The sequence below is a fragment of the Zosterops lateralis genome (assembly GCF_965231275.1).
Source record: "Zosterops lateralis genome assembly, chromosome: 8".
NCBI lineage: Eukaryota > Metazoa > Chordata > Aves > Passeriformes > Zosteropidae > Zosterops > Zosterops lateralis.
The window spans coordinates 19205087-19277175 of NC_139768.1; the positions used below are offsets into that span (position 1 = coordinate 19205087).

Sequence of the window (72089 nt, forward strand, 5' to 3'; positions counted from 1 at the left end):
GAGCAGGGCTGTCCTTCCCACCCAACAGCATCTTAGAGCTCACAGACAGAGCTCCTCCCAGGCTCTGCAGCTTCTGCAGCACCAGGCTGAGCCCAGCACCCAACAGGAGCTCTGCTGCTGACACAGCAAGAGTTGGTGCCCAGAAAGAGCTGAAGCCAAAGTCAGAACTCTGCCCCTCACCAGAGTCACTGTTACCACAAGGCACTTCCCAGAGAGGAGCCTGAGATGCACCATCCCCTGCCAAGCAAAGAGATTTTTCTGGGAACAGCCCAGGTGACCCCTGCCAGGAAATTAAAGTCCCCCCTCTGGCCCCAGCTGACCCTCTACAAGGAAAACGACGCTGATTTCCAGAACCACAGCTGCATTTGGAGTACAAACTGTTTTCCCTGGCATTGCTGCAGCCTTCAAAGGGGGAAAGTACAATGCTCATTATCCGCCTTCCAGAAAAAGTATTCCCACCAGCAGAGCGTGAAAGGAGTTGTTCAAGGCAAGGTACTACATCCATTATTTACATTTTGCATCACCACTAGTCTTATTAGTAAATATATACTAACTAAAGGGTTTTTTTATCCTTTTTCAGAGGTTATTAAGTATTCCCTACACTATCTCTCATGTGAATCTAGTAAGGTATATAAACAGATACTGATTCACACTTCCTGAAGACTTCACCATTGTCATCTAATTATTGTTTGTACTAATTAAAATACTGTATGCAGATAATGTCAACACTAAATGACAGCAGATTGAAAGCATCTAAGCAATTCATCATGTCACTAAAATATGCAGGCATGTTTCTCAGCACTAGAACATCTCTTTTCTAATTTAGAGGTGAATTAGGCATTGCTGCAAGTTTGTGACTCAAAGATAATTGCAAGACACTTTTCCTGGCTTCTTGTGTTTTCAATTTGTGATTACTGCAAGAAGTTTAATAGCAGCTGTAATTCTCTGTGCCGCCCCAGAAGTCCCCAAGGGGCAGGCCACAATGCCAGTTTCTCAGAAGTAACCCATTACACTTGCTTGCTATAAAGATCAGAATGTAAAATAAATTTGAAATAGAATGTAATTAAGAACTCTTTTGCCAAGAACCATTTCCCTTCAGGACATTATTCAGAAAGTCTGAGTGTTTTGATGAAAACAAGACCAATCCCCTGGCCAAGGAGCAAGGGCTACTTCTCATGACAATTACTTTCTTAAAAATTAAGCAGCCCCATCAACTGTCTATTCACTACAGGCTAGGCTGAAACACGATGTTTTCTAAGTTGCTTAATGTTGAGTCACATTGCTTAGCTCACAAGAGACAAGTACCTAAATTCCCCATGAGGTAGGTTAAAATAAGGCAAGACAAATAGGCTTTTCAGAAAATAGTCCATTGGACAATTTCTCACACTGAAGGCTAGAAAAAATAAAATGTTTTTTTGCTGTTCTGTGGGTTTGTTTCTTCCCCAAGTTCTACCTGCAGTGCTAAATAGACTTGAGCAGGCGTTTCCTGTCACTTCAGAAGGCAAAGAAGTCCTCTATTCAGTGATATGATTGAGACCAATTAGAGAACAGCAGAAGCAAGACAGCAAGCAAGAAACTGGCACTGCATTTTTGAACCTCTGTAACAAACCCAGACCACCAGGATCAAAGACATCATTTAATCCTGTTACAATTAAAGCCAACAAGTAACTCCATCAAAACCAAGGCAGTCAGTGTGAGAAAATTCTACCAGAATTCCCTCAGCCCAGACTCAAATTCCTATTGCAATCTTGTACTGAACTCCCAGACCATGAGTCTTAATGTCAATTAAGTGTGGGGAGGACACCCACACAATCCCTGAATATGCCCCATACTGACTCCCTTCAGCTTTGAAGCAAGCCTACACAAAAAAGTGTTGGAAGTACCTGGGAAAGGGTCTGTCCCTCTGCCTGCACACCCTACACAAATTGGGCAAGACTCAGAGCTGCAACCAGACTGTTCCAGTGGTGATCATCTCTCCTCAGACACAGAGCTGCATTGTCAGGAATAGTCAAAGGACTTTAAACATCATCCCTGACCTTCACAGCAAAACTCCAAGCACTCAATGCTGCCAAGCGTTAGGAGAGAATTCCTGATCACCTTCCAACAAGTTCTTCAGTGACCCTTCATCTTATTCCTTCCCACAGAGGCACCACACTAGCCTGAAATTCTTTAATTTCTTTAAAGTACATAACTCCCTTAAACACACATTAAGGTTTTGTCATACATTAAAAACCACATGCCCCAGGGCCCTGCCATCAGAGTATCTCAATAACAATAGATCTCTTGTGAATCAGATGAAAGAGACTAGAAAATGAACAAGCAAAAGCTGCTCTCAAAGTCAAGGCAAACACATTTTTAGGGTATGAAAACAAGAACGGGAATACAGAGTCCCCAGCAGAGGACTACAACAGAATCATATATCAAACATCCCATCAGTGCAGGCAGATCATGAACGTCACTGCCAGCACTGCACACTGCCTTGGCTCTAATCAAACCCCCTAAAGCATACTTGTATTCAAGCAGATTTTGCATCTCCTCAAAACACAATCAGATGCAAGAAAGCTGAAGGGTCCCAAAGACACAAATCTGAGCCATAAATCTGAAGCTTGATGTTATATAAGAGTAATTCCAGATGAGAAACAAAATAACAGACTCAACAACAAGGAACGAAGATCAATAGGGCAGGCTGTTTTAAAGTAAAGTAAAAACATTACAGAGCAAAATGGCTTATTTTCATGTTTCTTCAGCCCAGTCTTCACATCAGCTCAGCAGTTCAGAGCAAAACTCGGAGTCATTTCATGGTCTTTGTCTGACAGGGTACATGGTGCATCCTTAACATAGCACCTTTCACAAGGGGAAAGAAATCTGTAATAATTCACGTGCAAAGGGCTCCAACAGCTTGTCACATTCGCTTTCAGTACGGGCAGGACCATCTCCCACAATGAAAATGACAAGATAAAAATCCTATACAGCAATGCTGCACCTTGGAATTCACAAAGACAGAGAGAACTGGCATTTCATACCACCAAAGCAATGAAGCCAGTGTGGGTATTTGTACTGTCCCAGTCAGACTTGCAAGGCTCCACCTGTCTTTGGAATGTCCTGAATGTCTACAGGAATACACATCACCCTAAAGAGATATTATTTTTTTTTTTTTTTTTTTTTTTGTGAGCACTAAGGACAATTTTGAAACACTGAAGTTTGACAGTGGTTACTTGGACACACCTGAGCAGAATTTGTGCCCAGAACTCCATAGCCACTTTGGGGGCACTCAGTTGAGCCTATCAATCACAAGAAGCACATGCAGGGTGGATATCAGTAAGTTATCATTATGTTGGGGCTTGAGTTGTCTAAATGCACTGGAACAGAGTTCCACTGTTGATCCAAGGGCCAATACTCTATTTGGAGATACTCTTACAGGTTATGTCTTCTCCCCATTCAGCCAGGCCTCATGGGTCACCATCAGTAAGTTTTTCATAGGCCAGTTGATGCCTTACAGCCCTTTAAAGAGGATCATTAAAACACTTCAGAATGCTTTAACCTATACTGTAAGAGTAAAATATGGAGTATTCCACTGGGAAAAAACAAACAACCCCCCTTTCATTCCTCTGTCTTTGTGAAAGAGCATGAAGGTGACCAGATAGAAGCAGCTACATAAATGTCGTGTAGATAAACCAGAATAGGTACAGACCCACAGTGTGAGACAAGGGGGGAGAGCTCCAGTGTGATCCTTTACAGAGATGTGGGAGGACACGTCCCCCAGCAGCTCTGCAAGCCCCCTCTTGATCACATGTAAATATCTGCCAAGCTTCCTGTGCAGGTCCAACAGCCACACCCACACACATTCACTTCTTCATGCAGCACACTTGTTTATAAGTATTGCTCAGCATTTACCTGTTTGCTCAACTTTTCAAAGCTGGGTTGCTGAATAAGGTCTTCACCCAGTGAAAGACCATTATTCACACAGCAGTGTTTGTTAGAAACCAAAACAATATATTATTCATACAGTTATTCCATTCAGTCAACCTCACTTTTCCAACACCTCATTTTTCCTACTTAGTCTAGCACAGCATTTTCCTGAAATTGGGCTTAAGGCTGAGATTTTTGATTTATTTTTGAGGCCATTTGACACGTACTAGACTAAAAGAAGCCCTACCACATACACACTCACAAAAAGCCTTACTTTCCTCCACTCTCACTGCATTATCCTTCAACTCTTTGAGGAAGACCCACTCCCTGCTGAGTAATACACTCCATTTATCACCACCTGCAGAGAACCCTGCATCAGAATTCGGCTCTGTGTTGCAGCAACCCACTGTCTGCTCTGAAGGCTACAGAGGAGTACAAATACGTGTACTGTACCCACTATTTGACATATCACCTTTCATTTGTAAATTATCTGAAAATTCAAATTGAACTGATATGAAAGATGTCTATTACATTTCCCTAAACTAAAATTTGGGTACAAGTCTTGGCTTCTCATATTTAAGTTAAACAAAAGCCTCTGGCTGCTACTATAACCAGCTTGCCAATAAAACAAAGTGTTCAGTTGGTTACTAATTCCTGATTCACAAACACATTGACAAGAAAGCAAAGTGTCATTTAACATACAAGAGGGAAAAACAATTAACAGCATACCATACAAAATTTGTACCTCTATTACACTGCAGGCTCTCTATCACCAAATAGTCCATCACTAATTAAGCAATCTGCACTAAATGAATTCTACCTTCACTTTTTGAAAAGAAGTTTGATGCATTCTTTGCTCATCATGTCCTATAAAGCTTAACTTAATCTGTTTTACAGCCCTTACTCTGAAACTAGAATAAGTTTCAGCCTGCCAAGTTCAGGGGACAACATATGACACAAGGAATTGTATTAATCTCCAGGTGAGAGTTCCTCCTGTACCTTTCAGCATCTTTTGTCTTCCAAGCAAAGGTTTCAATCAAAACTGAAGTACAAATCCAGCAGTCACACCAAGGTATAGTGAAGGCTTACATCTCTGGATGGAACAACTGCTGCAGTTCCTGTCACAAACCCCAGGCAGAGAGAATAAAAGGATGTGGGAGAGCAAGAAGTGCCTATGACATTCCTGCCATGTCCTTTACAAACAGACAATTTTATTCATTATTTTTATTAAAAATCCAACATTTCCTTCCAGAAGCACTGATGCACCCTCCTAAGAGGAGGATTCAAAACATCTAATCCTGGATGCCAACCCACATAGCTTTGGGTAAAGCTCATAATCTCCTCTACAGTTGCACTTTACTAAGACTCAGAACTATTTCCGTGAATCTTGGTATAAACACTCTTATTAGAATTAGTTGGGTTTGTTTTTTTTCCCAGAGGAAAGCCTTGAGTCACTGCAGGTTTTAATCACTATTTTGGAACTGTGCAGAGAGGCAGGCAGTAATGTAACAAGAAAATGCTTACATTAAGTAGACCATGAAGAGCACCTGGAGACAAATAGATTTTAGTTACAGAATCTCTTCCACATTAGGAAACAAAACACAATGCTCCAAATCTCTGCCACATTTGCCTAGAGCCCTGTTACAGGCATCAACATCTCCTGCAAGACCATTAGCCTCCAGTAAATGTGATATAAAGCAAGTATCACACCTTCTGCAGAAGCTAGTGTTTTAAGGAAAGAAGAAGTGAACTAGATCACCTCTATTCAGCAGAATGGGAAACATACAACCATATCTAGTGTTTTGCTGATTACTATTTTGACACAGAATAAAGAGCTCCCAAACCAGCCCTTTAAAGGGATCCCATAGCAAGATCTAGTACCTAATTTTCCTAAGGACTAATGATGAATTAGCTGTAGATCACCACTATCACTTAAGTAAGGCACAGCTCTTGTACACATGCCATTCAATCAAACAGCTTCAACATTTTCAGAAATCAGTAGATACTAAGAGTAGTCAGAACTACAATATATTTACATACCTAATCTTCAGGCACATAACAACTTCAGCCAGCTTCTGGATTTCTCTTCTCTTGCCTTATCAGGATCCTGAAAATCACTTGCCTTTAACAATACCTCATTGAAAGAGCACCTTCTTCCCACAAAGACCCAAAAAGAAAACACAACAACTCTCTCACAACTCCTAACTTAACTCCTTTCTTCAGGTTTTAGCTTCTTCAGTGACCTGGCTGATTAAGCCCGCAAATCAGCTTCACCTGGAGCAAATGGAGAAGTTCTCATACTGCAAGTGTGAGCAGTGAATCACACAAATCATGTAACATTGGTAAAACATGAGTCTTTTTACAGAACTAAGGAAAAAAATGCATTGGAAGGTGATCTTAGTAGGAAAGGACTGGGTCAGCCATTGTTAATATCTGTAGCACTTAAGCTGCATGAGTTAGGTATGGATGTGCCCTTCCTAAGAGGTACAGGATTAACTGAATTTTACTAAAAGGAAAGAAGTTCCTAGAGCAGCTGATCACTCAAAAACCGGCACAAGAAAAATCAGTACGTTCTTTCTCTGCAGGAAAGATGCTCTTTTGATGAAGTTAGCAGCTAATTCAGAGCAGTATGACAAAACCAGTTGATCAGATGGAATTTACAAGCTCAATAAGAATACCTGGATGACAGAGCTCAGGTTAGGTGATCTAATCATATTTTTGATATTAAGGTCCAGGCATAAAAGATAGGAGACAAGGAGTGGGCAGGCTGTGATTCAGCCTTGTAAATTCTTATTCTCCATGTTTCCTTCCAACAGCTGGCTATTCACATTTAGCTACATGCTTTGTTTTTATGTGCCATGAACGAGTTTTGTAAGAAGAAATATTTTGAGTGTCATTCTGAATCCACTGCAGAAAACACAACCTTTTTCACAGACTTTCCTGGACCTTAGTCCAGAATAAACCAGGAGGATTTCTGAGTTGTCTTTAACTCTCCTTGAAACCCTTTGACAGTGATTCAGTTATTCTGGGGCCCTCCAACCTCCCTTAACTCATGCCCCATCTGCTGCCTGTGGGATCTCAGAGTAAGGCTCAGGTTCTCCACCTGTAAAAGTGTAGTGAGCCTTTTTCTGTCATCTCCTACCAGGATGTTTTATTTCTTCCTCACAAGTTTATTTATACAGTAAAGAACAGCTCAAGAATTTTTGTATCAGGCTGAACTTGGTTTTGGTTAGGACTGATCTCCAAGTATTAAGCACAGAAGATCTCACCATAGCAGTAGAACCCTGAAGTCCCCACTCTTCTATAGTCAAACTATAGTCACCAATTTTGCTCCTCTAAACTCACCCACACAACTCTCTTTTTCAGCTAACTTCCACTTTAACTTTTCCCTGTGCTTACAGAGAAGCTTTCCCCTACTTCTTTCACTCAGCTTCATGTGCCTTTGGTTGAGGATATCTAATGGGGTTGTGAAAAGTTTAATCTTTGTCCCTTTTAGCCAGAATTAGCTCTGTTCCACCCAGAGTCTCTTTTCTTTGATTAATTAGAGGAAAAGAGGAAGATATACAGTAATTTTATTGCTGTTTTCTACTGAATGGCATTTTACGTTCTGGATACTGTCTGACAAATGTGCAGAAACACAAACCAGAAGGTATAATAAATATAAACTTGTTAGTATTGCAGCAATACTGACACCAGCACTATCAGTTAGGAAAGTCATGATACACTATGAACTACTCAAGGAATTTGGCTTTTGTTTTGTTTTGTTGTTACTGCTGCTGAATTAAAACAGTGTGCACTGTTTTGATGACATAACAGAAATGCATCAGGTTGTCCACATGTTGCTTTAAGTATCATGGACAAAGCTTCAGTCATCACTCCTGTCCACACTATTTTATAATGGTAGCTAAAATTATTGGTTTTTTTACTTTCCCAGTAAAGTGTGAAATTGTTTTCAAAACTAATTAGCACATTGTTCAGCGAGTAAGAATTAATACAGGAATTGACATCACAAAACCCCTAGAAGTCCACAAGAGAATGGATTTTGAAACAAATCACCTAAATCTTCATAAGATCTTAAGCCCAAAGAGGCAGAGAAAATTACCACAGAGATTTAGTGTGAGCCCCTATTAAAGCATTGTCATACGTGAGAATGTACTGTAATTAAATTAAAAGTAAACAGAACCTTTCTTTGGTTTGCAATGATAATAAATAGCCTGTGGTCACAAAGCTGCAAAGTCCAAGTCCCCTGCACCTGGGGTTTTCTCCTTCTTAGAAAATAAGAGAAAGCTCAGAGACGTTTTCAACAGCTGCAGGCAAAAAACAAAAACTTATATTTCTCCACCCTGCTGATACAGATGTTATCATTTGTGTTTGGACCAAAGTGAAGCTCTCCAGCTTCCCAGGAATTCCATGGAAGCAACTGGGCAAGGAGATGCATTGTTAGATGTGCTTTGGCATTAAATATGCCATAGAAGAAAAAGCTGTATTTTAGATGAGTGATCTTTCACTAAAAATTAAATTAAGTGTGAAAACCAAGCAAATAAACAAAAATCTCAAATACATTAATACATTTTCCTTCTTCACAGTCTTTTGTCCAGCTTTTTTTTTTTTTTTTTTTTTTTTTTTTTTTTTTTTTGTGGATCTGTCACTTTTTAATTAGCTTGCTAGTTTTCTGCTTCATGAGTAAAATGCTTATTTGATTATTCTCTTTTCTTTCCCTAAGAAATTTTAGGAACTTTCTATTCTTCCCAGGTACTATAGATGTCTCCAGTACAGAAGCATATGCTTGACTTTCCACTGTAATTGAAGAGTGCTCCACTGACCCAAATCTGCTTCCCAGAGCCCAACTGGAAATTCAAATACTGCCAAACATTTGGTAAGATCCCATGCAGAAGGGGCTTCATCAAAGCACCCACATTTCACCTTAAAGGAGGAACAGGAGAATACAAATCACTTGGTCAGGGCAGTTCCCTGCTGTGGGATGCCAGGATTTCCCCTGAGGGCTGCAGGACGTGGCCAGGTGGGTACTTCTTTGGCTAAGAACTGTTGAGCAACTGATTTATTTCCCCAGAGTTTGGAAACCTTGAGAATATCTCTTTCTTTAATCCTGATTCTCACCTGATCCACTGTGTCCCATTCTGAGGAATCCATAGCAAACTGACAGTGAATGTTGGTTGCTGCCTTTCCTTCCACAGTACTCAGGAGCATTTGCTCCGCAGCATTTCAGCCCAAAAAGTGAAAAATGGGCAGAATCAGTCAACCATCCAAGAAAACACTGGAGAAACTGTTTAGTGGATGACTTCACATTTGGGATATGGCAGCAAAGGGCATTTCAGAAGGACTGCATTGGAGAAAAGGATAGGAGATATTTCCAAGAGATTAAGCCAGGAGACAGGCTCCTTACAGGGGAGGTCCAGGGGCAGCCAGGAGCAGAGTCACAGTCACAGCCCTGCCTGAGCTGGCCTGGGTCTCCTGGACCATGGGCAGGGGTGGGAGCAGCTGGGCAAGGACACACAGGGCCATTAACGCCCTCTGGGGCTGCCAGTGTGACCCATCCTGCATTTGAGGGATTACATTTACAAATGTTAACTCCAGTAGAAAAGCCAACAAAAAATAAACTTCAGTTTTATGATCTCAGCAGCTTTCTGGGCTCTCCTTCAGCTGCATGAACACTTGCTGGGATTAAACTTTTTTCAGTTTGTTTTTTTTTCAAAACTATTGCTAGGCAATTATCTTCAGTACCAGATTAGGTGATCCAGCTAACAGTTCTCAAATGCTGGAAGTCTTCCTTGCTCACCATTAGCACTCAATTCATCAGCTGACTCAATTATTGCTTGTAAGTACTTTTGGATGAATTATGTCTTGCGAGGTATTTAGAGCTGTTTGAATCATTGTACATAAATTTCTTGATCTTAAATTGTAAAACATCAGAGAATTGGACCCATAGAAATACTTTATTTTACCCCATGATTTACATGGCTTCTTACAACCCCTAGCTGGACTGAAAAGCATATTCCAAAGTAACTATGTCCCATTATACAGGTAATTAAGGCATAATTAGATGCCTGACACCTTTAAAGTTTTCTCTCAGAACTGAAAGGTCAGTCCAAACTGTGCTGATTTTCTTTTCCCCTTTCTTGCATCAGGATTCCAGCCAAAAACTTCTTTACAAAGACTTCCTGAGAGCTGGCAGACCTGTATGAGCCAGAGGTTAGAAGCTGCATTTCATTCTTTACCTCTGACTTTCCAGTCATCTTCAGGCCTCTCTACCATCCCTCGAATCACTGACTTCATTTACCAGTCAGTGGGGTTACATTTGCCACTCATATTCATTTCCCATCCATGGGAAAAAGAGATTTAGTGAAATTTTGCAAAGATCTATAGAACATTTTTCAAACCTGAGATATGCAAATGAAAGAGAAAATACTATTATTCAGTTCTAATTGTCTTATTCTTCTGCGGAAAAGAAAGTTGTCAGCTACAGGGACAATTCTGTACAGTTCATCACAGTTTCTTTGCTTTTTTCAAATTGTTCATCAGTGTTTGGATGGAGAAAATTCCTGTCTATCACTGTGGGTTTAATACTGTAAGATTTCCTAAAAGAGCTGCACCAAAGAAAATTCTCTCTGGTATGAGCAGATAAATTTAATGCATCCAAACAACTCACTTTTTTAAATGTCCTATTTTGAGTCTGCCATTTATGGGATGATCCATGCTAGGGGCTGTTGAATTTTTCTGCTCCTGGATTTTCTGGAAGGAGAAAATCTTTATTTTTTATAACTAGCAAAAAGAAACAATTCTATTTTTAAACCCTCAAATGACAGAAGATCAATATGAAATCTGCAGAAGTACAATCTTTCACAATTTTGAAAAAAGCCTTTTATCAGAAGGAGTTCAAAGTGCGCCTCCCGGACCAGCTATTAAAACAAACACATTTCAGCTTGGAGAATAAAGTCCATGATTTTTGCCAAGTTTTCCCAGGATTTATTCTGCAGTTTGCATTGTGCAACAAGTGATTCTGAGCATCACATTTCTCATTGCAGCAGCCTCCACCAGTGGGAACCAGACAAGACACAATCCATTCAGTCACATCTTCAAAGCAGGAGTCACAACAAACATGCAATATTCCCACTTCACCTGGAAAGAGCTGGAGCATTTATATTAACCATTATTGTGGACATTTGAGTAGATTTCACAAAAGTTACAAGAAAGTTGGTAATAGGCACCTAAATACCCCCAATGTGACTTCTCATTCCAAAGCTTACATGAAATGCGACCCTAATAACTGCCCCGCTGCCTTTTATGGCAGTGGTGCCCACTGGTTTCCCCAGCTGGAGCCAGACCCTGCAGATCACAGATACCACCACAAACACCACTTTTTCCTCTGTGTAGACACAGCCAGCAGTGCAGACAAGTGGTCTTGGGCTGAAGGAGGTCTCTGAGCACTGCTAAAGTTAGAAATAGAATGTTTGGTCCTCGGATAAAGTCACATAGCAGCCAACCAAAGGGACATGTGTAGCCCAGAGCAGCAGCAAAGAGCTTTTAAATTATAATTGACTAATTAATTAATTGAAGACTTCTGGAAAGTATGAAGACATGAAATTGAAGACTTGAAGGCTCCACTGAAGATCTGTAAGTGCTGTGGCTTCACAGCTATGAAAGTAAAGCATTTCATATCCACATGAAGGAGCATCTCCTCCTTCGTGCCGGCTGCTGGAATCCTCCTCTCCCAGGACACCCTGCCAGTGCTCACCCCCGGGAGCTTCTGATGAGCTCTGGCAGTTTCAATATCAGTCAAGCAGGATGTTCAAAGCCACAGAAGGCATTTACAGGCCCAAATTCCGTTAATTGTAGAAGGAACTGAGTGCTCCAAAACCTTAGGGACCATCAAGCATTTTATCCTCATTTTCATGTCTAAGATTCCCTTTAAAGGAAAGTCTTTGGTAAGATGCCATGGAGAAAGCACTGATTTGCAGCTCTTGCTGAACTGATTACAACAAGCAATGAGTTAATGAGTTTTCTTTGTGGTTTCTTACTCCTGTTTGTAGAGGTGATTTTTTTATCACTTCTAAGCTCTCTGTTGGAGGTGACAGCTGTAAGGTGGGGTGAAGAAAGACAATCTGTGCAAAATGTGCTGGCAGAAGCTAAGGCATAAAAGTTTAAATCACTTGCTTATGACAAGCAGAAGGACTCTGTGGCTAAGGTTTACTGACTCTCTGACACAGCAGTTTATCACTCCCGGCCATTCTGACTCTCTGCTTGCTTCTACCAGGGAAAGTGCTACTAGAAATGAGACAAATGACAGCACAAGCTCACACACATATTTTATTACTGATGGACCCAAGGCACTACCATAACCTTCAGATGCTTATCCTGATGATTCAAGGAGCACATTCAAGCCTCAGATTTTATTTCAGCTTGTTCTAAAGATGGGTATTATCCAGGTAAACATCATTTGCCAGGTCAGTCATAGGAGATTTCACAGGAATTTAGTCTGTGTTACTTTTGTCTGTCTCACTGCAGATGCAGAGAGATGACTCCTACATAAAGTAGGTCTTTCTGAATTGCTGTGTAGTCTGGCACACTACAGAGAGTCACTGGAGGGCTCCTGTAGTACAGCTCTGCACAAAGAAGTCTGAAGTACAAAGCTCTGTTCAGCAGTGCTCTGCCTCCCCTCCAACCCTGTGGTCCCTCTCCAGGGTAACCTTCCCTCTGCCTGCAGAGATAGAGCACATTTTTGATGCCAGTAATCACAGAGCTTGCTAAAGAACACAGCTTCTGTAGGATTCAGTTAAGTGCTTTTTAATATTATATAGGAGACCAAACTTGGGATGTGGTTTGAAGCATTTGTTAACCTCAGCAGATGGGTATTGAAAGGGCAGTAACCTCCTCCTGTCACTTCCTTATCCAGGTGACAAGAAAGCTGCTCCCATGTCTTTCCTCTCAGGGTCGTTTCCCTTGCTGCTTTGAAACAGTTTCCTACGTGAGCAATATTGAAAGAAAAAAATGTGAAATTCCTTTCTTAAAACACCTAAAGACAGATTTTCTACAGAACAAAGTAACAAGAAAACTCCATCTTTCTGCCACATAAGCTCTTTCTCAGGAAAAGGGTCAAGACACCTTCAATGTCCTGGGTGGTTTTCAGAGCTCTCCACATGAAAAATTATAGTCATTGAACATATCAGTCCGTGGTCAAGCCATGAAATAACCCAAGAGCTTAATTCCTGAATGAGTAGGGAGAAAAGTATCTTCTAGGCTTTAGGACAGTATTAAGACCAGCAGGAGGGATGGACTCACAGTGCTGTGGCCTGACACCAGGCAGAGATGGGACCCTGCAACCCACACTGACAATCTGCTCTAGGAAGGAGGACAGGCACTTCTGCAGCCTGTTAGGACAGAGGGAAATAAAAGGATGAAACAACAACCTGTTTCTGAATTTTAACTTTAATTTTTGAAGGAAGAGTCCTAATTTTGAAAGTCCTAATTTCTTCCCCAAATCTGGCGGCAGCTTTGTGAAAGCAGAAGTGTAACACAGCCCAGTTTCATGGGGTCAGAGTACACCCTGCCAAGGAGGGGTTAGGAGGGACTCTGCTCCTGCGCACACACAGATACCACATGCAGGGCACACCCACACTACCAAAATCTCACCATGGAGCAGGAGCTGATTCCTGTTATGTTTTCTTTGATTGGGTGAGGCTCACTGCCTACCACTACTTATATCACTCTGTGTTGTAGAAGTGAGGGATAATACTGACATTTGCTTAAAAATTATCCCACAGCAGGAAAAATTATCCTGACAGAGAGTGTGATGCGGTGCCCCCCAGATAAAAGGCAGCCTGTGAGCAGAACTGAGCACCAGAATAAATAACCTTTACAACATAATTCGGTATCAGAAACAATAAACAATAAATTTCACATCTATATAGAAGGCCTAGTCCATACTGAATATCACTTTCACATACACTGATGGACACCTCAGCATTTAATCCAAACCATCAGCTGCAGAGCAGGAATAGCAGTTAAAAGAAAAGAGGGGGACATACACTTGTAAAATATCAAGTGGGATATAGGAATAGAACTCTCCTGCACATATCCTTATGAAAGGAAAGAGATAATCTAGTTAATGTGAATTGGAAACCCTCTGCAAGCTGGCCAGAGGAAATGCCTCTCCGTTCAGGAGCAATTAATGCAAACGCTAATGAGCCTTTGAAACTCATTGATGCTGCACCACTGAGGGATACAGATCGCACAATAAAAGCTTTCCTGCATTTCGGTCCATGTTCTCAGGCATGAACTTGGAGATCTGGAAATTAATTTGTAAGGGAAGTCATTTAACTGTGAGGGTTTTTTGATGTATGTCTTAGCCCACGCCCTGAGCTGCTGTCAGGGACAGGGTGACACAAACATGGTTTTTTCACAGCAGGATAAATCCTGCATTTTGACACTCCACAGAAAGTAAAGACTCATGTTAATGGTTCCGTTTATTAACTCTACAATATCACAGATAATTCACTTTATTTCAGCTCTGCTGAGCAAATGAATATCCCTGGTTCTTCCTTTCTGGAAACCTAATTCCCTCAAGTACTTTGGAGAGGTACTCTGCTGAATTAAAATCCTCCCCAGGGAGATTTTGTAAGTACAGTAACACTGCTTAAAGATTGCTGCCAGGCTGCCCATGCCATCCAAAATCCTTCTGGAACTATTTAAAACAACCAGAGTGGAGAGGCTGAAGTGAGGGAAATGTGAGAGATGTGCAAGTGTGCAAGTATGTGACAACCTTTCTGAGAGAAAAAGTGTGGTGATTACCTGAGTCAAGAATCGATTTCTAACACAGCAGAAACAGCAAGCTTGCTTTTTAATTTGTGATAAGAAGAAACAAAGCTATAAGGAAACTCTGATCAGAATTTTATAATAGGTTCTGTAAGAAATTCACTAATAAAAGTGTATCGAAAACACATTATTAAAGTTTTGTGGTAGAGATTCAGGAGACTGAATCCAAGAGCTTGAGCAGAATCTAGCACATTTTTATGAATTCATAAAATGTTTTACAGGATCTCATGAGCAAGACCCTGCAAATTTGGAACCTGAAGCAAATTTTTTTACAGTTCACATATATAAAAACAGAACTAGAGGTTTTTAATGGCAGTGTTGACACGTTGTTAACTATATGTGATGCTCGAAATATAATAAACAAAGAGGGAAAAGAAATTAAAGGATTTCTGGGGTACTCTGAGTTCATCTATGTTTTGTGTCATTTTACCTGGCAGCCAAACCATTAATTGAAACAAAGACAAATGCTAAGTCACTGGCAAAATCCTCCTTCATGTCACTGGAAATTTATAGTGCTCTTCACAAACTCCTTTGGATGAGGACAAAGTTATAACCTGACTGAGCTGCTCCCAGCACTCTGTTGTTACCATTTGTTTCTTTGCAATGTACTGACACACTCCTTTTTTTCCTGACTGGAAAGGCAAGAGAGTGGTGCTTATTAGATGTTATTCATTTCAGGCTTTAATTGTAGCATTTCTTTAAAAGGTAAAATTTTTTAAAAATGCGAAAGCCGAAAAAGACATACATATTCTATAGAGGAGGAAGACAGAGAAATCTACCTAATAATTATCTTTATTTTCCTTTATTTAGTCAAGTTTTGTTAGTTTTCCTTTACAAATACTATGTCTAGGAAAACAACTGCTGTAAAATTAAATACATTAAAGGGGTGTCAATCCTCTTGTTTCACAGAGACAATCATGGTTGTGTTATCATGCTGAGAAGACAGAGAATTGATAGAACTGGGACCATTTAAATAAAAAAAAAAAATCACTTTCACCTCCTTCCTCCTGCATCAGTCTTCATGTATTGTGCCTTGCATGAGCTAATAACAGATTCATTGCAGCCATGCTGTAACTGATTGCTGTAACTTTGCATATTTTCCCGATGTGTATGAAGAAGTAGCACTGAGGCTCTCAGGATTAACAGATCTATGCCTTGAATTACTTCTCATTTCCATTCAAAGTCCATGCAATTTTTTACAAGAGCTCTTCAAAAGAAACAAAGCCAGAAAATTCACAGTAGATTAAAACTCAGCGGGGGTGAATTTATATGTGGTGAAGAAAGGAAATACAATAAGAAAACTGGTTTCACTTATACATTTTTAAAAATGCAGAGCAGTCATGACCTTACAGTGATCATAATTCTCACACCAACACAATATTAAGTGTCTCAAAGGCTGCCCATATCTTTTAATTTGTCTGATGATGGCTTGAAGATCCAAAACAGAGATTCCACAGCTCTGTTCCGGTTCCCAACAGGAGGAAAATAATGGAATAATTTAGGTTGAGAGGGGCCACTGGAAGTCAGGTGGACCAACACTCCCCACCTGCCTTGACAGAGGCACCGCTTAGTCCAGGCTGCTCAGACCTTGTCCAGTCTGGTGTTTGACCCCTCCACAGGCAGAGATTCACCAGCCTCTCTGTGCCCTTGCTGCAGGATTTCACTGCCCTCACTGGGGATGTTTTCCTTGGTATCTGACAGGAACTTCCCTTTTTCTAGCTTGTGTCTGTTGCCTCTGTACTCACTGAAATTTTAAAACATTTCAAGGTTGTCTTGGTGTATCTGGCACACCACAAAGAAAAATTTCCCTGGATTTTCCAAAACAATAGTACTCTGTACTTCACTTTTATCCTGGTCTGATGTTGTCTTCTTAGAAACCATTTATCCAGTGTGGCTTTAGAAAACACAGCTGGAGAAGTTCAGATGTGAAATCCAGAAATCCAGTACCTTTCTTGAGCATTTGAGAAAGTGAGAATAATTGCAGTAGGATAAGAGAAATTTGAGTAAATATCTGGTGCCTCTCTGAATTCATTAAATGCCAGTCTGTACTATGAGTTAAGTGTTTTAATTACTCAGAGTTCAAGCCCGAGTTCTTCAGCTGGCTGTGGTAAATGATTTATCTAACACATGGTATGTAACTGGCCTGCAGTTTGCTCTTAGCTCATCTCTTTGGGTGAGCCTCTGTGATTCTGAGGAATAATCTTGAAATTCCTTCCCAAAGAAGCAGCATCCCCTGCATACTGATATCACTGTGCTGGCAGCCCTTTAAACCCCTCTGTTCTGCTGCCTGAGGAGGTTCACACATCATGCCTGGCCTCACCATCCTGCTCCCAGCTCCACACTGCTCCATGGAGTCCCCTTAACTCCTGAACTACTCCAGCATCTCCACCCTCCTGGACAAGCCCTCTCTTCCAGCAGTTCCTGGTGGCAGCCATCAATAACATCCTAGGAGAGAGAGAAGGGATGAGGATTTTATGAGTATTTTCCCTTTGGGTTCCTTCCTTTCTGAAACCCTACTCTTAGATGAAGCTTACCCAGGGAGAGAAGGTTTTTCCAAAAAGAAGAAGAGAAGAAGAGGAGGAAGAGAGGTCTTCATGCTCTAATACTACATTTTTGCAAGATATAGTCCAGTTGCCTCATTTTTTCTCCTACTCAGAAGTTTCAAGTGTGTGTTAGGTTCTTATTCACTGAACTGGTGTCAGTTAATGGTATCTCAAATTGTTAAGCAGTTTCTGAATCCTCTCTTCTGATGGATGAGGCAATTCTGTCTTTACGTAATTCAGAGGAGCCACATGAGACTTAATTAATATTTATAAAGCATTCAGGATGCTTAGTTGAAAAGGGTGATGATATAAAAGCTCTATAAAAACACTCACAATTTTTCAAATTCTCTGATGTTGCAGGTCAAATTAAAGACTCATTTTTCCCCTTCATTTTCCAGCAGCAATTGTGTCCCCTATGGGTTGTGTGGATACAGTCAATGCCCAGAAGCCAGGAACACAGGGAATTTAAAGAGTGGATAACCTATTTATGCTTGTAAGGGATGGCAGGGCACAAACAGCAAAACCAACAAAATGTTGTTTCCTGTGAATCTGTGCTCTGTCTCCTCTAACCACCACCTCAAGAGACATCTCCCCACGACCCTTTGAGGTCTGCCACAGGCACAGGGAGGTTCAGGCAGGAGCTGATCCAAGGGCAGTGAGGGGCTGGGCAGTGTGGGCAGTTCCTCCACTGGATGCTGCATCCGGAGAGGGCGACTGAGCTGAACGGCATCACGATGGCAGGAGAGCTCCTCAGAACATCTGCAATCACCTTGGCATGTGTGAGTTGGTTGAAAATTGTCTGGGACAGACACCCCAGCTGTCTGAAGAACCTCATTTCTTAAAATTGCCAAGCACAGCCGTGAGCAGATCAGACCAGACTGAGGCTCTTGAGGCCTCTCAGTGATGTCAGACTTGTTTCTACCTCTGCCTCACTTGCAAACAGCTCTTGGTGCCAGCAGAGGAATAAAGCATTGTTTAACTGGGGCTGGAGCAGAGTGGAAACTGTCCCACCCTGCTGCAGGGCATCACCAAAGAGATGCAGTGGGGATCACAGTGACAACAGCAAAGGCACTGGACTGGAAGAGATGTGTTACAGCTGGCAAACACAAGCACCAGTCAGACAAACATCATAGCCCACAGGGAAATGTGTTTATTTTTCAGATCGCATCTATCACGCAGAGGAAAATTATAGAGAGAGTGTGTTGTGTGTGTTTGCATCTCCACTCAGCTGTGCTGAAAAAGGGAAATCATCAAGTCCATGGAGTTGTCTAATATGAGATGATTTAATGGCATGTGGCATAATTCAGCAAGTAATCTGAGGCTCTCTGCCCCCATAGGCAGCCTCTGCTGACATCCTCCAGCCCCTCAGGAAAGGCTTCCTGAGGCTCCTCAGGGTTCCTTGGGATGTGGCTGCTGTCCTCACAGCCACCTGCTGTGCCTTGGTTCAAATGCTGCTCCCACCCCTCATGAGGAGATGAGGGATGGCATGAGCTGCTTATTAGACAGAAAGGTGGAACTCAGTTTATTTCTTGACATACAATGCTTCCTGCAGACATTCCAATGATCTTGTCCCTGCTCTGCCTCAAGTCAAGGGATCACTGGACCAAGCTCCCAAACCATGGTGCCTTGGCAGCACTCTCTGATTGAAGTGTGGGACACGTGGGCCCATCTTGCCTTCACTTTCCTCCCCTGGTGCCAGCTCCAGCAGGTTTCTGGCCCAGAAACATGCCAACAGTGACCAGTGGTGCTTTGCAGGGGGCTGAACTGGGACTTTGATGTGCCTGAAAAACCATCCATAAGAAAAAGGGATGGAGGGGGCGAATGTGCAGAATTTTATTCAGCTATGCAAAACTTTCAAGTCAGCTGCCTAGGAACTGGGGACACAGCACTGAGGAGGAACTAAGGAGGGAGAGGGAAGGGGAAAGATCAGGATTTGTTGGAATCAACAGTCTTGTCAAGATGAGCACGAGTGACATCTCCTGAGATGCACAAAGCCACCTGGACACAGCCACAAAGATGCTCAGAAGGGCCCCAGCTGTCTCCCTGTCCAGCCCCACACCCATGAGCTGTGCAGCAGTGAGCAGCACTAACCCCTCTACCTGAAGGACTTCTTAAACTCAGAGCTTCTCAGTTCTTATTGAGGGCAGGTTCAAATCTACTTTGCAATAGAGGGGCCATCAGGAGGGTTTTTTTAAGTAAAAAACCTCTGTGTGCTGATGAATTAGCATGCTCACTGGTGTTTTAATGACTTCTTTCTGGGATACTTGAGATCAAGAAGGTTATCTTCACTAGCAAAAGCCTGCAGAATACTTTAAAATTAAATTAGTGCTTGTAATGCTTTGCAGAATATTTATGAAGTTGATGTGATACTGTGATAACACCTTGCACCCATACTCAGACTAAATCTTGTAGTTGCCCCGCAGCATCAGAGGAAGGTTTATATCTAAAGGGGGATAAGCTGAGCTGGCAGCCCTGCCAATCCCTCTCCTTTCCATCTGTCTTGCAGAAGGTCCAGTTCTCTGCCTCCCACAGCTGCAAGGGCTGTTTGTTTACATGGTGCAAGGGGAGGGGGACTAATATAGATCTTCAACCCAGAACTCTGGTCTTGCATTTGGGATACTTCAAACTTGAGCCATGCTCGGGTCTGGTCTTGGAGTGATGGTTTCATTTCTTTACAATGCCTGTCTGCACCACAGAGTGCAGGGACATAGGTGAAGAGCTTGTCTCCTAATGCATATTGTCACTTGAAGACGAGTAAACTCCACATGGTATTTCAAGGTGGTGTTCATGTCAGGTGTTGAACACAGCCTGACTCCTGAAACTATAAAAATCAATCACAGCAGCAGATAAAACCAACTGCAAATGAAGTGCGTCCTTTGTCTAGCAAATATTGCAGCTGGCTGCCAAGGAAATGATGTTTTGTTTCTAATGGACAGTCCAGGGACTAAGGTTTGGGAATGGTGGTGCCCGGTCTCTGAAAGGGAACTGCAGCTGTAGATGAAACTTCACCACCATCTGGTGGACACACTGGGGATGGACCCGGGCTCATCTGTGTTTTGCTATGAGCAAAATGACAATACTTCTCTGAAGAAAATAAGTTTAAAATGCAAAGTCCTTAATCCCATTTTACAGGCATCAGGAATTTTTTCTACCCATGGACATAAGTGGCAACTACGTATCTCCTTTGGAAAGTCTGTTTATTTCATTTTATGGTAGCTGTGATAGATCTGAGACACAATTTGTAAAAGTACACCCTGAATGTTAAAGCAAGCAAACAGTGGGGAAAGAGTGTTTTCTTAGGCAATTTATAGATAACCCCTTTATGCTGTTTACACAGCAGTGAGCAGCCAGACTCTGGGTTAACCCCTTGTGTGAGAATGAGTTGGGAGAATAAATCAGTGTACCAGGGAGGACAGAGGACATTGCTGTGGTCACACAGCAGCCACAGGGAGAACTGAAGAAAGAGACTGCGTTGAAGAAGAAATCACGCTGAGCTAGTAGGACCAGGAGTCTCGCTGTGTGCCAGTCACCTCCAGGAGGTCCTGCTTCCCCAGAATTTCCTGCACGAGCTCACCTTCCAGCTTAGCTGAATCTGCAGCCCAGCACGACACACCAGGCTACTGCAGCAGCAATGTCTCAGGCCTGCTGCATCATTTAGATCTGATTCTTTAATAGATGAAGAATTGAGGCTTTAATAACAGATAAGGGAACTTTGGACTGCTGTGCTCAGGCTAATCTTTTAATGGTTGAAAGTGATAGAGAAGCTGCTCCAATTCCTTATCTAGCATTTTCCTTCTAATTATTAATTACCAATTTGTACTTAATTTACTTAGTTCAGAAAATTAACTGCCTGTGTCACTGATTCCAACATTTTTCATTTTTACTGCCTTCTGTGTTGACAGAGGGATAACTTCATAAAAGACAAAAACACATCCAACCTCCTGCCCCGGTTTGCTCTCCCAGCTCTTGGGAGTCTATCTAGAAATACCAGCTTCTAATATTTCTATGCTCCTAGACTTCTGTAAACTACAACTTGGGTTAATGATTACAGCTGGTAAAGGGATGGAATTCTCCTAATATCTAAGCCAGTTTTCCTAGACTTATGGACAAAAGAAACATTTTGGGATAAAAGGGACAGAATCTGCAGGTTTGAGGGAAGAATGCTGGAGTCTTAAAGCCCAGAACTAGAATTAACTCATATCATATTGAACTGCTACAAAAATGTAAACACAAAACGTGTTTAAACTTCCTCATTCCTAGAAAAGGGAACATTCATTTATTACATGCAATGATTTCTTTTGGGGGATTAAAAAACACTTTTTCAAGGATAAATCAAGGAAACTGGAAGCTATAAATGGCCGGCCAGCCAGCAGGACAAAGGGAGAGATTTGCAGGCAAAGGTTCTGAACTATGGTAATTTAGTTTAATGAAGGGGAAATGTAAACACAGAAAAAGGCTCTTACTGCCTTCTGACAGGTAGTAGTTTAATTGGCCTTCCCCATCCTGCAGAGACAAGAGGAAGTCTGATTTAAAAAGAGCTGAACACCATGGTTAAAATTAGGCTCCAGCTAAATTTAAAAAAAAAAAAAAAAAAAAAAAAAAAAAAAAAAAAAAAGTACATTAATGCGGCCAAAAGGTGAACCTACAAAATTTTCCACAGATGTGCAAAATGTTTAACTGGGAACAAAACCTCAGTCTTTCCTCAGCCTCATCTGAAGAGGAACACCAAACCAAAGGTGTGACACTGGTTTTACAGACATGCCAGAGTGAGCAGTTAACAAACCATCCCAGGTACCAATGACACAGCAGCCCTCACCCAGCACAGAGCTCCCTGAAAGAGACTGTGCTTTTGGGGGGATCCTGGAAACTCTTCCAATGAAAATGCACTTAATGAATGCCACTGTCAATTCTGTGGCATTTATAAATGTTGTTTTCTTTGTGTAAATACAATCACTGGAGCCTGAACTCCTGTGATAATGCAATAGTCAAGCCAGCAGTAAACCCAAAGCTCAGGAAATATCACCAGGCTTTCAGTATTTCCAAAGCAGTGCCAGAGTTAAACTGTAAACTGTTAACAGATTTCAGGGTTAATTTGTAATTTATTATTATTAGCCAGGAACACTCTGGAAGATGAAATTGCCAGGGGCAGGATTCCTCACCCTTTTTCCACTCACCAAGGATTTTACTACTGGCAGAGGTAGGAGACTCCTACACCTCTCTCTTTGAAAAGTCTCACACAACACATAAGACAATGTCTTGTCTGATTTCTTCCCCAGTCCTTTCCTGCTTCCTGCTGGCACTCCATTTGGGTTTTTTTTTGACCAGCAGAAATGCTAAGAAAACATTTTTACAGAACAACCTTAATAAAACCCTGATATATTTTACTCCTCAACAAATACAGAGACAAGAAGTATATAATCCATATTACAGCTGCTCCTGATCTCAATGAATCAGCTAGACCACCAGCCAAAGCAGCCAGACCAAGCTGTTTCTGTACAAACCCATTTCTAGTCTGCCCAGGAAAGATGCCCAGACCAGGAGGGCAGAGCTTCACCTGTCTGTTCTGCTCATCACCACACAGCAAGGTCCAACCAACAGGGACAGGGAACCAGTGTTTCCCAGGAAAAGGAAATATCAGTCCTCCCAGGCCATCTATCTCAGCAGTTCTCTTTCCCCACAGTAAAAAATGTTTACATTATCTACCCTGGTTCTTTTCAGTGCAACTGAAGACTAAATTCACTACTTTTATCTAATCTGGGTACTCCCATAGCCAGTGGATAATCCAGATTTTCTTCTCCCTGCATGGGGCTGAGGGGAAGACTTTTTTTTCCTTCCATCATGCCTGCAGCATCCGTCAAACAGAATTCCTCAAACAGAACATGGTATCCCAGCTGAGACCTTATGGACTGCAAAGTTTTGCCCTGTGTCATTCATGCGCAGGAGTAACATGACATCTGCCCTTCCATGGCAGCACGACCCTTCTAAGTCACATTCTGCTCGTGGTCTGCCAGTAAATTGGAGTTTTCTCCTAAGAATTGCTTCACAGCTGGTTTATTTCCTCTCCTGTGCCTATACATCAGTTGGTCTTCTCTCAGATGTAATGCACCGCAACTCCTCTGGTTGGAATGGCTTTCTTCTTTTTGCCTTTCAGATCCTTCTGATATGTATCATTACCCCTGGGATCATGATATCCTCCACTGGACTATCTGGTTGTCTTAGATCTTGTTACCTACAAATATAAAGAGCAAATTCTCTTCCATTCCCAAGGTCACTAATGAAGATACTGAACAGATAAGACTCAAAACAGATCTAAAATCATATCCACTCCTAATAGTAATCCTTCAACTCCAAAATTCTTTCATTGTGGCTGTGACTTGTGTTTCAAGGAGAGGAAAAAATCCACCTCACACCTGTACAAATGCAGTTCCTCAAATTACTTCCTAATGAAAATAGAAAACAGTATCCGAAGTGAGGTGTCTAAGGCCATGTATGAGTTCAGTGAATCTTTGAGCCTAATTTACATAATTTGATCTCCATATCTGGGTTTCCTCACCTCTCAGGGACTGTCGCTCTTTGGAAAAAACATTTGAGACCAAGACACTGCAAATATTATCAGTTTAACTGTGCTGGAGAACAACCTTTTCACACAAATTACTCACAGCAATTACGCTATGTGTCTTTTACTGAAATTTTGCACTGCATAATTACATGCACATAGATTTGTGTAACTAATAGATACTTGGCAATTAATTAAATAGCTTTTGTTTCTCTAACTGCCAATGCTTTATGACAGATGAAAGCTGAAAATCTTTTTGGGGTTTATGGTGTCTCAGGCCTGAACTTTGGCACAACACACAGTGATGAACATTTCCTACATGTTTCTTCAGAAAAGACAGCAAGTCCCTTATTCTAAAGATAGCATCAACTATGATAATGCCTTCTGGATAATTACATTAACAGGCTGGCCAACTTACAGGAGAATAAATAAGGACAATAAATCTCACCCAGCACTGCAAAACACAAGGAACATCTATAAATAAAGACTGAAAAGAAAATATTTCAAGCAGCAACTCAGACCAATGTGAATCTTACCTTGAAAACATAGGGCTACTGAATACATGATGTACCATAAGAGAACAAAGCAGAGAGCTCAAATGATGCTTCTAAATTAGCCTGACAAGCTTTTATTATATAAAAACTGAATTAAGCAAAAACTAGAGATAAGTGTTTATCTGACATCTGGGATTTCAAAAGACTGAGAAATAGGAAGACACTTACAGAAAAAAACATATAAGGTCATCACCAACAAGAATTGGTTTTAATTCAAGCTACTGACAATAATCGAATTCTAAGTTTCCTGCTTCAGCCTAGAGTTGTCAATTCATTGAGCCTTGCTTGCATGTGAACATTGCTAGAGGCCTCTTACAGAATCAGCTGATTATAACTTTTTTTTCCTGAAGAGTGAAGCAGCAACCCTCCTTCTCAATTTAGGTAATGATCATCTATGCAGGTTTTATTATATTAAAACCCCATTCCAATTAATTCACATTTGCCAGATGCTGTCACAATTGCTGACAGGTGTTTATTACACTCTAGGTCAGCTTGAAATCACCATAAGAAGAGAAGTCTGCAGGATCAGAACCATCCCAGGCGTCTGAATGACACACGAACACCCCCTTGAGGAGACAGGAACTGCAAAAAGAACTCCATGTACAAGAATCTTGTGGGCATGGAGGAACAGAGAGGCAAAATGGCACCTTCACTTTGCAAAAAAAGAGGCTCAGGAGTTGGGATGTCACCTCTATCTGCTTTTTAAGTGTCTCTGCTCCAGCTTATACACTAGTAGAGATACATCTACAATGAGAAATTTTAATAGTTTCATTTCAGAAACTACCTGCAGTGGGACAAAGCTATTGAATGAATTATCTCAGTGAGTTATTTAAAAAAAACACAACAACAGAAAAAATAAATCAAAAGAACACTAGAAGAGCTTGTTAAATGTCATATTAGCAAACAGTTTAATTTATTAAAATGACTCCAGTACACCTCTGTGCTTCTACAACAGACACGCATTACACATAACAGGTAAAACACAGTAACATCCTCCAGTCAGCAGTTCCCCAGAAACACGAAAACAACAGTATCTTACATCACCTCCCAGCTCAACCTTCTTCCAGGCCATGCTTGGGGCACTTCTCTGAGGAGCAGGCAGGCAGCTGAATGCAGGTGTGTGTCAGATTCCTGATCAGAGGTGGTGAGTGCAGCCCTGTGCTGCCCAGTGAACACACGGACTGCAGCGGCCGCACCGGGAGCACCATTCCACACTCCCATCACTCTGCCGACGGGACAGCCACAGCATGGGCATGGAGGGGTTGAAGTTTCTCACAGCGTAAAAGACACTGGCCCAAAAAGGTTTGCACACCTGAGTATTATGCTCATAAGAATTATGAGAGACTCGTGTAAGTCTTTTATAAAGTCTTAAAATACAGTTGTGGTAATTCAGGGCCAGTCCTTTTTCTTTTACTGGTTAACTTTACTGAAATCAGCTTGACCTGGAATTCTAACAGCAAAGCAAACATGAAAAGTTAATAAAATCAGAAGACACTGAAGGTGTAGATACAGTGCAAGTGTTGGTTTTAGTCTTTTTGACTGTTACAGCCTGATAATTTTACATTCTGTGCTTTAATTTCAGGGAAAAGCATAGATGTGTGTCAGAACATACACACTAGCATATATACAGGTATACATACACACTTGCTGCAGAATGCAAGGGCTTCCAGTGGCATATGATTCATAGTACCAATCTATCACATGCAGGTTGGGTTTTTTTCCATACAAAACCATAACAGTTTTAGAGGTGCCCCTCCCCCTGCATACATAAGTATCCATTAATGTGTATTCACATGCATTATTACCCTCTCATCGATTTATGTTAACCAGATTTATTTTTTAATTTTTTTTTTTTAATGTAAGCCATAAATTATTTTAGTTGCAACACCTAGCCAGAACACTCCAGTGACACAGTACCTGGGTTTTATGGTAACTAATACCTCCGTTGGCAAAACATTCTTAATAAAATTACTCAAGTTTTGTTTGCTTCATATTGCTTCATTTTAAAAAAAACTTTTTTTATGTACAATCTTTGCTGTTAGTACACTTCAGATTTGCTGAAGTGCAGTAAACTCGTTATGAGAGCTCGTTATTCAGAAGCACCTAAACTTTTTTGATATTAAATGGAAGCCATCAGCAACAAACATTGTATGGAGAATTCATCAGGTGAATGAACAGTGCACATGAGTCAGTATGAGATGAAACTGTTTTCTAAACAGCTGGTAGCCTTCACAAAACAAATTATGTGTGATGTAGTCAGTCCTGCTGAGACAGCAGAAGGACATAAGAACACAAGCGACTCAAGGGTCAGTGTTTATCCATATTAATGTAGCTTTGGTTCAGAAATTCTTTAAGTGTTGTAGAGCACCTGGTTTAGTGACAAAACACATGCGTCTCACAGTGCTAACAGTATAATGCTAATAAACTATAAACTGCAGCTTTCAAATATTAATAGCATTTAATAAAAAAATTTACAGAAATATTCTTGTTGACAAACGTGCAGTACAAATGCAAGCTCCTTGGCCACAAACTCTAATTGTGTGCATCAGATTTGTGCTGGCATTAACAGTGCAAGTGCTGGGATTCAAGTATGCTTTTCCATGTTCGTGTTAAGCAACAGAGATTACATGATGACGTTTGGGGGATTTTCTGCTCACAAGGCCAGGATGTGAGAATCAAGCAAAGCAATGCAGCAAAGGAAATGCTGAATTTCCCTCATCTGGAAGGCATAAAGGAGGGAAAACACATTTCACAAGCAAACCAGCTTCACATACCACCAAGTTATTGCTTCAGCTATATCAGCTGTACTAAAATACAGGACTACAGGTTGCAATCTAATCTGCCCTCACATGAAGAGAAAGTGAAATCTACAGTGCAAATCCTCCATGAAAAAGGATCAAATTGCAACACCAGAGTCCTGTTTCATAGGACAGAATTTATTCATCATTCAGTTTTGCTTGTGAATTAATTTTTTTGTAGGTCAGTTAGATCACAGTCAAAAGTATGTTGTTAACATTTCTGTGTTTCCAGAGGTACTACTTAATGCCAATTTAGGTCTGCTCAACAACAGAATACAATATGAACACTTGTTTCCAAAAAACTGACAAAATTATTGCTGAAATTTTCAGGGCCAAAATTAAAACTTAGTTCACCAAATCAAGACTTCACTCCCCTTAAAAAAAATCTGACGTCCTATTAATTAAAAAAAAAAAAAAAAAAACAACAAAACAAAACAAAACAAAAAAGTCCCTGAACTTATCAGGGTTTTTTTTCAATTAAATAATAATCTAAGATTTTACAAGATATTCACATTCAGGCAACTGTCTCCTGACTCATCTGACAGATGCCATAATAAAAACAAGAACACTACTCTCACATTCCTCCTGACAGCAGTGATTAGTGCAATTTACCACTGCACTACAGTTTCAATAGTGCAAGGTGTGCCTGTTGACATTTCTCACAATCACCTGCTACATGATCATTATTCTCAGATGTCTGTACCTGTAATTTTTCATTAGAATTTTGGCATTTATGTTAACACTTATGAAAAACTATGGCTTTATCCATGAAGTATATAGCCTACCTAAGCAAAACTTTTAAACCATTTATTTAGAACAATAAAACTGAATTGGAATGAAAATTACTTGGTTAAGCCATAAGCTGTGTTGCCACTAAACTCAAGATCTCAGGGTTAGCTATAGAACACCAATATGTGTACTTGTGCATCTGTTACAGTCTTTAAAAGTTCATTTAAAATGTAACACTGATAAAACTTTTTTTACCTCTAATTCTAATAATTTATCTTATTTTTTGCAACATGTTTGATTACTTGTATCGAAAGTGTCATCTGAGTATCGCTGTATTACAACAGGACTGGGACTGTAAGAAACCCATAAATGCACATGTAAGAAGGCACTTGTCTTCCAGTAGTTCAAGTCAGAGAAGGCCTTACCCAGACAGTGGCACCTTACACTTTGAAGGATTAGCAAATGTCCCCAGGCTTTGCCACAGTCTCAAAACCTGTCCTTGTGTCCCTGGACAAAGGTGCTGTGTGTGGACTATAATACCATGAAGCTCATGACGAATTCCAGTAGTTTCTGCCTGTTGCTTTGAGGTAGGAACGTAGTGCCGAGTTCCAAAATGACGTCTTTCCTTTGCTGAGTCTGCTTGAAAACCTGAAGCACAGCATGAACACATGTAAGCATCACCGTGTTAAAGGAATCTCCTTTCTTCTGAGATTTAAATGTTATGGTTTATACTAAGTTTTTCCTCGTTTAGACTTTTTTCATTTCTTGAAGGCTTAGATGGCAATGCCTTTAGGTATTATTAGAATTCACTCAATGTTGAAGCCCTTCAGGGGTTATATAGGAGAAGAAATTGAAAAATAAGTACAGTATGTGATAAAAAGCCAAACCTTAGCATTAAGGGACAAAACAAGCAATCAAAGGCATCCAACTGGAAGTGTAAGCATAAAAACAAGAATTAAGATGCTATACTATAACAGATGCTTAGCAAATATTACCTAGTCCCACTTTTCATTCTAGTTTATCCTGCTGTTGGAAAATGAGATTCAGTATGTGCTTTCCTCACAGCTTTTCAGTCTACCTTTACTAGGCCAATTATTGTTGGATTATTCAATATATGAGAATTTAAAGGCAAAAACTTCAAAACCCATACCCAGCAATGTTTTGCCTAAATATCAATACTTTCAAAATTATAATGCTGTATCTTATCTGGCATTCAGGAAGGCATGCCAGTCTGATGAAAGAAAAACACTTCACTTGCAAAATCTAGATTGATGATTTATAATTCAAAATACTAGTGGTAAAGTACAAAATTGAATATTTATCCTAAAGAACACCTGTATCCTCATGGTAAACACTGAAGGTGTATAAGGATGGTTCTTCTGGAGCATCAATCACCGCTAAGCCAAAATTCAATAACTAATGCTTTCTTCAAGATTTAAGTAGACTTCAAAATTAAATTTAGCTGTTACTGAGCACAGAATGTGCTCTCAGCCTTTCAATATTGTTCAATAGGGACATGGAGTAGAACAGAGGAACTCTACTTGTTGTGAATAAAAATGTCTAGTCATCCAGTCATCCAGACAGGCCTTCCCAGGGGCAAGAAGTGCCCTGTTCTGTAACTTGTGCTCTCTGTTACAGCCCTCAGCCTGAAGGAAACCAAAATGCTCCAAATCCACAATACATTTCCACAGATACATTCAATGATGTTAAACTGACACTGAACAGATTCCTTGAAATGTCCGAATTGTGCTCATTGTTGGTGTGAAACTTGACATTCACCAGCTCTGAGCAAACACTTACTCCAATTTCCTTGAAGACTTTCACTGCATTTTTCACATGACTGTAGGTAGCACTCTCAGCTGCAAGAGAGAAAAACCCAGAGATAAACAAACTGAAGTTCAATTTGGGCTACCTTATGGTGGAAAGAACAGAATGAATCAAACCCAGTTCCAAAACCAGTTTTAACATACCATACACAGCAACATTCTTCTCCGTCCTGCTTATTAAATGCCTGTGTAGCTTCTGAATAAATTCAGACTCTAAAACAGGACCACTAAAATTGTGCACAAAGGTGACAGCAGAGCTGTATGCCTCCAGGAACGGTCCCAGTAACCTCTGCAGGAAAGTGATGTATTGCTGGTGCTCTTGAGACTGGCTCACCTAAGAAAACGCAACAAAAGGTTCAGTGACAGAGACCAGTGGAAACCTGAAATGATGTGCAAGGCATAATGTGGTGAAACAGCAACCAAAATAAAAACAAAAGCACAAAAACTTGTACAGAAACAAGTGTGGGGGCACAGCACAATATGGGACCATAGCTAAAAAAGAGATTTATCATGAGGGACAAAACAGGCACTGAACAACAGACCAATGCTATTTTTTCCTCCTCCAGAGTGCTACTGTTTTCCCAAGATAAAATTAAAGACATCACACTGATCTGCAGCCAACAGAAGGGCTGCCCTACATTTACAGAGATGGACAGAAGTTTTGCAAGTGTTAACAACATATCCTAAGGAGTGTTTGTGTCAGCTCTGAGAAAACTAGTAATATATCTAAAATCAACATAAGCAATCTCTGAAGTGAAACACAGGCTGAATATAAATACCAGCTGGATGTGTCCTTTTTACACTGCATGTAAAGAAGCATTTATTTATTTGTAAATAAAACCAAGATATTTGAGTCTTTATCAGTTTTCAGGACTCTAACCATTGCTCTTCCACCTCCCTGTAAAGATTATGTTTCTTCAGCTGTTTTCCTCATGGCAAGGAGAGAACTGGACTGTACAAAAATACTAACACTGCAAACCAACAAACCACCCCCCTGCCCCAAAATTATCAGTACCTGTCCTGAATAAGCAAAGTAATTTATATCTCTCACAAGAGGGTTCAGCATCAGTAGCCGAAGGAAAATATTACCTTCAGGTAGCAGTCTCTCTGCTCCTCTCCAAAATCACTGTCTTCATCTTCCTCATCACTTCTCCAAGATAATGGCTCAGGGAGTTTTTTATTCCATTGCTGTTCTGTAAGACTGGGGCTAACATCCTCCTGCTCATCCTGCTTAAATTTCAAAAACAAGGTGGTAAATTGGTAAAACTCCAAATCCAGGCAAGCAATAGGTATATTTTTGAATCTCGTCTGGCTTAATGCATTTATTAACCAGTATTTAATGGAAGCAAGTGAGACTCAATTATAGGCAACATCGAGAAAAGGAGAGAGAAGAGACATTTGATGAAAAAGACTGAGTTTTTTTCTTGCTTCCTCCTGGGTTCTAAGGTTTGTTTACTGTGCACAAAAAGGAGCTTATGAAGCAAAGATATGCTGAGTCAGCTGCCTCTACTCCTAAGGCTTTCTCTGCACTGTGCACCTCTGGCAAACTGTACCACACAGCAACTCTCCTACAGCCCTGAAACTGCAAACTGAGGAGTTTTACAGCAATTCTGAGATCAATGCAAAAGAATTAAAGAATGACAAAAGGTCTAGACTTCTGAGTCCTGTAAAGTAGAAAGTAAAAACCCATTTAGCCATGCTACATTTGAAAGGGCTTCAATAATAAAATAAACCCCAAGTTTCACAACAGTACAAAAATAGGTGTTTTCCTTAATAGCTTTACTGGTAAAATGAAATTGCATCACAGAGTCATGAAGCATCACAGAGTGACTGTACTCAACTGTCTGACACTTACGAAAAGAGAAATGAAGCAGCCTCAGTCCTGGGCACATTGTTAGAAGCTTTCAGTAACAACATGTACTTAGAACATGTCTCACAACTAAGGAGCATAAACCACCTATAGTACAATAATGACTCCCACAGTATCTCTGCCACTTTACCTCAGCCACCAGGAGAATGCCATACTGGATCAGCCTTTCCACAGACTCGTGGCAAACTTGATAGACCATCTGGCAAGGCTGCACAACATAAAAGGAATGCAATGAGCAAGTGAGATCCATTACACTCATTACAGCACCATCATTCCCTGTTCAGTATGAATGTTTTACATCCAGCAGTGTTATTTCTTTTATGCAAGCTGTTAAACTTTTATCAGCATAATCCCAACGCATCACTCTTGTGTTTATCCTGGCAGACATAAAAAAAAAATTATAGTGAAATAGGATATTTAAAATATGTCCAAGATTTTCCCGAAATGCGTTACCACTGGTAGAAAGCCACATTAAATATTCTCCCTTTTTAATAGCCTCTAACCAAATTTTAGTTTGTTAACAATTCTGGAATAAAATCATCATAAAATTAAAATTATTGAAACTCATAACAGTGATGTATTTGGAATTTAAAGGAAACTACAATTTCAAGAAATTCTCTTACGTGTTTGAAACTGAATAAAAAAGACAACTTCTTTTACATTATTCATAATCATTTAGGAAATATTTCCTTAGTGAAGAAATAACAATCAATTATTAACTCTGAAAGCAGAAGGATAGTATTACTAAAGAACTCTAGTATACGAGCTAACATTACTAGCCAGAAAAAAACACTAAATTTGGCTTATGCTTCCATAAAAAGTCACAAGTCAAATATGAGTACAGTTATAAGAACTAATTCAAGAATCTCTAGAATTTTAAGTAACTTTTACACATAAGAAAAAAGAACATCTAGCACTTGAAATTCAAAGTATGCAGTGTCTGAAAAGTGAGATAACATCAGCTCTCGTCAGTGTTTTGTAACAACAAAAACTGAAGTCAGGCCATGTTTAAAATTGCCACTAAGTACTAGGTGTGGCCCAACATGAGTACAGCACTCCCATGCAAATAAGGGATATCTTTAGCATATGGAACCTTACTTCCCAACATAATTTCAATCACCTGTGCAAATTCATAGGAGCTGGGTACTCACAAAAACTTTTGTTTCTTTAGGTAAAAAAAAAATAGTTTGGGCAGAATGCAAATACAGCTGTGATGATCTAATGATAAGAGTTACAAAGTATGTTAGAGAAGTTGCTCCCTCAGCTTCCCACAACTCAAGGTGGGCTTCTTAAAGCTGCCTTTCTCAGGAAAGGCCTAAAACACAACAGAAATGTCCCAGGCCCAGCCCAGCGTCACTCACTTCAGCACCTGCAGAAGCAGCAAGTACCCAGTGTGTGAGAGCCACTGATACCCACCACCATCACCGACAGTGAACAGATCACAGCTGTGACACTAGAAAGCATCCTGTAATTTTAAAATAACAAGCAGAACAAAAACTGTACAATTAATTCAATTACTTACCAAAGATACAGTGAATTCATTAGAAAGCAAGTAGCACAAGCTGGCAGCTTTTCGGACCAGGTGTTCTTGACTGATTAAACCATGAGAGGCACCACTGGTACCATTCCTGTACCTCCTGCTCTGGATCGCGTGAAGACTGCAGGCTGGAGCACAAACAAACACAGGCAAAGTTTCATTTTCCAAAGAGCTTTATAGCAAAGGAAACATCAAACTTCTGTTTTGTCCACTTCTGAGGCTAAAAGCAGCCAAATGTTACACATGCCATTCAAGAATAAAGAGAGACTTAACCACTATTTTGTGTCCAGTAATCTCAGATCAAAACAAAATCTCATTAAAATATTGCTCACCAGAGCACAGGTTTTGCCATGTTGGCTCAGAACTCTGATAGTGCCTACGGCAGTGACCAATACACAAACACTTCCAAGAAAGATAAAGGATGAGGGGAAAAAAGAATGGAAACGTTCTTCAAACAAAACACAAGTTTGCTTTAAAACTGTTTGTTAAGGTAAACGTGGGTAGAAACAGGAAGCAAAAAAATATATTAAAGTAGGTAACATGAGAAACTGATGGGGATTTTTGTGCAGATACTTTGACTTTAAGGGTTACAAGAAAGTCTTTCCTTGATAAACCCCAAAACATACCAATAACAGCCTCTTTAATGAATACATGAAGTATTCCATTGCTGTAGAAGTTGAGTTCAAAGACAGCAGGTATTGTGATGCTGGGAGTGACGAAGAACTCATTGTTTCTGCTTGTGTTTGTGATATTTACACAGTTCCCCAACAAGTGGATGGCATGCATGACAACATCATCTGAGTTCCCTGAAAATCCCAAGTCAAAGTCACGGGCTAGGACCTCCTCCTTCATGGAGAAGAAATCTTCTACCAGTCTGGAAAGATCAGTTCCCTAGAAATAAACACAGAATCACACAGTTAAACAGTTTATCAGTAAACCACAGAATCAGGTATATTTCAAACGCAATACATTAACCGTCAATAATCCAAAGCACACCAGTTGTATCAGAAAAACTGATTTTCAATGAGGTTTTGATGAAGTAGTTCCACATGTTTTGAATTACATGCAATTATAATTTACAGCCATGGAACTATTTGGGAATGCAAGGTTCTTCTTTGTTTCTTGGTGTATTTCACAGCCTGCAGAGACCTGAATACCTCAAGATACCTCAAGACTATGTCAGAGGTATCATGTTTCCATTACCTATGCTAAAAAGTGAATGCTCAATTAACTGGGAATATTGCACTTAAAAGAACTCAACAATTGGTTTGGAACATGAGGAAAAGCCTTCCCTCAGGCACCTCCTTTTCTTGTTTTCCATCAAGATGGAGTCAGATTACACTGTAAAATGCTTCTTTGAATTCCACTATTTTAGGGAATTGGAAAGACCAGGCTGATGAGAATTGTGTCACTTCCTCCACAAGCAGGATTGTACAACTGACCAATATTTTTCCATTTGTTCCAATTTACGTGCAAGAAAAGCTTCAGACTTGAAGGAATTTTAGAAAAAATGCAAAACAAACTTGTAGGAGAAAAAAAAATTCTTCCAACTCTCATGCACAAGACTTCAGGTAAACATGAGTATCATTCTGCCTTTGTGATACAGTATTTTAGAACTGAGGAACAATAAAATCAATTTGGAAACTAATGGAACAGTTTCTAGAGTATTCAATAATGAATGTGTTTTGAGATCTAAAAAACAACTCTAATACAATAAATGAAACCCATGTAATCTTTAAAAAAAGGATAACATTTTGAATTACAAAGATCTATTTCCACATAAGCATTTATTATCATCCCATCGATAATGGCTTGTGTTCAAGCATCCACTGCTAACTAAAACATCAGCACTCAGACTGTCTGAAATCCACTTTAATTTAAATGCATCTTTCTTTTTTTTATCAGTATCATGCAATATTAAAATCCAGACTTTTTTTTTTTTAATACGTTAACAAGGCCAAAGCAATGTTTTGCTATTTAAGCAGCACAGAAGCCTTACCTGCCTGTGTCTGTACAGCAACAAACAGGCAACAATGTGGGTAGACATCACAGCACAGGACTTGTCAGCAGCTAGAAGTGAAGAAGGTAAATTTGTTAAGCACCTGAGACATTCAGAACACCATTACAAATTAAAGAGTGCCCACTATTTTGATGTGGGCACAGAACTGTACCCACTGAATGAAATACAAAGTATATTATGTCTGTCTAGAAACAATATTAAAATAATCAAAGTAACTTGGACTAAGAAGGCTGAATAAAGCTTAAATATTTACTGAGGTAAATACTGTTTTCTGTGTATCTCTGGTACCACAAATCACAGATCTACTGACTGAAGCATATACCACATAACCTATAAAACCTGGCAACAGTGGTCTGTGCAGCTAGATGGGTTCATGTATGATCTTAAATAGAGCCATTAAGATACTCCAATAGCTGCTTATGTGAAGAGTCAGGCAATGAGTGTATCAATACGGCAATCGAGCACTTCAGAGTACGGCAAGTTCAGTGTACTAGTCCAACAAACAGAACAACAATCTTTTACTTGATCAGAAAGTTTATTAAACTTTGAAGAGGAAGGAGGGAGAAAAATGATGGAGAATTGTCAAGATTATGTAAGTCATGAAATGATCACCTGAATGGAGACAATTAGGAAGTGTGACATTACCACACAGAAAATCCATGCTGTCAGCAAAACCAAACAGGCAGCTGTCAGCAACCTGCTCCAATAGGTGTCCCTGCCTATGGCAGGGGGGCTGAAATGAGATGATCTTTAAGGTCCCTTCCTATCCACACCACTCTATGATTCTGTGGTAGTGATACTCTTCAACACTTACTGAACAAAACGTGCTCAGCCAAGTTGGATATCAGCTCTCTTCTGAAGGGTTCGCTGGTGATATCCCTGGAGTTGGGCAGTGAGGCCTCTGCACCTTCATCCACATTATCATTAGGTCTGAATACAGAATAAAAATTAACATGATGACATTTAGATTCTGATCAAAATGTCAAATATAAAGTGTTTTTTTTTAATGTACACTAAATGAACCACAGCACAAAATACCATTACAGTCTGGTAAAGGCAGAAAATGTTATCAGCAAAAAGCTCTACCAATTTTTTCCTGATTATTTCTTTGCACTGCACAACATTTTTCTTTTGGTAGTCTTATCCATGATAAGACTCATAACTTTGCTGTAACACCAATTACTCTTTTTCCTTCAACAAATATGGACAACAGTAGAAAAAGGAAATTTGCCTGGAAGACAGAGCCCAGTCTCTCTACAAACTAGAAATGGTCTTTTGTATGGACATACAACTTTCTAAAGGTACAGGACTGACTTTGTCCCCACCAAGACCACACAGATTTGTATAAGTCCTGGAGAAAAACAACTAAAATGTGTATCTATGCAACAAATGTAGAACTAACCCTTGAGCAGTTTTGCAGTTCTGACAGTCACCTCCTTGAAAACAAGGAGTACTCACTCACAGGTCCTGTTTGCTTTGGAATTACTCCAAAAATATGGTGAAATGTTTGTGAGGTTTAAAACAAATTCTTTACTTTTCACTAAGCATGTTATTTTCCTCCCTAAACTACTCCATAAAATTTATAAACAAACCAGCAGAGGTTACTAAAATAAAGGAAAAAAGTCTATTTGAATTTATTTGAACAGAGCTCATCAGGAAGAATGTAACTCTTGTAATAAATTGCACAGTTATAACTGCCTAAATTTTGCACTTTTCTATTAACAATTAGATTATCCATGGAGAGTTCAAGCACTGCTTGGAATGTAATGCAGAACACTAAAAAGATAAACAAACAAACAAATCCCAACTCGTCCTCCCTTTCAGTAACACCCCCAAAAAATCTCTACCTTGATGGAAGTATAGCTGGTAACAAAGCTTGTTCCAAAGAAAGAGGAGCAGGCACAGGTTTTTGGCTTTGGCTGTTTACATATTCCTGTTAAAGAAAGACTCATTATTTTTTGTACTTTTTCTGCCTTATTCTTGCATTCAACTGATAATGCTATTACAGGAAAAAGGCAATTATTCAAAAATGCAACTGATTAAAAATAGCTCACACTAAAAAAGCAGTAACGAGGTCAGAGACATTAAAACTTTTCAACAGCTTATTCCCTTTTGACTTTATTTTATGCAAAAAGCAGACTTCCCACAGCAAGAAATCTGTACTTCATAAAAAAACTTCGAATGAAAACAACACATAACCTCTGTCAGCACCCTGCTGTGAACAACTCCTTTGAGATGAGTCCCACAATTACATTAATGAGAACTGCCTCATTAACATGAGTGAGAGCAAAGCCTAGCACCCATTCAGATCCAGCATGGAGACTGTAATTATTGCTTACTCCTGCCTTACTCAAATTCCAGGATAGAGAACTTCTCCTAGGGAAAATAGTAGTGTACAAAACTCCAGTTGCAAGATGCAAACTAAAGCCCCCAGGAAGCAGGCAGGGTACTGCATGCTTGGAATTCCTGAATCCCAAATTTCTCAAAAGCCAAACTCCACTCCTTATAGGTTAAAATTTACACTGTTCTGTTTTCAGGACACTGTGTTCCCTCAGTTTCTGTAAAGAATGGGAAACTAAAGAGCCACTTAACCTGCTGGTCAGGAAAACAGTTCCCTCTCGGGAAAGTTGCTTAAAAGACTTCCACAGCCTCTCACACACTCTTCTGCTTCCAAGCCTGTGCTCATACAACTGCAGATGCCCAAAATTAATCCCCAAAGCTCATCTGCTTTAGAAAAACCTGCAGTGGCACAACTACAGTTACACTTCTGCAGATCTGAGCTGAGGCACACTTTAACCATTTATGTAATTTATCACCATTCACAAAACAAGGAACACAGGTACAAATGAGACCTGACAGAAGCTGCTGGGAAGGTACAGAGTGATTAGCATTTCACTAGATTAAGAGGGCAGATAACCCTCTTTTCCTTACACTGATCCAAGAAGAGTTGTTAACTCCCTACCAAGAATAGCCCAAGCCTTCTCCTTTGGAAGTGAATTAGTATCTTTCCCTGCTCCACTAATTATAATGCAGTGCAGCCGGTCACAATAATTTCATGCTGTGGTAACTGAACCCTCCAAAGCTCTCCAACCCTACTGCTTTTTCTGAGAGAAGTAGGGCAGAAAGAAGAACACCCAATTAATTTGAATAATGTTCTAGTAAGTTGCTGTTACAGTGCTTAATCTTATTAAAGTCACACTAAAAATAAGGTACACTGTGGCAGAATATAGATTAGTGAAATGTAGATTAGTACCAGCAGATTCTGCAAAGAGATCAGAGAAAATTTAGAGTAAAGGCAGATACTGCCACACTACCCCATTCTCTGAGAAACTACAGAATAGCATATGGTTAAGTACTGTAGGTAACAGCTGTGAATTAATAATGAATAATGAGTTTCAAAGAATATATATATTTTTATGATATATTACCCATGACACTTTTATAGCTACCAATTTGCTTAGCAATTTTAAAAATTCAGTGAGATAAATGCCCTTCCTTAACTATTGCAGATGTCATTAAATTTAACTGGAAAACAGCATTCAGCTTCCTTCAACTCCAAATGTCTCTACAATGTAAAGAATTAGTAGATAGTATAAGGATCATTTTAAAGATTGCTTGTTAAACAAAGAGCCCCATCAGTATGAATACTTAGACCATTTCAGAATTAATATATCAACTCTGAGACTGTTTCAGCTTAATACAAATGTGTCCAAAGACTTACACATTCATCAAAAACAGGGATACTTTTGTCCTGCCAGAATGGACTGCAGCAGGTAATACTAATGATGATAACCCACAAAGAGAAAAGCAAAATTAATGTGTGCCACTATTGAAACGCCACAAATGCTGAATCTTCAAAAAGACCTTCAAGATACCAAACTTACTTTTAAGGAAAATGGTTGTGCAAAATCTACTCTGACACATCCATAATTCTTCCGCAGCATTCTGAAGACTCCTCTAGCTATACCCCAAAGACTTTCATTCTTCTTAGGCTTGCCCTAGAAAACAGAGGTGGTTGTTTTGCTTTTCTTCCACTTTGCAATTAAAAGGTTATGTTTAAAATTAAAGTGCATGCAACACCAGACAAAGCAAGGCCAAAGATTTTGACACACCTTGTAATTTCAAGTAAATCTAGAGAGCTATTTTTCAAGATATCCCCTTGAACATATTACTTGCCATGTCATGAATTTGCATTCAGAAGTGTGTCACCTGCACCTCGGCACTCCCCATTAGAGACATTTTATGATTCAAGGCTGAACACAAACCCTGTGTCCATGGAAGAGAGGACTAGCAGAACCTTTCACTATGTAACAAGTTTTCCTGCACATAAGCAGAAAATCCCCTAGGCAAAACAAGTTGTTGGATTGCTCTTACCAGCTGCTCACTGTTATAGTGACCTTCAATTATGCGATCATAGGAGATTCCCACAGGTATAATTAGGACATCAGGAGTAGCATTGGAGAAGAGAGCATCCACCACCACAGACAGAAGACCCGCTCTAGCTCCAGATGTCTTTCCACTTCGAGACCGTGTGCCTTCCAAGAATATTTCTAGAAACTGCTGCTGTCTCAACAATTCTTCTATGTGCTGAATACAAAAAGATTGGAAAAGAGAATAAATAAGTATCTAATAATATTGGCATACATATGTATAGTAACATATTTCAAATATATTGTCAGTAAGCATTTCCTTTTAAAAGCATTGGACGATCATGACTTGGCCTGAGTACTTGTGGGAAAAAAAACCCAGTAATTAATTAATGCCTGACACAATCCCAGACCTATGTGGAACTGAATTTGCCTGAATATATAAGCAGTATAATGACATTTGTTGAAAAAGCATCTCTAGCAATGGTTGATGCAGTTGATTCACGTTCATCTTTCCTTCTGGTTCCCCAGCACATCCCATCTTTCAAGATGCAAAAACAGCTACTGCACTGAATAGCACAAAGGATTACACCAACCTATCATGAACAGAGACATCCATTGTGTTAAGTGAATCAGTGTAGAGATGCCTCACAACAAAAGACATCAGTGAAACAAGCGTAATTTAACTCAGAGAGCATTAATTCCCTGTTCTTTAATAAGGACTATGCAAGGTGGATATCTGCTAATCCTCGAAGGGGCTGAGCATGCAGTTTTCTTTATTCTATAAATTCAAACCTTCATAAAAAATGAATCCCCTTTTTGCAGTATGAAACTCAAGACAAATTCAAAGCAATAAATACATCTGCAGAGTGATGGAACTCCCTTTCCCACTTGCCACCCAAGTGAAAGGCTACCTACAGAAAGGCAGACAAGAAATACACACCACGTAGAGCAAAGCTCTGTACAGGAAATCCTTCCGGCCATCGGGGTTCTGATCCAGCTTCCGACGGATGAAAAATCCTCCCAGCTTGCGGATCAAAGTGCTGCACAGCAAAGGAGGATTATCAATCACTCATTTATTTCAGTTTGCAGGGAACTACTACACCTCCAAAAAATAATTCCTTGCACACAACAGGGGGTCAAATAACTGAAATTCTTAAAGGCTAAACTGTACTACACTACTTGCACATGATGGGACTACACAAATATTTCTCTATTTCACTTATGAACAGATTTCTTTACACTGTCTTGCTCCATTTCACTGCCTTGACAGGCCACTGACCAGGAGATTCTTGCACACTGAGATGCTGGTGACCCATGTAAGTTAACCTGAGATGGCCCCAGTCTGTGCTGTGCTGCAGACTGCATGGCCTGCATGACCATGGTGTGCTGCACACTCCCCTCAGCAGCAGAACCAGCTCAGCCAGCTGATTTTAACAGAGCAAACAGCAGGCAGCTGCCACTTGGCACCAGCAATTACACCACCTGCATGGCTCTGCATTTATCTCATAGTAGGAAGAAGTTCTCATGAGGACATCCCTTCTGCTTGACAGAAGCAATGATAAATAGGGTTGTTTACTTGCAAGAAAATCCTTTACTGGGTCAAAAGAGCAAACATGAGTACCCCTTTCTGCAGACAGGGTGCTATGTGTGCATCATGGGCCTGCTGAATGCTACAGAACTCAGGGCACCTAGTGCCTAAAGTAATGTTAGATCCTCTATGCTAAACTCTCTTTATAATGCTGGACATAAGAACTAGCATTTTAATTGATAATTTATATTATTTCATATATTATGAATTGACAACTTATATTTCACTGGAATTATTACAGACCAGGACCTACTGGTGTAAAACACCCTCAAAGTCAAGATATTTCCCTTCTTTCCTCATTGTTTCCTATAATATCCAGTGATTTTTTAGATATCAAATATGCCCAGATTCTGTCTCAATGGCAAAATATTACCTAAAATACCTCAGGTTCTTCAGCCACCAGAAATATAATTTAAACACAGACTCAAGTGGAATACTTTTCCACAAAGTATTATTCACCCAGTACTGTTGCTGCTCATTAGGTAGCTCAATAAACTGCATGAAGAGCTGTCCATTCACAACTCTTTCTCCCATATCTTCTTTCCTTAATCACTTAACCACTCTGAGACTCCAGAAAAGAGATAGCCTTTCTCCCTACCCTACTAGGGTTGTAACAGAGCCTCTCAGAAGGATGTTGTGATGCTCCCTTTCTGAACATGCCATAGGAACCAAGGAAGTTCTACATGATGGCCCAGTAATAGTCAGATAATTCTATACTTGGACATTTTGTGCAATAGGTCAGACCCCACCACCTCAATCTTTTTTTCAAATAAGGAGAGGTTATTACCTGAAGATGGGGATGTTGAGATTGTTCCCTGCAGCTATGTAGGGTGCTTTGATGTTATGGCAGAAAAGAATGAACGTAAGAAGCAGGTAGTCAATGTGGGATTTGTGAACAGGCAGAAAGATAAGAGGCAAATTCATCTATGGTGGGGAGAGAAGGAAAAAATAAACAAGTCAGTTGGTAAGAAACATAGACTATTACTGCTTTTCTTAAATCCACTGCTGAGATTGCTAGGATCACCTCAGCTGAACTGATGGTATTTTCCAGCTCCCATAATTGAGTTTCTTTACTCCTGGTTTTCCTTCAGCTGGGACAATTTAGAGAACAGTTTAGTCAAATTGCTGGTAGTCTTAGTTTTCATGGACAGTAGTTTTCAACTGTATCCATTACATTAACAATGATTAATACTCCCAGTTTCTTCAGTCTCAACAGTGTTGAGAAAATAATCAAACAATTAAAGACATGTGGAAAAATCCTCGCTGTCACCAAAGTACTGGTACTTCTATTAGATATTAGCAAGGATTTATGAATAGTGGGTTTCCCAAACACAGTATTCAAAAAACAACCCAGAAAAAAACAGGAACTTTTTAATTTGTTGAATTTATCTAATCAGTATTTCTAAGGTAAATCCTGCAAGAAGAGTTAATTCATTTGAGTGTAAAGAAAATGGTAGCATTTAGGAGTTTGTTTGACCAATTTCAATAAATATTGAAAAACTGGAAATAGATTGCAAGTAAGAAATAGGAAGTTTTTTCTTAAAAGTTTTTATTGCAAATCAAAGTGAAAAATCCTGACTAGATCTACTAATTTACTGCTGGCTGCCTCAGCTCAAAAAAACCAGAAATTATGTTGGATGCAAGGTTATCTGAGATAATCATTCAGCCCGATAGTTAAAATTTGATCCTGAATCAAAGGTAAACCCAGAGTTCACATAGTGTTTTAGGTTACACAACTCTAGGAGCATATATTTAATTAAGAATATATTCCAAAGTGTTCCTTTTGCATTTCAGATACAAAACAGTTCTACCTACAATTGCATTCCATACAGACTTAGCAGAACTCTCACAAAAAGAGAAGTGCTTCAAACATCATTAGAAACTACTTCAGAAACCTAACTTACTGGATTTTCCCACCCTCCCTTACCTCTGTTGCTGCTTTGACCATTTCTATTTGACCTCTGTGGATCTGGATATTCCAGAAGAAGCTGTTAAACAACTTCAGTAACACCCAGCCAGTCAACCTAAGGAAAAACAAACAGCTCAAAAAGCTTCATTTATTTCTGCCTCTGCTTTATATTGCTTCTGTATGACTAAAGGCAAGGCCAGTTCATCTGATAACTTATATTCAAACAAAATTACTATAAAATCCAGTTGCTAAGCAAGGTTTTGCCTATGGTTAGTAGCCACATTTCAGCCTCCTGCAGTTATGACATGAATCTTGTATCAACCTCAGTGAAGGCACTGAACTGGGAACATGACAGAGAAAAAATCATCCTTAGCAGTAAATGCAGACAACCACAGGAGGAGATTTTATCTAAAATAAGACTCTCCCTGAGATATTTGTATCTACAAATTATAATATTGAATAGGCTAATGGAAAAATTGTCTTTCAGACTATCATGCTGCAGATAGCTGCTCTTGCCCATATGAGCCTGAAACAACAAATGACACCAACACTGGTCTAAGTGTTAGCACCAAAACTAATTTTGGGAGAAAAGGAAAAGCTTGTAATGAATCTTATGATAAGACATATTCCTTGGAAAGGCAGAGGATTTCTGCTGCAAATGCAAATGAAGAATAACTACTATTTTATTAGCTAACATTAAAAAGGGGATTTTTATGAAAAATGTATTTTTAGAATAATTTTTCTGCATCATGTGTTACAAGCTCTGTTGGTATTATGCAGAAAGAACTTGTCCATCCTTCCACTCACTGCCAATATCAATGAGACAATTCTCTTACCTGATTAAAGCAGGCGACACATTTGCTACCATTTCCTGGAGAATTTTCCTAGCTTTTTTCTTCACTTTGTTGATAGCTTTAGGATCCGTCTGAACAAAACTACCTGGAGTACTTGGTTCAGAAGCTTCATCTATAATGGCCTTCTGGACTCTAACATTAAAAAGTAAAATTTATGAGACAGCCCCATAACAGAAGAGTCCAAGACACAGAAACAAGAGCTTGGAATGAGCTATGTATTACTACAGGAATAACTTGCAAACATAAAAAGCACCCACACTGAACTATTGTGTACTCCAAATGCATTAAATTTAATTCAGTTTTATAAGCTCTAATTTAAGAGGCAGGTGGTGACTTAATGGGCTCAAAGGTGACTGACTACATGAAATAGTACACATACAGTTCTCAGGTACTAATATTAAGTGACTGCCAATTTTCTGAAATGGTTAATACAGTTGAAAATTCAGGGGGAACAGGTGCAATCTCTTTTTTGTTAATGTTTTCTTTTTCTTGCCACAGCATTTTCACTTACCTCATTAGACAGATTTATGTAGTTGCTATTTTCAACTTCTAGATTATTGTTGCCCTTGAATTCTCAATTTTACCAAGTCTAACAAAATTTTATAAGTGCTATTTTCCCCCTTTAAAACATACCCCAGAGACACTAAGTGGCTTTAATACACCATGACTGTAGTGCAATGCAGTCTGCTTTACTTTTCGAAAGCAATACTATCATCTTCAAATGGGACTCAAGCTTTAAAAATTCAGGAGAATTAAGAATGTTAATGTAGGCAGTGCATGCCCTCTGACAAAAGCAGCCTCAAGGAACAATCATGTGATTGAATTTCTTTGCGTCCAAGGAAAACTGATACGTGAACAGCTGATCAGGGGCTCAAGATGCCATTTAACATGAGGCATATAGAACAGAAAACAAGCTCCACAAAGTTAAGGCTGGGTACTCCATTCTACAGCCTTTTTCTATTTTTTGCTGCACTCTCCAGGTGTACACTCCAAAATGCTGCTTTTGTATTATTTCTGAAACACTGACAATTTCTGGTGATGCAGAATGACTTTGGTGGTAATGATTTACATGAATCGGATAAACAGAAGTTTGAAGAGCTCTCATGTAGCAATTTATTTTTCTGTGTACTGTCTGCTGTTACCCCACTACACAACATTCATTTAGAGACTTGTAATCCTTAAACTCCCCTCTTTTACTATTCCAACAGAAATTGCAAGCTATATTCCAGAAAGGCTGTGCTAAAGATACTTCATCTTCTAGTATTTTAAAGTCTGATTTTCAAAACTTGCAGTTTCTAAATTAAGGCATATTTTAATGTACTAATAATTTTAAAAATAGTTAATTTTGTGTCATCTTACCTGCTGCTATTCAGCACATTTTCTGTCAGATTCTTGGCAAACATACCCTTATGAACATCCCTCTCTTGCACAAAAAGGACATAACAAAAGCGTCTTGCAAGCCACCCTCTGTACCTACAAAAACATGAAGGTTATTTCAATGTGATCCTCAAAATATTTTGCTGCCAAAAATAATAGCATTAAAAACAACTAAAATACAATTAAGAAGCAAAAGTAAGTAAAAGTTTATAAATGGCTATCTAAAAGCTTCTGTATCTTCTAGTAAATTGCCAATATCTTCATGTTATGGATGAAACAACTGATGCATAGCACAAAACATCTGAGCCAAGTGAGGTCTGCCTCCCTTCAATTCAGGGTGACACTGGCCTTAAAACATTCACAGGATCACAGGGAATGTAGTGAACAAACCCAGCATATACATTTTGTCTGTTCCCTGGAATGAACTCGTCAGCTCAGCGCGGCCAAAAGAAGTGATAGTGTTGATTTCCAATCTGGTGCTCCTTTCCACTGAGGAAAGTAAATGCCCAGCTAAGAGGTTTGATAACTTCAAGGAACACCAAGTCCTCTTGGGAAAGCTGCTCATGTAAGTGCAAGGTAAACTCTCACAAACACTTTTGAAAATATGTTTGCATTAGCCATCAAAACGAAACCCACTTTTTTAGTTAGCTTTTCTTCCTTTATAGTGTTTTCAAACACTCAGTCCTATGTGTCTTCTCCACACCTTCTCCTAGCAAAGTTTTGGCAAGAATATAACCACAAAATAATCAGTAAATCTCACTACAAATTCAATTGTATAAGATAACTTATAAAGACAATCTCCTTTTTAAATTAACCCTGTCCTCTACTCTCTCAATCGTACAAGCAGAAATCACCTGAGAAATTGTTATTTGGAATGCCAAATATCACAGAAGATGTGTGCAACAAGAAATGGCTTACACCCCATCCATCCCCCACAGTGGATATTCATCACTATTCCTCTCCTCACCTCCTTCCTTTACCAGGCCAGCAGAGGACAAGCCACCACTTACACAAACCAGACACCTGCGACCCCCAAACAGCAGAGCTGATGTGATGGGGCAGAACTAACAACTGGATGAAAAATTAAATTCTGGCAATTCCTAAGGCCAGAGCAGTAAGTTTTATGCAAAACCCCTATCCTGAGGTCTGCTGGTGCACTGCCTGGCTGCTGCTCCAGTCAGTATCTCAAACTGAACTATGGGTGACAAAGGTCGTGGTAGTTTCCATGCGGGAGCCCTGCCAACACCTTACCCGTTGTCATCACTCGAGTTACTGATCTTGGCTGTTAAACCTCCCCACTACATTTCAGTACATTCATACATGGGTTAAAAACAGCGAGGAAAGATGAGACAGAACTTTTACACTTCAAAAGGCCAAAGCCCTTCAGTGCACTGTAATTAAGATGGGTGCACATGCACAAGAAATGGGCACAGAGTGGCAAGGAATAATTACACAAATATTCAGACAAGCTATTTGTGCTGTCAGAGAAGAAGACTGGTAACTCTGTTTTAATTGGTTTTTTTCCTTTATCCTCCTTCTCTCTGGAGTCTGAGAGCATTACTGATTTTTCTAGAAAGCAAAGATGCTTCTTTCTGACAGTATTTTTTGGCAACTGTGAACATATCAGAACAGCACACAGCTCTTTGCAGGGATCTGTCAAGGTATGAAGGGTTCTACATTCATTTTACAGTTTAGACATAATGTAGTTCAATTGGAAAAATCTCTTTTCTGACCATGTAGCAATGAGAGAATACATAAATGACAGAGACCAGTCAAGAGACACTAAAAACTTGCTTTCTAAGGCCAGGAAACTGTGACTGTGTAGCCTCATGAGACCTCAGAACTTCATCAAAATTGTCCATTTTCACACTATAATGACACAATTTTCACACTATAATGACACTATGCTTCTCACTATTCTGAGCTAGATGTGTTTATTTCAGAATAATTCATTAACCTGTATTTTTTGTTCTTATATTTCCAATTCAAGTTAGTTTGACCATTCAAAATCATTAGACTTTCAAAACTGATTTTAAAAAAGTTAAACAGTATTTCTGTTATTTTTCTGTATTCCGAACTACAAGCTCAACTCTTAAAAACACCCACAATTAATTCAAATTTAATAAAGAACAGTCTCCAACATTAGCTTTCTCCCTCTCAAGCACACACAGTGCTGCCTTTCTTTCACTCAGACACTTTGGCTCATTTCTTTCAGGCTGCTGGCCTCTCTTTGTTTGCTCTGACTCCTCAACAAACACTGCAGGACATGCTTATGCTAATGATTTCTGTAAAAAAAACTTAGCAAGCATTATTAACTTTCCAAAGAACAGAATATTTTTGTGCAATTCTAGTATCTTCATCCCAGAATACAAGATATGATTCCAATAGCACAAAGTCACATCTTCATTTTTTAGATTTTTTTCATTTATACCACACTTTCCAGAAGCTGCACTCTGCCACTGAGGCAGAGAAGAGACAGATTTGTAAGACATTTTCAGGCTTAATTGCTATAAGTGGTAATAGTGAACATCTACATTGTGAGCCAGATCTGCTCAGTAAATTCAAGTGCAGCCTGAAGTCATTCTGTGTAAGGGAATAAAGCAGGTCCTCTCAATATTATCCTACAGATGCTGCCATTTGCACAAAAGGAGAAAGATTTTTTTTTGTGAAAAAATTCTGGGTATGTGTAAAACAAGTTTGACCCCTACACTCCTTGTCTATAACCCCAAAGGACTTTGCCCAGTTCCCAAATACACACAGCCAGATTTAACAAGCACGTTACTCAAGTCAGCACCAAATTTCTGCATTTAAGGACCACAATATATATCTACTCAGTCCAGACCATAATAGAGATTTCTCTATCATAAAATCAGAACGGTATGAATTTTAAAAGCAATAGAAACACTTGCTACATTACCTTGTATGTGTTTCATTGATGTATATGACATTACGTAGACCCAAGGAAGGAATACTAGAATTGAAGAAGTTATCCTGTAAAGCCAAGAAAAAAAAAGAGATTGATGGACTTTCATACATAAAAGTGGGTTTTATTACACAAAAGTAGCTTTGTCTGTTACATTCATCATAACATATACAATAACACAATGCTTTTTATTTGTACTCTAGGCAAAGCCAAACACAGAGAAGTGTTGAACCTGCCTATACCATACACAAACTTCAAAAATGAAAATAGAATTCAAATCACTATTTCTAAGTCCAATGCTTTCAAAGCATTCTCCAGGCTTTACTGTGTGGTTGTACTGGTTACACTCTTCAAGCCACAACATTTCATCAGATCCTCATGTAATATAAACCAGGACTTGTCGTAATAGAGAACTCATTTTAGAGACAGAACTTTATTAAGCCACACTGGGCATTAGTGTAACCACGAGAATTTGATGTTCAGTCTGTAGCATCCAGTTTGCCAGCAGATCAAGCATCATGTAACAACAGCCCAAGGGTCAGGATATCCATCCCTGGGTAGGTGGCAAATCTCCACATTCCTGCTCTGTCTGAACAACAAACTCAGTCCAGCCTTGCAGAGCCTTGTTACAGACTCCACATGCCAAGGTATTAACTGGGATGAGTTTAGGAGCACTTCCACAAGAAATATTCCTCAGCAGGAAGACCTAATTTCCACTCTTCCATACTCCAAGTGAATACTGTGCCCAAGAGGCTGATTTCTTCCTACCCAAATGATACATAATTATAAAACTGGTACCTTGCCAGCAGTGAACTACAGCTAAAACTACTGGAACTGTACGTGTCAAAGAAGACAAAAACAGGACAGCAAAGGAGAAAGATGGTCACCAGCAACAGCAGAGCATGGGAGCCAGGTAAGAGTCATTTGTTTGTCTTTTGTTTAGGACACACCATTTGCCACAAAATTAAAATATATGACTGTCCTACGTTATTTGCAAATCAGGTAGAAATTACATGCTACAGTGAGAGCAGAGAGTCTTCCGCTCCTTGCCAAAGTACAACTGTGCTGTATAATCAACCAATTGTTGCTCTAAGGTCTTCAGAGGAAACTTCAATGTTACACTAATTTATTTGACTACACACTGCTGGGGTTTTTTTGGATCTTATAAGCTGATGACATGTTCTGGCAAAGAGAAGCAAAATGGCTTGTTCTTGGTCTCCCAAACAATGAGCAACAAAGTTAAGTAGCACTGAATGCCAGTCTATACCAGTGTTTTAAGTGTCAGGTTAAACCTCATTACAAAACCCATCCTCCAGTGATACTGTCATACCTTAGCTTTTCCTTATTTAACTCTTCTCCAATCCTGTGTCAGGCAGAGCATGTGGTTCTGTGAGATCAACTGAGCCAATACAGGATCTCCCTGCTGGCACATAGAAGAGGCCCCAGCTCCCACCACCACATCCTGGCCTTTCCTGCTGATCTCTACACCTCCCCTCTTAACTTACAGCACCTCTAGCATTCATTACACCCTTTAATGTCCCAACTTCACATAGACAAGACAAAAAGCTAAACTAATAAAGCAGGTAGTTTTCTGCTTGGTTAGTGAACTTGATGAGCCCTCAGGAGAGCAGGAACGAAAATGAGAGAGAGAAACAAGACTTCCCACTCTCAGCACTGGCAAGTTGTTCATTTGGTCGCACACAGGAAATTTGGCTCATTCATTCATTCATTTTCCTTAAGAAAAATAATGAAAAAGGCAGCTCCAAAAAAAAGTATTTGGAATCTAATGAGAGGATTATCTTTGTTACTGTCTGTGCAAGGATGGTATTTTTTCCTTACAGAAGGCAACAAAGAGCTTAATAGGTCATGCCCCTTTCTTAAGTGGGATCTCAGGATGGTAATTAGTATCTTATTAAACAGACAAAATGCAGAACAAGATTTTTATTTTTAAAGCATAATTCCCAGTTTGAGAGGAACAGCCTAATTACTAACAGGCTAATTACTAAATTTATAAAGCCCTAAGTTGAGGATTCACACACACCTTTTCATAAGTCAAAATGCTCAACTTGTCTGTTTGAAATAGTCTCAGTTTATCAAATTATTTGTCATGTTGCCTATATCATACACAGCCTTCAGGGTACATTTGGATTTCTATACCACATTTGTATGTCATTGCTGCAATTGTCTGTTCTGGCAGAGGAACAGAGTGAAATAACTTCTCTTTGGTCAAAGAGAGAAGCAAATTTTCCCTCTAGCCCAGCCAATGAAGGTGTAACTAAGTGCAATCTAAAGCCTGAAGTGTACACAAAGCAAAATTACATGATGAACTGGTTGCAAACTGTATTGTGCCATTTTGCATCTTGAGCTTACAGAAAGCCTGCCCAATGCAGTTCAATAAAGTTCACATTTTAAATCAGCTTGCACAACCTCTTCTAGAGCCACCATCTTGACTCTGTTCCCAGCAGACAAATATCCCCACTATCACAACTGGCAGTCCTTGTTTCCAGGCTGGGCAGAGGCAAGGAATCAGCCAGATGTAGAAAATTAACTTTTCTCCCGAATACAGGACTGAGCAAGTTGCAAAGGAAACATATTGCTTAGCTTGCAAACTCTACCTATCCTGTGGATAGAGAATTAAAGTGTCCTAAAAGCAAACTTTCACACTTTGATATGCTCCAAATTCTCATTATTAATCTAATACACCTGATAATTTTGCTATCCCATTTCCTAGTAATAATTCTGAGGAGCTGGAGAATTTTGTGCAAGGAGTAAGTCTGCACTGAGAGGTGGGAGACTAAGCATCAAAACAGGTGCGTGCCATCCTTTAATTCCACGACAAATTAAACGTAACCACAAACAACAGCGAAAAACCACAGCACTTTATGATGTAAAAAACATTGTGACCTTAATTCTGAAAGTAAGGAAACTACTGCAACTTCATTACACTGCAACTATGCATTATTGTCAAACATAATCCATCCCATAATCTTCTTACCCGGCTCTGGGGAGTGCATACATAGCAGCATCGTCCCACAAACGGCCTTTTCCTGCTCAGCAGAGCCTCCTTCCATCTTAAAGTGGCAGATCGGAACAATGTGGGACGAGAGTTACTCTCTCCCTGCAGAAACAAAAGACCACTGTGTAAATAGGCAGAAATATGTGTCCTGCTGTGTATGGGAAAGCTTTGAGGAAGAGGAGTTGCTAAACATACACAAAAAAATTACCCCTCGGTTACTTAAAGCACAATTTTTTCCAACATTTTTCTAAAGTTTAAAAAAAATAAAAGCAAAATCTCAGTGTTGTACTTATGTATCTAAGCACTGCTGCATAGGCCAACACACAAAATTTTAGAAGGAATGATAACCGTAATTAAGAAACACCAAAGAAACTGCCAGCTGAGAAAACTGAAGGAATTTAACAGTATACTATATTCTCAATAATGTAAGGATGCTTGCAATATGAGCAATGTATTTAAAGGTTCAACTGAATATCACCCTGTAAAACTGCAAGAAGACTTAATGTATCCAAAATATTAACTCTATGGACTCTGTATGCACTTTCAGCAGCTTCATGCAGAGTAGTAGGGAAAAAGAACCCCTGTGCCTTCTCCAAAGTTACACTGTCTATCTAAAGATTACAGAACAAAAAAAATCCAGAGTGACTGCATTCATAGAACTCATTCTCTATGTTAGGACATAATGCAAAAATTGTAGTTAAGTGTATTTTCAAAGACCTTGATTGTTCCATTAAAATCTACTGAACTATTGCTTGCCTGAGAATGAGAACTGGGTTGCCATTTTTAAGCCACATATTTTACTGAAAGTTACTTCCACCATTAAAAGAGAAGTTACAGAAAAAAACCAAACTCAAAATGTTGTTTAAAATAGAACTCTTAAGTGGCAGAGCAACGGGGTAGAACCAAGATTGGAAGACACAAATACAGATCATCACATACTCAGCCCAGTTAGAAACTCCCAGAAAAGTCCAAAGCAAGGCTGAAGATGCTTAAAAACTAAATAGTGCATGTATCACATTTGGCAAGCAGCATGAACTGGCAAATATTCCCAGGCTAACTCTTCCACCTGAAATAAACAAGTATAAGATGCTAAGCCTGCCATAATCCCTCTTTTATCACCTTCTTTAATGCTAACTCCAAAACAAACCAACTTTGTAATAATGCCTTCTCCCTTCTGCTTGCCTCCAACCTCTGATGTACCACTCCAGCATTTTCTTACAAAACTTCCTTTCTATCTCTTCCAACTCGCCTGCCCTTATTCCACTTTCTTGTAGACCTCCTGGTTACTGCAGCTTGCTGTTCCATGGAACTTTGATCTAGCTAGATAGAAATCCCAGCTGCCAAGACATCTGCCCTTTCCCTCAACTCTGACCATGTTTCCAATTCTTCTTCTGTATCAAGTTCAAACCCCTCCTCTCCAGATCTATGTCTAATTCCTCCTGACCTCTGCTGTAAACCAGCTACCACCACTCCAGTCCTCACGTGGCTCTTGTGGCTCCACCCAGACCACTCTGTTCGCTGCCTCCTTTGTCCCCTCCAAATCCCAGGACTCACTCAATGCAGGACACAGGCTTTTAATAGGCTCCTTATTTATATCCACCAATTTTTTCCTGCCTCCTGGACTGCATGGAAAGCTACAGCTTCAATGCTTATATGACTGTGCAACTTCAGCATCAAGCTCCTTTTCACCTGCACACTTAAAACTGTATCACCCAGCAGAGCAACAAGCTTCCTGCTTGACTTTCTGTTTGGCTACTCCAGAATGGGATTCTGTACATTTACTGCTACATAAAATGATTAGCAACATCACACCAGAAGACTGTAAGAATAGAATTTGACAGGATTTTTCTTTTCTAGCAACATTATTCTTCGGCACAGAACTGAACTGCTGCTTCCTCCTTACATTGCAAATTAAATTAAAACCAAACTGTATCATGCAGGAGAGATATAATTCCTCATCTTCATTCTTCATGACAATAAAAAGTCCACCTTCAATTTGAAGAAATAATAAGATAAATACAGTCAGTAATATTCCCAATTTTTACTTACCCACTCTTCACTGGAATGCTTACACCTACTGATGCTGCAGTCTGCTGAGGTGGACAAATAGGAAACATCTATTGTTCCAAGGGACAAAGCAGTTTCATCCATGACAGAGGAATTGAACTGGAGATCACAAACTGCAAAATAATAACATATTTATGCATAATAATGCAAAACTGCAAAATAATAACATATTTGTGCATATATATATTCCTTTTATCTGTATTTAATTTATTTATATGCATGCAATACTTAAATGCATGCACAGAAACACATACCTAATTTCAGTAGTGGGCATCTAGCAATAAATTAGCAAACTATTATTCTACCCTTCAGTAAAAGCTCAGTTCCAAAGACACTTCCTTGCAGCTAAAAATCATCATGATTTTAATATGCTAAATACCCCAGCACATTTGACTTGTATAAACACAGCACACCAATCAGCTTCCTGCATGCTTTTCTCTCCCTGCTCTTCTTCCCGTAACAGGTCACTATAGTCCCTTTGTAATTTTCCACTGTTCTTTACTGCACTGTTTAAACCCGGCAGCCGTAAGGATACACATGTCTGGCACTACCATAAGTTTACTATTCTCTTGCACTCTGTGACTTTGCTCTTTCATAATTTGCTTCTCAAGGACACCTATGATCTACAAAAACTGTCATTAATGTTCCCAACTAATCCTATCCCAAGGTATATTTTATGTGTCTGGTCTAGCTGTAGTCAAACCAGTTTGCAAATTCCTTGGGAAGAAGGAGTGCTCTATAAAAAAGCACACCTCTAAATGTGAACACACTGCTGACAAGTGACAATTTGGTCTTGTGGGATAAAAGAGCAGCAAATAAATCCAAACTTGAATTATTACTTTGAAATGCAAGTTTTGTAGCTCATATGATGAGCACAGTAAAAAATTCGCCCTTGCCCAAAGAAAAAAAGGAAGAGCAAATACACTAAATCAATTTAGTGCTGTACAGTGTATTTGCAAAAGACTACAAGTTAAATTGCTTTGTTATTGAAAGGCACTTAAATATGAATCCCAGCATTTTCACCAAGAGAAGCTGTAAAAGGCAATTCCTCCTCTTCCATCTGTCACTGCAAGGAAACTTCTATCATGCCCAAGCTGTGGGCCATCAGGAATGAGACCGTTCCCACCCAGCAAGCTATGCTAACATCTGCAACAGCAAGACCTAAAACTTTAGACCAACGTTTTTGCCTTGTTTAGTGCCTTCCCCAAGTTGCCACAAACCCATCCCGCAATACCTGCACGCAGAGAGCTCCCATCCACCACAAACCGGAGCCCCAGCCAGCATAACCATGCAGACCATGCATAGCCTTGCACAGCCGAAGTACCCAAGTCATCCCTTTATCTTTGCTGGCTCCTACGTTCAATCCGCCTTTTATTTAAATTAGTCCTTAGGGAAATTACTATCTAACCCTCCCAAATAAATACAAAAAAAAAAGTCTGGAAACCTCAAACGCTGGAACCGAAATGCGTCCCCTTCGTGCTCAAGGTGACCTTGGCTGCACTGGTATATACAAAAGGTGAACTTTAAAAAAATACGCAATTAAAAGGCCGTTTGAGCAGCAGCAGCAGAGGCGCCGCATACCCACCTGTGAGCCAAGCCGCCCCCCGAGCGCCCGCTGCGGCGCTGGCGCTGTTCACCTGCCGGCCACCGCCATCCCCGCCGCGCTCCGGGCTCACCAGGGCTCCCTGGGCAGCGCTCCGGGCTCCGGCCCCGCCGCTCACCAGACCTGCTATAAATAAAACCACGGCGCTGAGCGCGCTGGGGGTGCGCGGCGCCCGGGGCACCGCCGATGCCAAGGGGCCGCCCCGCGCCTCCCCGGCCGCCGCGAGGGGCGGGCGCCGGCCGCGGGCGGCCACCGGCACCGGCCCCCGGAGCTCCGCGGGGACGGCCGAGCTCCCCTGACCCACCTGGCCCCGCGCCCGCCGCCTGGCCCGCGCTGCCCCTCAGCCGGCCCGAGCCCCGAGCCCCGAGCCCGCCGCGCCGCCGCTGCCGCCGCCGCTCCGCCGGCTGCCCGCGCTGCCGGGGCCGCGCCGCCCCTCCCGCCACGCGGCAGCCCTGCGCTGCCCCGCCCCGCCGCCGGGGGCAGCACCGCCCGGCCCGCACCGCCCCCGCCGCCGCCTGCCCCGCGGGCACTGCCCTGCCCGCCCCGCTCCGCTCCCCATCGCTCCGTGCTGTTCCGCACCGCCGCCGGGCCCGGGCCCTCACTCACCGCGGCTCCGCTGCTGCCCCGGCCCCACCGCCAGGCCCGCGGCGGCGCCGCGCCTGACGCGATTTCCTGAGCGCCCGGCCCGCAGCGCGGCCCTGCCCGGCCCCGGGCCCCGGCGCTGCCCTCACAGCCCTCAGAGCCCTCACAGCCCTCAGAGCCCTCAGAGCCCTGGCACCGCCGCGGGGCCCGTGCCCGGCCCTGCCCGGAGCCGCCCCGGCCCTGCTGCGGCCGCCGCCTGGTTCCACAGCCGCTTCCACCGCCCCCTCCCCAGCCCAGAGAGAGCAGCGACTCACGGCTCTTTAGCTCTCAAATCTGAGCTGCTAAACGCGAAAACGCTGAAAAAGAGATTTGAAATCGTGTGTTAATGGGTTCGCGGCGACTCAGAGTTGCCGCTGAGAACAATTGCGGAAATTTCGGGACGGGTATCGATCTGCCTGCCCGGCCTTGCAGCAGTGCCAGTTTGCCTTTACTGAGCGCAAAAGTAAATGTTGATTGAGATTGCTGCATGTAACCAAACAAGGGCGAGAATATTTTTTGGCTTTGGCATTCTTGGGCTATTTAAAGACAGTTTCTCTGTGGCTTGAGTTACAGCCCAGCAGGAAAGCTCATGCCTACATTTCTTCTTTGAATGTCCAAATCACAGCAGTGCAATGCAGGAATAAAGGCACAAAATAAAATATATGTTTATACTAATGCAAATTATCTGCTTAGAGATTTAAGTGGCACGAAGTGTTAGTTTTCCCCTGAAGGTCTTCCTTCTAGATGTTGTTTTGAAATTATTACAAATGAGAATTGTAAAGTAAGAATTACAGTGCCTTTCACACATAAAAGAAAATGCAGTAAGATGTGATAGACAGAAACATAACTAGTGCATGCATAGGGGAGCTGCCCCAGTTCCCACAGCTGAGTGCCTCCAGGGAATACCACTGGAGTATTAGAGATGAGAGTTTACGAAGAGCATTTTGCAGTTTGTGGGTCAGAAGGGATTTTGAGTCTGAATTTTCCTTCTTTAGCAAGGAAAAATATTTTGTTGCAACGTGGATGTTGGAATAAAAGACACCTAATTTTCAAATTAAAAAATACAACAAGATAGGAGCTAGTGAAGTGTACAACTCATATAAAGTTTGTATTTCTGTGCAATAAGTAGTCCAGTATTTCTGTATATCAAATAGTTTTCTGAAACGTCACCATTTTGTATAAAGACAGGACAACCTATAATTGCATTTCTTAGACCACATTCACATACTAAAGTTTTCATCCAGTTTTCTCATAATCTGGGGCAGGAATTTCAAATTTGTCAGTTCTGGTGAAGGAGAGCTGGTGATGTAGTCCCAAACACCCACTTTCTAGTTTTGGTCTTGCAAAGGAACATACCCAGAATGTCTGGCCACTTCTAAAATACAAGCCCTTAGCTGTCCAGCTTTATAACAAAGCTTTTGACCTCAACTTTTTCTTGGGGTGATTTGTTGAAGGTCAGTTGGGAAGGAGGGGGCAGATTCTGCTTTCAGCTGCCTCTGCTGCAGCTAAAGAAGATTTGTAGCTGCTTGGCTAATCAGAACCGAGCCAAGAGCCCGTAAATGTTTCACCTAAATGTTTCACGGACAATCACAGTGCTTCTGTCACATCTGTGCTCCCTGTCCCTACACCCTCCCCTCGGCTTTGCTTGCTTTGCTTGCTTGGTGCGCATCTCATTACCTTAGCGCAGGCCAGAGAAGGAAACGCCTTCTTTGATCTGGTGACCAGCAGCAGGGCCACATGCCACACTCCGGGTTGCGTGGTGTTTGACCCAGGGGTGTTGGAAGCTTAGATAGGGGAAGCTCTGAACTCCACTCAGGTGAAATCCAGTGTTACATCCAATGTTTTTGTAACTCCCTTTGTATAAGAAGTTGGTAACAGAAGCAAAGTCCCAATAAAATGCTGCAGCCCACATCCTGATCATTGCTTCTAGCATGAGTCTATGTGCAATGAGGGGAGTCAGAGCTTGAATCATCTTAGAAATTACATTGGAGGAGATGATTCAAGAGCTGGATTACATGAAAACTGAATATAACAGAAATGGCAATGAAGGCTTATATATTGAGTTTAAGAAAATGCAGGAAACTAAGGGCATTAAAATTCATACTAATGTCAAATAAGTTTTTAAGTGTTTCACTGTATTTGTGTTGTTATTTGAGAACTTCTTAGGAGGTATTTATAAAAGACCCTCAATATTGCTTACACACAACCTTCTCTAGGTGTGGAATCACATTGATTTGTTTCCCCTTCCACTCATAAAAAATAGGGGATCTCAGAGGGCACTTATTTTCAGTGTGCTATGGTGTAACTCAGAGCAAACTCTCAGCCCCTAAGTGTAAAGCCAGCTTGTCCACTTTGCTTCCATGTATAAAAGATGAACTACAGTACAACTAAAACCTAGCATGGAGCTTTGGACATGTTTTTCATTATACACTTTTACACTGGTATATTTTTTCTGGTTGCAAAAGTGTTATTTCTGTGATATAAGTAACACAAAAATGAGATTAAAAGCCTCAATGGCTTTATCATAATTTTGTTCAGTCTCTAGGGTCTGACTTTAGTATAATTTATGAGAAAACTGCTTAGGCTATTGTTTTATGACTGTAACTTTATAACTGTTATAATACTGTTAGATATTGTTTTGAAAAGGATAGTAAATAGATACAGTGTTTTACTTAAACATAGTGATTCTGTGTAATAATGAAAGAATGTTTCTTGTATAACTATAGAGCAGTTTTCCCGTTTTTCTAGCCTTAAAAAATATTGGTTTATTGTAAAATAAATCCAGAGGTAATTTCATCACTCATTTGAAAAGGATCCTGAATTAGTCTAATGGGAATTGCAGCTTAGCAAGATCTTTTAACACTTGTATAAATCCTCAGGCTTAGTAGTAAAATCTCATTTCAGTATTGAAAGCTTGATGGTGATGTTGTGTTGCCATGGAATCAAGCAAACAGGAAAAAAATTTGGAATGCCCTGAAGGAACAGACTTTCAGAGCTGCGTGTGCTCCAAAAAGTCCAAATACCGCTGGGTTTCCCTTCCAGAAAAGGGAGATTCTATCCCGCTTCCATTGAAGCCAATGGAAGGCTTGCCACTGATCTCAGTAGGAGCGGGAGCATGCCTGAATTTTGCAATCCATCTTTTTAAAGTCCTTAAACTGAAGTATTTGCCGTGCCAATGAGTCCGGGGAGGTGATTTGCATATGGTGGTAAATGAGCAGAACCCTGGCTTTGTGTGAATAAGCTGCTGACCACATTTGTGCATAGCAGCCTGCAGAGGAGAAAGAGCTGGCAGGATTCTTTTTTTTTCTAAAATAATGATTAGTCTTTCCTATGTTTAAATTCCTCATGAAGCTTCCAGTGGAGTTCAACAAAGTACCTGTTTGCTGGACAATTCTGTGCAGAGGAGGAGGGAGCAGGGACAAGGGGACTTCTTTTTACATCGGCTCTACCCTGGGTCTGTTCTCTGAGCTCATTTCCAGCGATTCCCATGATGTCACTTTTAGTAATGGAGACATGTTTACAAAAGAGTACACAGCATCCTCTTTAAAAAGAAACTTTCAACTTGGGGAGCCTTACAAAAGTTAGGAAACCAAAAACTGTGTGAGGAGGGAGTAAATATCGAGACAAAGGTTCTTTGTTTGCAGTGACCGAACTTGACCTCACATGACTATGAACAATAATGAATATGCAGTTTGGCAGTGGCAAAACTCAGTCTCAGCAGTATTGCCTGTGGTATACAATGTATTAAGAGCATCTGAGTGTGGCAAGTGGCCACAAAATGAGCTGATAAGATTGTATGTAAAAATGGTTTAGGTATACTTTATATCTCCTTTCAAGACAAATGATTTTTTCTTTTCTATTTCATCCCCCTTATCTTGAGAGCAAATACAAATTTCATTAAGAGTACAGTGACTCTCTCCTATGTATTATATTGTGTTTTTGTAGGTTTTTTTTAAGATAAGGGCATTTTAGCCCAAGCTGCTCCTAGCTTTTCTCTTGACCTTGTTACTCACATTAGAACAAAAAAGGCTTTTGTTCTAACAGAAGGATCCAGTATAACTAACTGGGTTGAAACCAGTGTAACTAACTTTTACACTTCCAAACTTAGCACCATTTTTCTATTAAAAAATTACACGCATACCTGTGTTTTGTACAAATCAGAAAATCCTATCTATCCAAAAAGATTTGCCAGCATTTTAAATTTAGCAATGCAGAATGGCAGAATTTGGAACAAGATCCTCCCAGATTCATACCTTGAGCAATTATCTGCCATAACAATGTAGGCTTCCCTCTGCCTGCTGTGAGCAAGGGGGGTGTGTTATAAGGGTGGTTACACTTTTTCACTTCTGTTTCTTGAGGGTATTTGCAAAGCTGACACTTTTGTCCAAGAGCTGATTTTATGTGAAAAACAACAGATGAAGCAACTAATTTGCTGCATGTAGGCCCTAAATACTGTTGGATATTCCAAATTATTATCCATCTGTAAATCATTAAGAATTGTTATGTGTGGGGGACTCTGGTGTTTATAGGATACATTGCATTTGCAGGTATTTCAAGTTTCACTAACTTCATTGTCAAGCCCAATACACTTGTACTTGTCCACTTCTCTGCAAAAAGTAAAGACTTTCTTCTCATCTAGCTCCCTCTCCAGGAATCCAGAACTGCTTTCTACCCTTTCAAAAAAGAAAACAAGGAATATAATAGAAAATAGAGAAATCTAAGAACTAAGGGCATTATGGGCCATTTTGAAAAAAAAATGGCATCACATAGAAAAATCACAAAATCGTGATCTTATCAAATTTGCTGTGACTCATCCTTGAGTCGTAGAACTGTGAATTGTTCTAGAATAACACAATCCCCAATTATTATGAGGTTCTAGGCAAGCATTTCATCAGTAAAAGGAGGCACTTTTCACTGCTCAGGTTCACTCTATTGTGCAGCTGTTGGCTTTAGAAGGACTTGTCACATCTTGTAAAGTACTATAGATATGGGAAGTTAGGATCACAGACAGCTCTTTCAACAACAGTGCACAAGAGGCTTTGCAACAGGTTGTGTGACCCAGGTGTTGATTCACATGATATCCCACCCTTCCCCTCATTTTCAGCTATTTGGGGCCATAATCAAGGCACTGCTGGGTGGAACACTGGAAGAGTCTTAATGCCTTTGCTGTGAAAGACACAAGAGCTGAGGGTTGGGAAATTTTCACAGAATTTTGGAGGCATCTCCTGAAACAACTTGGGAGAGTTATGAAAGTGCCTGGGCATCAGTTCTGCTCTGATGCAACAGTCCTGATGCAGTCTGCCATATATTCCAATGAAGGATTTACACTCCCAATATTTTCCAATCCCTTATGCGATTATCTCTTATAGATGAACAGAGAGACACCTCCAAAGGGCAACACTCCCTGCTCCCCAGTTTATCCAAGCAGACAAAATGGATTTGCTGATTTTTGGCTTTGCAAAAAGCACAAAGGAACTAAAAATCCCCATAGATGTCTAGATATATTTCCTATTTGTGAGTCAATCTCACTAAAAAGTAGGTCTTCAGGGTTCAGTTTACCATAGGTATATAGAATTAATTTTATGTAACTGAAATTTTATCTATGAATACAATCCACAAAAAGTAAACTATAAATGTTTTCTCAGCACAACATAATTAACTGAGAACCCTGACAAAAAGCAGTTTTTTGCTTTTGGGCTTCTCTCTGCACTAATCTGGCTACACTAGTTGTTACATTCCAATTCTGACACTCAAATCATGTTGAGCAATTTTCCCACAGTATGTTTTCCAAACAAAGGCATTTTTCCCACTCCCACTTATGTGTCTCTTGCATCTGGGAACTGCAGAAAAATGTCCTTAAGTCCTAAGACCCAGCCAACCATTGAACTTGTATTGCAGTGCTAGATTTCAAAAACTTTGGGTGATCATTTGACCAAAACGATACCAATTGACCCAGCAAAAGCATACTTTTTCAGTTACTAAATTACAGATATTCAACTCATATTATGATAAAATCTTACACGGCTTTTTTTTCACTGTTTGAAGTATAATCTAATACTTTCCTAAGCACCTTATGCTTTCATGAGAACTGAAATCTTTTTATTTGTATACCCTAAACTCTTAAATTGCTTAGTTACTGCAGGATATTCACCTGAAGTGGCAGAGGCCTTGAAAAGGGTATAATCTCTTTCTAGGAGATGATGTTTTTGCAAGTCCTGTCTTTCCCCTTTATAAAACAACAGAACATATTACTAACTTGGGATTTCACACATGACCAGCGACTGCTTCAGGAAAATTACATGGGTCACAGCATGACAGGCTGGATGCATAAAGCTGCTTGTGAGCTAAGTCACCCCACAGCTCTTTTAGATTTAGGATAATGAAGGGTCATACATGCCTACTTTATTCTTACAACACTTTCCCCTTTCATTATTTCCACAGGATGAATAAAGCAAGAGTGTTTTCTGGAGCGTTCTTGTTTATCTTACCTTTACCTAAAAAGAGAGACTAAATATTTCCTGAAGCAAAGTACCCCAGGCTGTAGGACAGGGATGTTTTGAGCCAGGTCTTTTGAGGGAGAGAAGTGACTGGCGCCTTTGTCATCAACTTAACCTGAGGTACAAGCAAAGATTATATCAGATTTTGGTTTTAAAAGCCCTGTCTTTCAGAAGCACAAAGTTACAAAGAAAAAATATTTCATCCAGCATAAAAAAATGGACCAAATTTGAGCACCTGTTTATCAGCATAATTTACTGAGAGCGTCACAGTAGTTCAGGTAAACTACAATTGGTGTCAACAGGCAATAGAACTCAGGTTGAAAGACAAGACAAGGAGCCTCCTGAAGCCACAATATCTTATTTCTTCTGAGGAAAAACATTATCAAACTGCAGATAACCACCTCTGCATTTTGTGACTGAACTTTTTAATTAACATTATGGATTGCCTATACTGGTGTAATTTTAATATAGAATCTTAAGGGTTAGGAAAGAACCTTAAAGGTTATCTAGTCCAAGCCCCTCTGCCATGGGCAGGGACATGTCCCAGTAGACCAAATTGCTCAAGGCCTTATCCAGCCTGGCCTTGAACATTTCCAGGATTGGGGCATCCACAGCCCTCCCTTAGTCCTCCTGTTCCAGTATCTCACCACCCTCACAGTGAGGAACTTTTTCCTAATATCTAGCCAAAGTTTCCTCTCTTTCAGTTTGTAAATATGATGATGATGATGATAATAGTAATAGTAGTAACGATAATAATAAATGATAAATGTTATATTTATATTATGAAATACAAAAAGTAATGAGCAGACCAGTGCACTTTGAATGCACATTCAGAAATCTGCTTTAGTGGTCAGAATATGCTGATCATGCATCTGCCTCTGCCTCTTCCTTGCAAAAGTTTTCTTCTCATACTGAGCTACTGCAGGATCTCTGAGATCAAACTGAGCTTCCCTAGCTGTGTTTCCTCACCAGCTTTTTTCACAAAAGAACTTTCTGTGCATTTTCACCTGTGACATTTCTCAGATACATTTTTATGGATAGTTAAGTCTTTAGTATTTCTTCCATGACACATGTTTAGAATGTGCTAATTAAGTTAATGCATAAAAAATACTCGGAAAGCACAGGCCAGATTGGAAACTGGAGAAGGCTCCTGTGCACTTAACAAGTAATTTCTGGAACACTATTCAAAGAGAATTATGTTGCAAATATCAGCCCTAAGTCCCACCTACATCATGCCATCATCTGACATTTTTGACCATTCCTCATTCAGTTTCAGCTTCTCTGGTAGATCTTTAATATATATGGGCCAGGAGGTACCATTAGTAATCCTACCCAGTATGATGAAACATGGAGCAAAATTTCATAGTTTGTTTACCCATGAAATACCTGCTACTAAAAATAACTTGGTTACTATATTTTAACTAATACTTTAAGGACTGGCATAGATATCTTATCTGCTTCTGATCAGCCCTCAAAATAAGAGCCAATATATTTTGAAATATTATTTATTTTCTAATTTAGGCATTTTTGAATCTCATAAAAAGGGCAGATGTGGAGGAAAAAGTCATCCATGTCTGTACTTAGAATATTTGGAAGCAGAACAATGCACAGTTAAAGAGTCTGTGTGCCATTTTGCAACTTTGTGGTCAGTAGCATGATCCACTCTCTCTTTGCTTCTCTGCTTTTTCTGTTCCTCTGGGGACTCCATGTAAGATGTTTCCTGACTGTAGATATAAATGATATCCCTATGGCCAGTTTTTATTCAGAATTTTAAGAGGCTCTATACAAAGTAAGGTGTGCATTTTCAGAGGACCACACTAGAAAATACATCCTGGTGGAGCCTTCCAATGAAGAAATTCCTTAAATGTAACTTGTGTTTGCTACGGGAATTCAAATGAATCATTTAGAATGTTCCTAAATTAAGGATAAAGAAGGAAAGGAGGTAATGTTATAGGTAAAAAAAAAATTTAAATTCCAAATGTGTCTACAATCCTTCTGATTTAGACTTAAACTTTCATTTTTGCTAAACTGAGATTCCTTTTATCATCTCCATTCTCTTGAATTTCTTCCATTTTATGCTACATTCTGTATTTGGTGCAGTGTCTGAGATATCTTTAGACTCTTTTTCCTCAGTACAGATCTTGACTTAGCCTAATTAAAATTAAATACAAGAAAATTTCAAGAATACAAGAAAGAGGGCTAAAACAGTAAACTTAGTAAAAAATAAATTAAACCCCCCTGTTTTGAATGTTGATTATGTCTTCTGATCTTCTCTATCTACATGTTATTTGTATTTCAGCTCGTGTAGCCTGAGATCTTTGGGATAAAATCATACCATGGCAAAAGCCAATGGCAAATCTCCCCCTCCTGACCAGGAAAGCTGGTGTATGGTACAAATATCACAAAATTTATATACTCCATTACAGGACAACCACAGGCACTTTCTGAGCCCTACTTGAGCTTATATTCCACACTTCTGTATTAACCAAGCACTTAACTTACACAGGGAGGACTTAATGAATGTAAAATTTATTCAGCCGAGAGTAACCTTTGAAACCATGCTCACACTATCAGCTGTGATTTGTGCAGAACACCTCATGAGCTGCAATCTATGCATCCTTACGTAACAGGCATTAAGAAGCAGTTACACAACTTAATGCAAACACCACCGGCAGATGAAAATCCACGGCACAGACAGGATCTTGAGTAATCATCAAAGCAGTGCCAGAAAGCAAATTCTACCTGCAGAAAACTTTTTTTTTTGGTGTTAAATCCATTTCCTGGGATGCTCTATAGTTCTGTTGCTGGTAGTCTTAATAGTTTGCACAAAGTAGATTTTCATTGTGAAGTTTTTAATCTTCGAAACCTGTTAGTACAAACTTTGACCAATGCTGGCAGAAAATGTGTGTGCAATTCAACTCATATCTTTACTGACTGCAATAATAAACTTTTGATCTAAAGCAAACAGGTGATTAGCAAACAGATACTTTTGTGCACTGAGGTTACTTGGGCCTCCCTCCTCCTGTTATTCCATTTTTCACTCACTGTTCATATGCTTAGAATTTAATGTCTGAGTATGTCTTCATGATGCCAGGGCACAGCAGCATTCTCAAATTTAGTACAGAGGTAGAACATACTCCATTTTTTAGTGCACAAAGTTTATTAGTGCCCTTTCATTAAAACTGTTAATTCAGAAAATACTTTAATCTCAGAGGTTAATTTAGGTTACAGGGTATGCCTAAAATCAGGCAGTTTTGGCTATCCACACCTCTATTCTAAACTAAGAAATGATATCTGATGTCTTTGCATTACCTTCAGAATATTTTCTAAAGTTGATGCAATTTCTTGATAAATATGTTTCATATTTAATGAAAGGAGCATTCCAAGTCCCACTTTAGATACTTCTTAGTGCAGAAGTTGAAGTGCTATACAAAGTATTTTACGAGACAGACTCTGGTCCCTTTTACATCAATAGAGATTGGGATGGCTCCAGATTTCCACTGGTATAACAAAGTAGATTTTTTTTTTCCTCAGCCAAGAAGAACAGGGATGGCAGTACATAACTATGTGGTCAAAAATTCTATTTGAAAGATGAGTAGTTTATCACAGTTTAACTGGGTGATATCTTTAGAAAACACCCAAGTATTTAAAACATCATCAAGCCTCAGATAAGGTGGTGTATTTTAGTCTATGGCATTGCTTGCTTCTTTGACTGATGTGTTCATAATGGATAAAGAGGTGATGTTTTTGAATCAAATATATTTAAACAGCAATGAAATAGTAATACTGGATAACTAAGATAGGCAGGATTGGGCTGCATTAAGGGGGATAGGAGTGCTGAAAGAAGTTTGGGGTTTACCTTTTTCCCAGCCTGATAAAAATCCACCCATCCAGCTTTCCCTCTAACCCACCAGTCTATTTGCCCTATCAACTATCCTGTTTTAGTCTTCCATCTCTCCAAACACAATCACTTGGAAATGCTGAAATAAACACATTCAGTCCCTGAAAAGCCTGCCCAACAAAGCCCAAAGACCAAGTTTAAAAGTCACCTGAAGACCTGAATCTTCCTTATTCACATTTTCCATTTTATTCCCACCTCTCTCAACAGAAAGAAAACACACCATTCCTTTGGGATTCTTTGGCTAAAATATGCTAGTGGCAAAATACGTCCCTCATCAGGGAGGTGTGCAGTGATCTAGAGAGGGGAAATGATCTACCTGAAAAAGAAGTCCATCAACCATCACACTGGTCCAACTGTAGTGGCAGTGGAAGGGTGTGAGGAATAACTGAGGGAGGGGCAGGAGCTGTGCAGAGTAGCAGAGCCATTAGAAGAAGTGTCCGTGGAGCTGTGCTCAGACAGTCACATCCCATTGCTTGTGAGGAGCATCATTGTTTTGTTTCTGGTTCTTGAAGGAGAGTATAAACATGGGAGAGGGAGAGCCCCAGAATGAAAACAGACTTCATGGAGAATGATGTCAAATTGTGGCTTTAAAAAGTGCATATTTTACATGATTATCCAGGTTAGGGCTTAATTTTGTTTTCTGGGAGTAAAAAAAGGAAAACAGTTTAAATACTGATAACATATCTTTTCTCTCATTTAAATTAAGTTAATAAATAAAAAACCAAATAAATAAAACCAGTTTGTTTGTGTGCCAACAATTCAATTTACCACAATATATTTGTATTAATTCCCTAATTGAAACTACATTGCATTTGTCAGAGCCCTTTAGGCCACAATAATATCAATGGGATTAATCACCAAAGCGTTCTTTTCCTGATCAAGGTGTTTTCCTGAAGTATTGCTAAAAGGTACATCCAATTCAGCCATGCTTGAGAGCACTGTAATTGTGTTGGACAGGAACATCATTCTTTCCTTAATGAAATAGGTTTCCAAAGTGGTTTCTACCACCTACAGTTTGGAAACCAGTGTGCTGCCATATAGGATAGCTTCTTTCCTTGCCTACTCTTGGCAAACTGCCATTTTATCTCTATGTGCTCAGTTAAACCTCTACTTACAAACTAAAGGATCTATGAGTACAGAAAAAAATCTGGGAAATGTGATGAAGCATTTATGTATCATCTTCTGACCTCCGTATCTTAATTTTTTAAAATGTTTCTTTGTATCAGTTATTCCAGAACTGACTGTCGTCTACAACATCCTAATTGTATTGTTTTAACTAACAGGTACATACAAACATCATTCCACAGACTTATTTTTAATCAGGGATTTCTCATGCTCAATTGAAACATAGCAAAAAAAGGAGCACATAAAAAGATAACTGTAAAACAGGCAGTGATTCTGAAAAGAATTAAGCTGCTCTGCTTCACATATTGTTCCATTCTAAGACACCTGAGAAAGATTTATTTTCCAGCCTGCAAGTATCCTGAGCACTGTATGGACACCTCTAATTGTATTTTCTTTTATGCAAAAAATATGGCAAAATAACCAGTGCATTACTATGGCCTGCCAATCCTGCCATGTATGTGTTTATGAGAAAGGACATAAATAAAATCTACCTGGATAAAGAATGATTCGTGCATGAGGAGGTACCCAGGAGAGGTGCCAGGGATGATCTCTGTCACCTGCTATTTTATCTGTCTTGCTGAGGCATTTACAGCTCCCATTACTGTGATGCCAGAATATATAAGGACATGCAGCTGTTCTTACAACACTCAAATGGGGTGGACAGATTACATGGGTTATCCTGGGTCAGAACTTTGAAGAAGATCATTGCACAAGCTTCACATGCTCTTGATGGGTAGAAGGTGTTTATTGACCATTCCTATATAAATTACCACCTAACGTCATTCCCAAAGCATCCAAGTGTTTCTCAAGCATTCATGCTAAAATAGTCAAGAAATCCCATCTTGGAAGTGTTACTGGACGTGAACCAATGGCTGAAATTACTTGTAGCAACTTCTTTCCGTGCATGACAACTGCTCTTCTGCTATGGTTGTCAAGGTAAATATACTCCATAACAAGGCTTCTAGATGTCTATTTGTGTCAATCATTTTAATCATAGAATGCTGAGTAAGACTGTCTTTCCCCCATTGTCCATGTTGTCATAAAACTGAGTTAATTTCTATTTGATGAAGGTGTAAAGCTACTCATGCCTCTAGGTTTTCACAGTTTGACTAACAGATCATGCTTTAAGGCAACATTATACCTGAAACTAATCTGGAAGCAAAACATCCTTGTTACATGAATGAAGAAGTCATCCCCAAACTACAAATATATGAATATGATTTTGCTGATTTACTGAGGCCAGCAGTGACATGTCTGTGTGGGACACATGTTACCATCTACTCTGAGTGATGTAACTTGAGTTTGATGACTGGATGTCACCTGGTAGTTTCTCCTGTAGAGGTACCCATTGCTGCTGGGCTGAGTAACACAGTAGTCTATAAATCCTATACATGTGTTTTACCACAAGTGGAGGAATAATGTTCTTTATGCAATTGTTCATTATTTCCAGTCAGAAATTTTTATGTTTTTAATAATTATCTTTATCTGTGGAATTGCAGAATACTTACCAGCCTGGTACGATGTTGGGTAAGATAATTAACTGTTATTTGGAGATGCTCTTTGATGAATGTTAAGTTCTGCAAGAGAGAGAAATATGTGATCCACTGACACTTGATTAACATACACCTCTGTCATCACCTCTGCAGTCTTTACAGCAAGAAACAAGCAAGGCCGGATTGCTCAATTAATAATAGGTTTGGATAACACCTGTCAATGAAAAGTAATGTGTTCCATATGTTGACATATTTTCCAATAAAATACCTCATTTTACAGTTTCATCTAAACACTTTTCATCCAGTACCATCTTTCTAACACAATGGATTTCTGTATTGCCCATCTTTTGGAAGCTGGACTAGCTGACCTCTAAAGGTCCCCCTTCCAACCCAAACTATCCTCTGATTCAATGATTTACTGATGCCAATTCAAGTTCATGCTCAATAAGCTTAGGCAGCAGTAATTTGCTTCAGACTTCATGATAATGTTCTTAAAATAATTTCACTAAGACAACTTATATTTTTTATTCTTGATTCTAAAGCCACAAGGATACGTTGTAGCTACCTAGACAAAATCATCATGACAGAAAACCTGCAACCAATAAAGGTACCAAGGGAAAAGCATAAAAGAACAAATGTCATGAAGTTCCAGAGCACTGAATGTGCCAAAAACATATTCTGCAGCAGCACCATTGCAGCAATGTAGTGAAGGATGTTTTCAACATGTATTTAATACATTTTAACTTTTACTGGTGACAATTCAAGGTTAATAAAAGTCAGAGGGGTTGGGCTGGAACTGATTTTAACAATGCTAGAGAGTTTCACACAATGCACACATTCAGGTGACTTTGGAAAGCTATAGGTTCCACCTTTCACATCTTCAGGCTGAAATATCTTGGCTATTTCAGCTATAACCAATATGAGCTTTAAGACTAATTTAATGCATTAACCTTAATATGGTGCAGATTTAGGAGCCAACCAAATCAAAAGTGTTTTTAAGTGATTTTAGTAGTGTCTTGCACTAGAGCTGGTTGGTATTTTTGCATGAAAGGATGGATGGAATTATTACATAAAGTTAATCTTTATGGGGAATTTTTGTTGTTAATCATCTCTCATTTAATCTAAAAATAGGAGCAATTTTGTCCCAATCACTTGCTGAAAAATGAAGATGTCAGCTCATAAATACTTCAACACTTATGGAGAAAGAGGATGGGCTCACAGTTTAATAGTGATAGCTTAATATCAACAATATCATTGTGCTTCAGGAGAGATGCAGTGCAAAGGCAGCTTCCTGCCTTCGTTCTCCTCTCCATACCAGGATCCTTGTCAAGGTTATATGTTCTGCAACATGTGCCCTGGAATAATGCACCTTGAGAGATTTTGTCTGAGGTAAGAATCCATGCACCTAAATGCATCTCCCCAGGTCTCTACGGGGATATTTCTGAATAGAAAAACTTTTCTGTTTTCACTCTTTGAATTCTGTGGATGAATCTGTGATCACAGACTAACTTTTCTTTATTCTGTTTACACAGACAGCATTGCATACGCACACACACGGCAATATTTCCAATAAGTTTGGACATGCAGGGCAGTTTGGGGCAGAAAAGCACTAATAGATAATATTAATACAAATTAAAGTCCTGGCCCTCAAACACTTGTTGAGCTGAATTGTTCCCTCTCAGGAGAGGAATTTCAGTGATGCTGAAGAGGCCTGTGACATATGTATTACTCACAGGAGCCATGGTGCAAGACTGGAAATCCACTTCCAGCTCATTATACATGTGTGGTTTCAGCTGTCCTAATGGCAGCCTCACACAGATACACACATTTTAGCTATACAGCAGTGGGGGTAACAAAAGCCTACAGCCATTCAGCACCAGTGTAACAGCAATGTACTGCAGCAGACACCTCTCCACAGCAACTGGCATGAGCTGGTGGCTGCTGCTGTGCTATACTTCAAACCAGCACTTTCCATGGAGAGGAAACAGGGCAGAATGAAAGCTCATATTTTTACATCAACATGCCTAAGTGTTCCTAACATGCCTTTGAAATTTCCTTATCAACCCTTTGATATTCATCTTGGAAAGAATAAGTTTGAAGATGCAATGGCATTAAAAGACAAGATAGAAGGATAGACATAGCTCACTCCAAATCAGAAGATTCATTATTTAGTCTTCTTAAACGTATCCCTATAAGAAATTAGATTATTATATGGTATTCCCTAGGAAAACCCAGTTGCTGATAGATCTAGTAGATATTCAGATGAGTGAAAACAGATGTGGTGCTAATCAGGTGGAAAGTGTGAAATAGCAGCACAGAAAACCACTGTGGGTTCTTAATCTCGAGGAGTTAACCATCTGGGGCAATATTGCATACGTTGTGACCACAATTGTAGCACCAGCTCTAGCCTGAGGGGAGCTTTGATTCTGCCTCCCTGGGTCTACAGAGAGAAGGTGGTGCTCTAGTACAGTCAGAAGGGGTGATAATTTGGAAGGTTTTTTTAAAAAAAGCATTATTAGCACAAAGCTGGAATGGATTCAGAGGTCCAAACAAGATTTGCCACACCTTGCTCTTCCATCTGCTTTGTTTATGCCTCCTACAACCTAAAAAAAAAATTGTCCTAAGTCCTGCTAATACTGAGAGGTTACTGGGAGGCTGAGGAAAAGATGAACTGGATGGAAGGACCAATGCATTGGGTGAGCTTCACCCAGCCTAGATATTTATATCAGTCTCTCACACTAGGAAGAAGCATTCATTTCTAAGGAACACTCCTGATCCCAGAGCAGATGCCTCAAGCATCCAGATGCATCACTCATAACAGGCTTTGAAGGACCCAGTTTCTCTGCACTAAATATAAAATTTAAGTTGACTATTCCAAATATAGACAAACCATTGATTCTAGTCATGCCATCCCAGCTGAAAACTTTGATAGTCTGGTATTAAAGCAAATCAATAAACAGTTGATCTAGATGCACAGGGCTGATAGGAAATCCTGAGATATTTGTAGTTACCCAGTGCTACAGCTCAAGGAAGTCAAAGCCTGGACTTTGCAATGTAAACAACTTCAGACTGATCATCAAAGGCTTTAACCAGCTCAACTCTCCTCCAGCAGAACTTTGCAGCTCCATCTTCCTTTCAGGTTTGCTTGTGTCCTTGGAGAAGACATTAATCCTCTCACTGAGGATCTCCAAGGATCTCACTGTGATGGAGCTAATTATAGATAATCTGCTGATGCACAATTAAATATGCTCACCAGCACAGTTTCTGGAATCCATGGTATGCTTGCTACGCCAAGCAAAAGGATCTAAGAGTGGACAGGAATAAATAGTAGCTTGGACTGCAGGAGATTAGTGATCTGAATCACCTGGTGTGTGACAGAGACATCCAAGCTTAGGTGCCAGTTCAAACAAAGTCCTTTAAACAAGGATGCTTTGTTATGTAGTGTTTGGAAATACAATTCTTCCTTGATCAAAATTAAAGAATAATTTTTGAGTATTTGCTTTTTACTAGAGACCAGAGGAGGAGTGAGCAGAACTGCTAATCCACCCAGTGTGCTACAAATATTGTAAGAAG

The 72089-nt window shown here is 39.9% G+C and overlaps 1 protein-coding gene across 4 annotated transcripts; it reads right to left on the reverse strand.

The window, feature by feature from the left end:
• Positions 1–24485: 24485 nt before the first annotated feature.
• Positions 24486–54993, reverse strand: GPAM (glycerol-3-phosphate acyltransferase, mitochondrial). Of its 4 annotated transcripts, none has more exons than XM_083866521.1 (21): positions 54862–54993; positions 53259–53389; positions 51189–51311; positions 48188–48261; positions 45253–45366; positions 43876–44025; positions 43058–43154; positions 41918–42054; positions 40483–40582; positions 39547–39759; positions 39057–39170; positions 37020–37105; positions 35987–36102; positions 35152–35222; positions 33779–34043; positions 33138–33280; positions 31746–31823; positions 30835–30972; positions 29890–30079; positions 29720–29778; positions 24486–28567 (listed from the first exon to the last, which is right to left on the reverse strand). In XM_083866521.1, exons 2-21 carry the CDS (start codon positions 53358–53360, stop codon positions 28451–28453), a joined length of 2487 nt encoding a protein of 828 aa, XP_083722647.1. In that variant the 5' UTR covers positions 53361–53389; positions 54862–54993; the 3' UTR covers positions 24486–28450. The 4 variants fall into 4 exon arrangements, with proteins under 4 accessions (XP_083722647.1, XP_083722645.1, XP_083722646.1 ...); XM_083866519.1 differs by having other exon boundaries at positions 30835–30975; positions 54862–54990; XM_083866520.1 differs by lacking the exon at positions 54862–54993 and adding an exon at positions 54511–54606 and having other exon boundaries at positions 30835–30975.
• Between the last annotated feature and the right edge of the window lie 17096 nt (positions 54994–72089).

Bases quoted from the DNA above. Each gene is read 5' to 3' on its own strand.
- GPAM (XM_083866519.1), bottom strand. From the start codon at position 53,360: ATGGATGAAACTGCTTTGTCCCTTGGAACAATAGATGTTTCCTATTTG. The intron at 36,103-37,019 runs GTAGAGATTTTT...TTCTGTATTCAG, and splicing joins CCAGCTATACTTCCATCAAG to ACCTAATGATAATGTGGATG. The intron at 35,223-35,986 runs GTAAGTGTTGAA...CTTCACTTCTAG, and splicing joins GGCTGAGCACGTTTTGTTCA to CTGCTGACAAGTCCTGTGCT.